Source organism: Cervus elaphus, chromosome 1 (genome assembly GCF_910594005.1).
Source record: "Cervus elaphus chromosome 1, mCerEla1.1, whole genome shotgun sequence".
In the NCBI taxonomy this organism is placed as follows: domain Eukaryota; kingdom Metazoa; phylum Chordata; class Mammalia; order Artiodactyla; family Cervidae; genus Cervus; species Cervus elaphus.
The window spans coordinates 5,273,523-5,345,611 of record NC_057815.1 but is presented as its reverse complement, the minus strand read 5'-3'; positions in this window follow the sequence as shown (position 1 = coordinate 5,345,611).

The following is a 72,089-nucleotide window of genomic DNA, read 5'->3' as shown; positions in this document are numbered from 1 at the left end:
ATCAGTGCCTCTAAAGGAGACGATGCCTAACTCCTCGTGAAACTTGATAGGAGTCCCAGGATTCCTGTGGCACGTGGAATGGGACCCTTGGTCTCCCGCCTCAGCTGGAGAGGCGTCCCAATTGCCCTGCCAAGCCTCGAGGAGAATCCCGAGTTGTCCCTCGCAAATAGGCAGGAGTCCTGACTTGGCTGAACAAACACGTTGGTGGAAGGGCCATGCCCGTCATAACTCGAGAATATACCCCAGGTTCCCACCTCAACGCGAGAAAAACCTTGAGACTTCCCCCTCGCCGCAAAATGAGGCCCGATATCCTGCACTGCGTGTAGAGCAATTCCGTGTTGCACATCACACATGAAAGTAGCCTTGATTTCCTTGAAGGCACTCCAGAGAAACCCCAACAACACTGTTTCCAGGCTAGAGGGAACCTGAGGTCACTGTAGCAACACGAAAGAGCTCCGTGGCCCAAAAATCAACTCGAGATGAGAGGTTAGTCCCCGGCTTCGACTCCAGAGGAATACCACCTTACCACAAGCACCTCAAGAGGAGGCTTCTCTCAGCTCTAGGTATGTGAAAGGGACCCTGAGTTTGCGGCCTCAAGTGGAATGGACACCGCGATGCCCTGACTCAAAATAAGGCCGGATATCCCTGCAGTGACTTGAATGCAGGCTCGTCTTGCATCTCCCAAGACGAAAGGATGTCTGAATCCCCTGTGGAGACCACAGAGAAAGACCTAGTTCCCCACCTCATCGCGACCGGAGGCCTCACATCCTTTGAAAACTCCAGAGGTACGCGGAGATCAGTGCCTCCAAGGGAGACGATGCCTGACTCCTCGTGAAACTTGATAGGAGTCCCAGGATTAATGTGGCACGTGGAAAGGGACCCTTGGTCTCCCGCCTCAGCTGGAGAGGCGTCCCAATTGCCCTGCCAATCCTCGAGGAGAATCCCGAGTTGTCCCTCGCAACTAGGCAGGAGTCCTGACTTGGCTGAACAAACACGTTGGTGGAAGGGCCATGCCCGTCATAACTCGAGAATATACCCCAGGTTCCCACCTCAACTCGAGAAAAACCTTGAGACTTCCCCCTCGCCGCACAATGAGGCCCGATATCCTGCACTGCGTGTAGAGCAATTCCGTGTTGCACATCACACATGTAGGAGCCTTGATTTCCTTGATGGCACTCCAGAGAAACCCCAACAACACTGTTTCAAGGCTAGAGGGAACCTGAGTTCACTGTAGCAACACGAAAGAGCTCCGTGGACAAAAAATCAACTCGAGATGAGAGGTTTGTCCCTGGCTTCGACTCCAGAGGAATACCACCTTACCACAAGCACCTCAAAAGGAGGCTTCTCTCAGCTCTAGGTATGTGAGAGGGACCCTGAGTTTGCGGCCTCAAGTGGAATGGACACCGCGATGCCCTGACTCGAAATAAGGCCGGATATCCCTGCAGTGACTTGAATGCAGGCTCGTCTTGCATCTCCCAAGACGAAAGGATGTCTGAATCCCGTGTGGAGACCACAGAGAAAGACCTAGTTCCCCACCTCATCGCGACCGGAGGCCTCACATCCTTTGAAAACTCCAGAGGTACGCGGAGATCAGTGCCTCCAAAGGAGACGATGCCTGACTCCTCGTGAAACTTGATAGGACTCCCAGGATTCCTGTGGCACGTGGAAAGGGACCCGTGGTCTCCCGCCTCAGCTGGAGAGGCGTCCCAATTGCCCTGCCAAGCCTCGAGGAGAATCCCGAGTTGTCCCTCGCAACTAGGCAGGAGTGCTGTCGTCGCTGAACAAACACGTGTATGGAAGGGCCATCCCCGTCGTAACTCGAGAATATACCCCAGGTTCCCGCGGCAACTCGAGAAAAACCATGGGACTTCCCCCTCGCCAAGAGATGAAGCCTGATTCCCCTGCACTGCGTGTAGAGCAATTCCGTGTTGCACATCACACATGAAAGTAGCCTTGATTTCCTTGAAGGCACTCCAGAGAAACCCCAACAACACTGTTTCAAGGCTAGAGGGATCCTGAGGTCACTGTAGCAACACGAAAGAGCTCCGTGGCCCAAAAATCAACTCGAAATTAAAGGTTAGTCCCTGGCTTCAACTCCAGAGGAATACCACCTTACCACAAGCACCTCAAGAGGAGGCTTCTCTCAGCTCTATGTATGTGAGAGGGACCCTGAGTTTGCGGCCTCAAGTGGAATGGACACCGCGATGCCCTGACTCGAAATAAGGCCGGATATCCCTGCAGTGACTTGAATGCAAGCTCGTCTTGCATCTCCCAAGACTAAAGGATGTCTGAATCCCCTGTGGAGACCACAGAGAAAGACCTAGGTCCCCACCTCATCGCGAGAGGAGGCCTCACATCCTTTGAAAACTTCAGAGGTACGCGGAGATCAGTGCCTCCAAAGGAGACGATGCCTGACTCCTCGTGAAACTTGATAGGAGTCCCAGGATTCCTGTGGAACGTGGAAAGGGACACTTGGTCTCCCGCCTCAGCTGGAGAGGCGTCCCAATTGCCCTGCCAAGCCTCGAGGAGAATCCCGAGTTGTCCCTCGCAACTAGGCAGGAGTCCTGACGTCGCTGAACAAACACGTGGGTGGAAGGGCCATCCCCGTCGTAACTCGAGAATATACCCCAGGTTCCCGCGGCAACTCGAGAAAAACCATGAGACTTCCAACTCGCTGCGAGATGAGGCTCGATTCTCCTGCACTGCATGCAGAGCAATTCCGTGTTGCATATCAAACATGAAAGGAGCCTTGATTTTCTTGATGGCACTCTAGAGAAACCCCAAGAACACTGTTTCCAGGCTAGAGGGATCCTGAGGTCACTGTAGCATCAAGAAAGAACTCCGTGGAGCAGAAATCAACTCGAGATGAGAGGTTAGTCCCCGGCTTCGACTCCAGAGGAATACCACCTTACCACAAGCACCTCAAGAGGAGGCTTCTCTCAGCTCTAGGTATGTGAGAGGGACCCTGATTTTGCGGCCTCAAGTGGAATGGACACCGCAATGCCCTGACTCGAAATAAGGCCGGATATCCCTGCAGTGACTTGAATGCAGGCTCGTCTTGCATCTCCCAAGATGAAAGCATGTCTGAATCCCCTGTGGAAACCACAGAGAAAGACCTAGTTCCCCACCTCATCGCGACCGGAGGCCTCACATCCTTTGAAGACTCCAGAGGTACGCGGAGATCAGTGCCTCTAAAGGAGACGATGCCTAACTCCTCGTGAAACTTGACAGGAGTCCCAGGATTCCTGTGGCACGTGGAATGGGACCCTTGGTCTCCCGCCTCAGCTGGAGAGGCGTCCCAATTGCCCTGCCAAGCCTCGAGGAGAATCCCGAGTTGTCCCTCGCAAATAGGCAGGAGTCCTGACTTGGCTGAACAAACACGTTGGTGGAAGGGCCATGCCCGTCATAACTCGAGAATATACCCCAGGTTCCCACCTCAACTCGAGAAAAACCTTGAGACTTCCCCCTCGCCGCACAATGAGGCCCGATATCCTGCACTGCGTGTAGAGCAATTCCGTGTTGCACATCACACATGTAGGAGCCTTGATTTCCTTGATGGCACTCCAGAGAAACCCCAACAACACTGTTTCAAGGCTAGAGGGAACCTGAGTTCACTGTAGCAACACGAAAGAGCTCCGTGGACAAAAAATCAACTCGAGATGAGAGGTTTGTCCCTGGCTTCGACTCCAGAGGAATACCACCTTACCACAAGCACCTCAAAAGGAGGCTTCTCTCAGCTCTAGGTATGTGAGAGGGACCCTGAGTTTGCGGCCTCAAGTGGAATGGACACCGCGATGCCCTGACTCGAAATAAGGCCGGATATCCCTGCAGTGACTTGAATGCAGGCTCGTCTTGCATCTCCCAAGACGAAAGGATGTCTGAATCCCGTGTGGAGACCACAGAGAAAGACCTAGTTCCCCACCTCATCGCGACCGGAGGCCTCACATCCTTTGAAAACTCCAGAGGTACGCGGAGATCAGTGCCTCCAAAGGAGACGATGCCTGACTCCTCGTGAAACTTGATAGGACTCCCAGGATTCCTGTGGCACGTGGAAAGGGACCCGTGGTCTCCCGCCTTAGCTGGAGAGGCGTCCCAATTGCCCTGCCAAGCCTCGAGGAGAATCCCGAGTTGTCCCTCGCAACTAGGCAGGAGTCCTGCCATCGCTGAACAAACACGTGTATGGAAGGGCCATCCCCGTCGTAACTCGAGAATATACCCCAGGTTCCCACGGCAACTCGAGAAAAACCATGGGACTTCCTCCTCGCCAAGAGATGAAGCCTGATTCCCCTGCACTGCGTGCAGAGCAATTCCGTGTTGCACATCACACATGAAAGGAGCCTTGATTTCCTTGATGGCACTCCAGAGAAACCCCAGGAACACTGTTCCAAGGATAGAGGGATCCTGAGGTCACTGTAGCAACACGAAAGAGCACCGTGGACCAAAAATCAACTCGAGATGAGAGGTTAGTCCCTGGCTTCGACTCCAGAGGAATACCATCTTACCACAAGCACCTCAAGAGGAGGCTTCTCTCAACTCTAGGTCTGTGAGATACCCTGATTTTGCGGCCTCAAGTGGAATGGACACTGCGATGCCCTGACGCGAAATAAGGCCGGATATCCCTGCAGTGACTTGAATGCAGGCTCGTCTTGCATCTCCCAAGATGAAAGGATGTCTGAATGCCCTGTGGAGACCACAGAGAAAGACCTAGTTCCCCACCTCATCGCGACCAGAGGCCTCACATCCTTTGAAAACTTCAGAGGTACATGGAGATCAGTGCCTCCAAAGGAGACGATGCCTGACTCCTCGTGAAACTTGATAGGAGTCCCAGGATTCCTGTGGCACGTGGTAAGGGACCCTTGGTCTCCCGCCTCAGCTGGAGAGGCGTCCCAATTGCCCTGCCAAGCCTCGAGGAGAATCCCGAGTTGTCCCTGGCAACTAGGCAGGAGTCCTGCCTTCGCAGAACAAACACGTGGGTGAAAGGGCCATCCCCATCGTAACTCGAGAATATACCCCAGGTTCCCGCCGCAATTCGAGAAAAACCATGAGAGTTCCCCCTCGCCGCGAGATGAGGCCCGATTCCCCTGCACTGTGTGCAGAGCAATTCCGTGTTGCACATCACACATGAAAGGAGCCTTGATTTCCTTGATGGCACTCCAGAGAAACCCCAAGAACACTCTTTCAAGGCTAGAGGGATCCTGAGGTCACTGTAGCAACACAAAAGAGCTCTGTGGCCCAAAAATCAACTCGAAATGAGAGGTTAGTCCCTGGCTTCAACTCCAGAGGAATACCACCTACCACAAGCACCTCAAGAGGAGGCTTCTGTCAGCTCTTGGTATGTGAGAGGGACCCTGAGTTTGCGGCCTCAAGTGGAATGGACACCGCAATGCCCTGACTCGAAATAAGGCCGGATATCCCTGCAGTGACTTGAATGCAAGCTCGTCTTGCATCTCCCAAGACGAAAGGATGTCTGAATCCCCTGTGGAGACAACAGAGAAAGACCTAGGTCCCCACCTCATCGCGAGAGGAGGCCTCACATCCTTTGAAAACTTCAGAGGTACACGGAGATCAGTGCCTCCAAAGGAGACGATGCCTGACTCCTCGTGAAACTTGATAGGAGTCCCAGGATTCCTGTGGCACGTGGAAAGGGACACTTGGTCTCCCGCCTCAGCTGGAGAGGCGTCCCAATTGCCCTGCCAAGCCTCGAGGAGAATCCCGAGTTGTCCCTCGCAAATAGGCAGGAGTCCTGACTTGGCTGAACAAACACGTTGGTGGAAGGGCCATGCCCGTCATAACTCGAGAATATACCCCAGGTTCCCACCTCAACTCGAGAAAAACCTTGAGATTTCCCCTTCGCCGCAAAATGAGGCCCGATATCCTGCACTGCGTGTAGAGCAATTCCGTGTTGCACATCACACATGAAAGTAGCCTTGATTTCCTTGAAGGCACTCCAGAGAAACCCCAAAAACACTGTTTCAAGGCTAGAGGGAACCTGAGGTCACTGTAGCAACACGAAAGAGCTCCGTGGACAAAAAATCAACTCGAGATGAGAGGTTTGTCCCTGGCTTCGACTCCAGAGGAATACCACCTTACCACAAGCACCTCAAGAGGAGGCTTCTCTCAGCTCTAGGTATGTGAGAGGGACCCTGAGTTTGCGGCCTCAAGTGGAATGGACCCCGCGATGCCCTGACTCGAAATAAGGCCGGATATCCCTGCAGTGACTTGAATGCAGGCTCGTCTTGCATCTCCCAAGACGAAAGGATGTCTGAATCCCGTGTGGAGACCACAGAGAAAGACCTAGTTCCCCACCTCATCGCGACCGGAGGCCTCACATCCTTTGAAAACTCCAGAGGTACGCGGAGATCAGTGCCTCCAAAGGAGACGATGCCTGACTCCTCGTGAAACTTGATAGGACTCCCAGGATTCCTGTGGCACGTGGAAAGGGACCCGTGGTCTCCCGCCTCAGCTGGAGAGGCGTCCCAATTGCCCTGCCAAGCCTCGAGGAGAATCCCGAGTTGTCCCTCGCAACTAGGCAGGAGTCCTGCCGTCGCTGAACAAACACGTGTATGGAAGGGCCATCCCCGTCGTAACTCGAGAATATACCCCAGGTTCCTGCCGCAACTCGAGAAAAACCATGGGACTTCCCCCTCGCCAAGAGATGAAGCCTGATTCCCCTGCACTGCGTGCAGAGCAATTCCGTGTTGCACATCACACATGAAAGGAGCCTTGATTTCCTTGATGGCACTCCAGAGAAACCCCAGGAACACTGTTCCAAGGATAGAGGGATCCTGAGGTCACTGTAGCAACACGAAAGAGCACCGTGGACTAAAAATCAACTCGAGATGAGAGGTTAGTCCCTGGCTTCGACTCCAGAGGAATACCATCTTACCACAAGCACCTCAAGAGGAGGCTTCTCTCAGCTCTAGGTCTGTGGGATATGCTGATTTTGCGGCCTCAAGTGGAATGGACACTGCGATGCCCTGACGCGAAATAAGGCCGGATATCCCTGCAGTGACTTGAATGCAGGCTCGTCTTGCATCTCCCAAGATGAAAGGATGTCTGAATGCCCTGTGGAGACCACAGAGAAAGACCTAGTTCCCCACCTCATCGCGACCAGAGGCCTCACATCCTTTGAAAACTTCAGAGGTACACGGAGATCAGTGCCTCCAAAGGAGACGATGCCTGACTCCTCGTGAAACTTGATAGGAGTCCCAGGATTCCTGTGGCACGTGGTAAGGGACACTTGGTCTCCCGCCTCAGCTGGAGAGGCGTCCCAATTGCCCTGCCAAGCCTCGAGGAGAATCCCGAGTTGTACCTCGCAACTAGGCAGGAGTCCTGACGTTGCTGAACAAACACGTGGGTGGAAGGGCCATCCCCGTCGTAACTCGAGAATATACCCCAGGTTCCCGCCGCAACTCGAGAAAAACCATGAGACTTCCCCCTCGCCGCGAGATGAGGCCCGATTCCCCTGCACAGCGTGCAGAGCAATTCCGTGTTGCACATCAAACATGAAAGGAGCCTTGATTTTCTTGATGGCAGTCTAGAGAATCCCCAAGAACACTGTTTCCAGGCTAGAGGGATCGTGAGGTCACTGTAGCATCAAGAAAGAGCTCCGTGGAGCAGAAATCAACTCGAGATGAGAGGTTAGTCCCTGGCTTCGACTCCAGAGGAATACCACCTTATCACAAGCACCTCAAGAGGAGGCTTCTCTCAGCTCTAGTTATGTGAGAGGGACCCTGATTTTGCGGTCTCAAGTGGAATGGACACCGCAATGCCCTGACTCGAAATAAGGCCGGATATCCCTGTAGTGACTTGAATGCCGGCTCGTCTTGCATCTCCCAAGATGAAAGGATGTCTGAATCGCCTGTGGAGACCACAGAGAAAGACCTAGTTCCCCACCTCATCGCGACCGGAGGCCTCACATCCTTTGAAGACTCCAGAGGTACGCGGAGATCAGTGCCTCTAAAGGAGACGATGCCTAACACCTCGTGAAACTTGATAGGAGCCCCAGGATTCCTGTGGCACGTGGAATGGGACCCTTGGTCTCCCGCCTCAGCTGGAGAGGCGTCCCAATTGCCCTGCCAAGCCTCGAGGAGAATCCCGAGTTGTCCCTCGCAACTAGGCAGGAGTCCTGACTTGGCTGAACAAACAAGTTGGTGGAAGGGCCATGCCCGTCATAACTCGAGAATATACCCCAGGTTCCCACCTCAACTCGAGAAAAACCTTGAGATTTCCCCTTCGCCGCAAAATGAGGCCCGATATCCTGCACTGCGTGTAGAGCAATTCCGTGTTGCACATCACACATGAAAGTAGCCTTGATTTCCTTGAAGGCACTCCAGAGAAACCCCAAAAACACTGTTTCAAGGCTAGAGGGAACCTGAGGTCACTGTAGCAACACGAAAGAGCTCCGTGGACAAAAAATCAATTCGAGATGAGAGGTTTGTCCCTGGCTTCGACTCCAGAGGAATACCACCTTACCACAAGCACCTCAAGAGGAGGCTTCTCTCAGCTCTAGGTATGTGAGAGGGACCCTGAGTTTGTGGCCTCAAGTGGAATGGACACCGCGATGCCCTGACTCGAAATAAGGCCGGATATCCCTGCAGTAACTTGAATGCAGGCTCGTCTTGCATCTCCCAAGACGAAAGGATGTCTGAATCCCCTGTGGAGACCACAGAGAAAGACCTAGTTCCCCACCTCATCGCGACCGGAGGCCTCACATCCTTTGAAAACTCCAGAGGTACGTGGAGATCAGTGCCTCCAAGGGAGACGATGCCTGACTCCTCGTGAAACTTGATAGGAGTCCCAGGATTAATGTGGCACGTGGAAAGGGCCCTTGATCTCCCGCCTCAGCTGGAGAGGCGTCCCAATTGCCCTGCCAAGCCTCGAGGAGAATCCCGAGTTGTCCCTCGCAACTAGGCAGGAGTCCTGCCTTCGCAGAACAAACACGTGGGTGGAAGGGCCATCCCCGTCGTAACTCGAGAATATACCCCAGGTTCCCGCCGCAATTCGAGAAAAACCATGAGACTTCCCCCTCGCCGCGAGATGAGGCCCGATTCCCCTGCACTGTGTGCAGAGCAATTCCGTGTTGCACATCACACATGAAAGGAGCCTTGATTTCCTTGATGGCACTCCAGAGAAACCCCAAGAACACTCTTTCAAGGCTAGAGGGATCCTGAGGTCACTGTAGCAACACAAAAGAGCTCTGTGGCCCAAAAATCAACTCGAAATGAGAGGTTAGTCCCTGGCTTCAACTCTAGAGGAATACCACCTTACCACAAGCACCTCAAGAGGAGGCTTCTCTCAGCTCTTGGTATGTGAGAGGGACCCTGAGTTTGCGGCCTCAAGTGGAATGGACACCGCAATGCCCTGACTCGAAATAAGGCCGGATATCCCTGCAGTGACTTGAATGCAAGCTCGTCTTGCATCTCTCAAGACGAAAGGATGTCTGAATCCCCGGTGGAGACAACAGAGAAAGACCTAGGTCCCCACCTCATCGCGAGAGGAGGCCTCACATCCTTTGAAAACTTCAGAGGTACACGGAGATCAGTGCCTCCAAAGGAGACGATGCCTGACTCCTCGTGAAACTTGATAGGAGTCCCAAGATTCCTGTGGCACGTGGAAAGGGACACTTGGTCTCCCGCCTCAGCTGGAGAGGCGTCCCAATTGCCCTGCCAATCCTCGAGGAGAATCACGAGTTGTCCCTCGCAACTAGGCAGGAGTCCTGACGTCGCTGAACAAACACGTGTGTGGAAGGGCCATCCCCGTCGTAACTCGAGAATATACCCCAGGTTCCCGCGGCAACTCGAGAAAAACCATGAGACTTCCCCCTCGCCGCGATGTGAGGCCCGATTCCCCTGCACTGTGTGCAGAGCAATTCCGTGTTACACATCACACATGAAAGGAGCCTTGATTTCCTTGATGGCACTCCAGAGAAACCCCAAGAACACTGTTTCAAGGCTAGAGGGATCCTGAGGTCACTGTAGCAACACAAAAGAGCTCCGTGGCCCAAAAATCAACTCGAAATGAAAGGTTAGTCCCTGGCTTCAACTCCAGAGGAATACCACCTTACCACAATCACCTCAAGAGGAGGCTTCTCTCAGCTCTATGTTTGTGAGAGGGACCCTGAGTTTGCGGCCTCAAGTGGAATGGACACCGCGATGCCCTGACTCGAAATAAGGCCGGATATCCCTGCAGTGACTTGAATGCAAGCTCGTCTTGCATCTCCCAAGACGAAAGGACGTCTGAATCCCCTGTGGAGACAACAGAGAAAGACCTAGGTCCCCACCTCATCGCGAGAGGAGGCCTCACATCCTTTGAAAACTCCAGAGGTACGCGGAGATCAGTGCCTCCAAGGGAGACGATGCCTGACTCCTCGTGAAACTTGATAGGAGTCCCAGGATTAATGTGGCACGTGGAAAGGGACCCTTGATCTCCCGCCTCAGCTGGAGAGGCGTCCCAATTGCCCTGCCAAGCCTCGAGGAGAATCCCGAGTTGTCCCTCGCAACTAGGCAGGAGTCCTGCCTTCGCAGAACAAACACGTGGGTGGAAGGGCCATCCCCGTCGTAACTCGAGAATATACCCCAGGTTCCCGCCGCAATTCGAGAAAAACCATGAGACTTCCCCCTCGCCGCGAGATGAGGCCCGATTCCCCTGCACTGTGTGCAGAGCAATTCCGTGTTGCACATCACACATGAAAGGAGCCTTGATTTCCTTGATGGCACTCCAGAGAAACCCCAAGAACACTGTTTCAAGGCTAGAGGGATCCTGAGGTCACTGTAGCAACACAAAAGAGCTCTGTGGCCCAAAAATCAACTCGAAATGAGAGGTTAGTCCCTGGCTTCAACTCCAGAGGAATACCACCTTACCACAAGCACCTCAAGAGGAGGCTTGTCTCAGCTCTTGGTATGTGAGAGGGACCCTGAGTTTGCGGCCTCAAGTGGAATGGACACCGCGATGCCCTGACTCGAAATAAGGCCGGATATCCCTGCAGTGACTTGAATGCAAGCTCGTCTTGCATCTCCCAAGACGAAAGGATGTCTGAATCCCCTGTGGAGACAACAGAGAAAGACCTAGGTCCCCACCTCATCGCGACCGGAGGCCTCACATCCTTTGAAAACTCCAGAGGTACGCGGAGATCAGTGCCTCCAAAGGAGACGATGCCTGACTCCTCGTGAAACTTGATAGGAGTCCCAGGATTCCTGTGGCACGTGGAAAGGGACACTTGGTCTCCCGCCTCAGCTGGAGAGGCGTCCCAATTGCCCTGCCAAGCCTCGAGGAGAATCACGAGTTGTCCCTCGCAACTAGGCAGGAGTCCTGACGTCGGTGAACAAGCACGTGGTTGGAAGGGCCATCCCCGTCGTAACTCGAGAATATACCCCAGGTTCCCGCGGCAACTCGAGAAAAACCATGAGACTTCCAACTCGCCGCGAGATGAGGCTCGATTCTCCTGCACTGCATGCAGAGCAATTCCGTGTTGCACATCAAACATGAAAGGAGCCTTGATTTTCTTGATGGCACTCTAGAGAAACCCCAAGAACACTGTTTCCAGGCTAGAGGGATCCTGAGGTCACTGTAGCATCAAGAAAGAGCTCCGTGGAGCAGAAATCAACTCGAGATGAGAGGTTAGTCCCCGGCTTCGACTCCAGAGGAATACCACCTTACCACAAGCACCTCAAGAGGAGGCTTCTCTCAGCTCTAGGTATGTGAGAGGGACCCTGAGTTTGCAGACTTAAGTGGAATGGACACTGTGATGCCCTGACGCGAAAGAAGGCCGAATATCCCAGCAGTGACTTCAATGCAGGCTCGTCTTGCATCTCCCAAGACGAAAGGATGTCTGAATCCCGTGTGGAAACCACAGAGAAAGACCTAGTTCCCCACCTCATCGCGACCGGAGGCCTCACATCCTTTGAAGACTCCAGAGGTACGCGGAGATCAGTGCCTCTAAAGGAGACGATGCCTAACTCCTCGTGAAACTTGATAGGAGTTCCAGGATTAATGTGGCACGTGGAAAGGGACCCTTGGTCTCCCGCCTCAGCTGGAGAGGCGTCCCAATTGCCCTGCCAAGCCTCGAGGAGAATCCCGAGTTTTCCCTCGCAACTAGGCAGGAGTCCTGCCTTCGCTGAACAAACACGTGGGTGGAAGGGCCATCCCCGTCGTAAGTCGAGAATATACCCCAGGTTCCCGCCGCAACTCGAGAAAAACCATGAGACTTCCCCCTCGCCGCGATGTGAGGCCCGATTCCCCTGCACTGTGTGCAGAGCAATTCCGTGTTACACATCACACATGAAAGGAGCCTTGATTACCTTGATGGCACTCCAGAGAAACCCCAAGAACACTGTTTCAAGGCTAGAGGGATCCTGAGGTCACTGTAGCAACACAAAAGAGCTCCGTGGCCCAAAAATCAACTCGAAATGAAAGGTTAGTCTCTGGCTTCAACTCCAGAGGAATACCACCTTACCACAAGCACCTCAAGAGGAGGCTTCTCTCAGCTCTATGTATGTGAGAGGGACCCTGAGTTTGCGGCCTCAAGTGGAATGGACACCGCGATGCCCTGACTCGAAATAAGGCCGGACATCCCTGCAGTGACTTGAATGCAAGCTCGTCTTGCATCTCCCAAGACGAAAGGATGTCTGAAACCCCTGTGGAGACAACAGAGAAAGACCTAGGTCCCCACCTCATCGCGAGAGGAGGCCTCACATCCTTTGAAAACTTCAGAGGTACACGGAGATCAGTGCCTCCAAAGGAGACGATGCCTGACTCCTCGTGAAACTTGATAGGAGTCCCAGGATTCCTGTGGCACGTGGAAAGGGACACTTGGTCTCCCGCCTCAGCTGGAGAGGTGTCCCAATTGCCCTGCCAAGCCTCGAGGAGAATCCCGAGTTGTCCCTGGCAACTAGGCAGGAGTCCTGACGTCGCTGAACAAACACGTGGGTGGAAGGGCCATCCCCGTCGTAACTCGAGAATATACCCCAGGTTCCCGCGGCAACTCGAGAAAAACCATGAGACTTCCCCCTCGCCGCGAGAAGAGGCTTGATTCTCCTGCACTGCATGCAGAGCAATTCCGTGTTGCACATCAAACATGAAAGGAGCCTTGATTTTCTTGATGGCAGTCTAGAGAATCCCCAAGAACACTGTTTCCAGGCTAGAGGCATCCTGAGGTCACTGTAGCATCAAGAAACAGCTCCGTGGAGCAGAAATCAACTCGAGATGAGAGGTTAGTCCCTGGCTTCGACTCCAGAGGAATACCACCTTACCACAAGCACCTCAAGAGGAGGCTTCTCTCAGCTCTAGGTATGTGAGAGGGACCCTGATTTTGCGGTCTCAAGTGGAATGGACACCGCAATGCCCTGACTCGAAATAAGGCCGGATATCCCTGCAGTGACTTGAATGCAGGCTCGTCTTGCATCTCCCAAGACGAAAGGATGTCTGAATCCCGTGTGGAGACCACAGAGAAAGACCTAGTTCCCCACCTCATCGCGACCGGAGGCCTCACATCCTTTGAACACTCCAGAGGTACGCGGAGATCAGTGCCTCCAAGGGAGACGATGCCTGACTCCTCGTGAAACTTGATAGGAGTCCCAGGATTAATGTGGCACGTGGAAAGGGACCCTTGATCTCCCGCCTCAGCTGGAGAGCCGTCCCAATTGCCCTGCCAAGCCTCGAGGAGAATCCCGAGTTGTCCCTCGCAACTAGGCAGGAGTCCTACCTTCGCAGAACAAACACGTGGGTGGAAGGGCCATCCCCGTCGTAACTCGAGAATATACCCCAGGTTCCCGCCGCAATTCGAGAAAAACCATGAGACTTCCCCCTCGCCGCGAGATGAGGCCCGATTCCCCTGCACTGTGTGCAGAGCAATTCCGTGTTGCACATCACACATGAAAGGAGCCTTGATTTCCTTGATGGCACTCCAGAGAAACCCCAAGAACACTGTTTCAAGGCTAGAGGGATCCTGAGGTCACTGTAGCAAAACAAAAGAGCTCTGCGGCCCAAAAATCAACTCGAAATGAGAGGTTAGTCCCTGGCTTCAACTCCAGAGGAATACCACCTACCACAAGCACCTCAAGAGGAGGCTTCTCTCAGCTCTTGGTATGTGAGAGGGACCCTGAGTTTGCGGCCTCAAGTGGAATGGACACCGCAATGCCCTGACTCGAAATAAGGCCCGATATCCCTGCAGTGACTTGAATGCAAGCTCGTCTTGCATCTCCCAAGACGAAAGGATGTCTGAATCCCCTGTGGAGACAACAGAGAAAGACCTAGGTCCCCACCTCATCGCGAGACGAGGCCTCACATCCTTTGAAAACTTCAGAGGTACACGGATATCAGTGCCTCCAAAGGAGACGATGCCTGACTCCTCGTGAAACTTGATAGGAGTCCCAGGATTCCTGTGGCACGTGGAAAGGGACACTTGGTCTCCCGCCTCAGCTGGAGAGGCGTCCCAATTGCCCTGCCAAGCCTCGAGGAGAATCCCGAGTTGTCCCTCGCAACTAGGCAGGAGTCCTGACTTGGCTGAACAAACAAGTTGGTGGAAGGGCCATGCCCGTCATAACTCGAGAATATACCCCAGGTTCCCACCTCAACTCGAGAAAAACCTTGAGATTTCCCCTTCGCCGCAAAATGAGGCCCGATATCCTGCACTGCGTGTAGAGCAATTCCGTGTTGCACATCACACATGAAAGTAGCCTTGATTTCCTTGAAGGCACTCCAGAGAAACCCCAAAAACACTGTTTCAAGGCTAGAGGGAACCTGAGGTCACTGTAGCAACACGAAAGAGCTCCGTGGACCAAAAATCAACTCGAGATGAGAGGTTTGTCCCTGGCTTCGACTCCAGAGGAATACCACCTTACCACAAGCACCTCAAGAGGAGGCTTCTCTCAGCTCTAGGTATGTGAGAGGGACCCTGAGTTTGCGGCCTCAAGTGGAATGGACCCCGCGATGCCCTGACTCGAAATAAGGCCGGATATCCCTGCAGTGACTTGAATGCAGGCTCGTCTTGCATCTCCCAAGACGAAAGGATGTCTGAATCCCGTGTGGAGACCACAGAGAAAGACCTAGTTGCCCACCTCATCGCGACCGGAGGCCTCACATCCTTTGAAAACTCCAGAGGTACGCGGAGATCAGTGCCTCCAAAGGAGACGATGCCTGACTCCTCGTGAAACTTGATAGGAGTCCCAGGATTAATGTGGCACGTGGAAAGGGACCCTTGATCTCCCGCCTCAGCTGGAGAGCCGTCCCAATTGCCCTGCCAAGCCTCGAGGAGAATCCCGAGTTGTCCCTCGCAACTAGGCAGGAGTCCTACCTTCGCAGAACAAACACGTGGGTGGAAGGGCCATCCCCGTCGTAACTCGAGAATATACCCCAGGTTCCCGCCGCAATTCGAGAAAAACCATGAGACTTCCCCCTCGCCGCGAGATGAGGCCCGATTCCCCTGCACTGTGTGCAGAGCAATTCCGTGTTGCACATCACACATGAAAGGAGCCTTGATTTCCTTGATGGCACTCCAGAGAAACCCCAAGAACACTGTTTCAAGGCTAGAGGGATCCTGAGGTCACTGTAGCAAAACAAAAGAGCTCTGTGGCCCAAAAATCAACTCGAAATGAGAGGTTAGTCCCTGGCTTCAACTCCAGAGGAATACCACCTACCACAAGCACCTCAAGAGGAGGCTTCTCTCAGCTCTTGGTATGTGAGAGGGACCCTGAGTTTGCGGCCTCAAGTGGAATGGACACCGCAATGCCCTGACTCGAAATAAGGCCCGATATCCCTGCAGTGACTTGAATGCAAGCTCGTCTTGCATCTCCCAAGACGAAAGGATGTCTGAATCCCCTGTGGAGACAACAGAGAAAGACCTAGGTCCCCACCTCATCGCGAGACGAGGCCTCACATCCTTTGAAAACTTCAGAGGTACACGGATATCAGTGCCTCCAAAGGAGACGATGCCTGACTCCTCGTGAAACTTGATAGGAGTCCCAGGATTCCTGTGGCACGTGGAAAGGGACACTTGGTCTCCCGCCTCAGCTGGAGAGGCGTCCCAATTGCCCTGCCAAGCCTCGAGGAGAATCCCGAGTTGTCCCTCGCAACTAGGCAGGAGTCCTGACTTGGCTGAACAAACAAGTTGGTGGAAGGGCCATGCCCGTCATAACTCGAGAATATACCCCAGGTTCCCACCTCAACTCGAGAAAAACCTTGAGATTTCCCCTTCGCCGCAAAATGAGGCCCGATATCCTGCACTGCGTGTAGAGCAATTCCGTGTTGCACATCACACATGAAAGTAGCCTTGATTTCCTTGAAGGCACTCCAGAGAAACCCCAAAAACACTGTTTCAAGGCTAGAGGGAACCTGAGGTCACTGTAGCAACACGAAAGAGCTCCGTGGACCAAAAATCAACTCGAGATGAGAGGTTTGTCCCTGGCTTCGACTCCAGAGGAATACCACCTTACCACAAGCACCTCAAGAGGAGGCTTCTCTCAGCTCTAGGTATGTGAGAGGGACCCTGAGTTTGCGGCCTCAAGTGGAATGGACCCCGCGATGCCCTGACTCGAAATAAGGCCGGATATCCCTGCAGTGACTTGAATGCAGGCTCGTCTTGCATCTCCCAAGACGAAAGGATGTCTGAATCCCGTGTGGAGACCACAGAGAAAGACCTAGTTGCCCACCTCATCGCGACCGGAGGCCTCACATCCTTTGAAAACTCCAGAGGTACGCGGAGATCAGTGCCTCCAAAGGAGACGATGCCTGACTCCTCGTGAAACTTGATAGGACTCCCAGGATTCCTGTGGCACGTGGAAAGGGACCCGTGGTCTCCCGCCTCAGCTGGAGAGGCGTCCCAATTGCCCTGCCAAGCCTCGAGGAGAATCCCGAGTTGTCCCTCGCAACTAGGCAGGAGTCCTGCCTTCGCAGAACAAACACGTGGGTGGAAGGGCCATCCCCGTCGTAACTCCAGAATATACCCCAGGTTCCCGCCGCAATTCGAGAAAAACCATGAGACTTCCCCCTCGCCGCGAGATGAGGCCCGATTCCCCTGCACTGTGTGCAGAGCAATTCCGTGTTGCACATCACACATGAAAGGAGCCTTGATTTCCTTGATGGCACTCCAGAGAAACCCCAAGAACACTCTTTCAAGGCTAGAGGGATCCTGAGGTCACTGTAGCAACACAAAAGAGCTCTGTGGCCCAAAAATCAACTCGAAATGAGAGGTTAGTCCCTGACTTCAACTCTAGAGGAATACCACCTTACCACAAGCACCTCAAGAGGAGGCTTCTCTCAGCTCTTGGTATGTGAGAGGGACCCTGAGTTTGCGGCCTCAAGTGGAATGGACACCGCAATTCCCTGACTCGAAATAAGGCCGGATATCCCTGCAGTGACTTGAATGCAAGCTCGTCTTGCATCTCTCAAGACGAAAGGATGTCTGAATCCCCGGTGGAGACAACAGAGAAAGACCTAGGTCCCCACCTCATCGCGAGAGGAGGCCTCACATCCTTTGAAAACTTCAGAGGTACACGGAGATCAGTGCCTCCAAAGGAGACGATGCCTGACTCCTCGTGAAACTTGATAGGAGTCCCAGGATTCCTGTGGCACGTGGAAAGGGACACTTGGTGTCCCGCCTCAGCTGGAGAGGCGTCCCAATTGCCCTGCCAACCCTCGAGGAGAATCACGAGTTGTCCCTCGCAACTAGGCAGGAGTCCTGACGTCGGTGAACAAGCACGTGGGTGGAAGGGCCATCCCCGTCGTAACTCGAGAATATACCCCAGGTTCCCGCGGCAACTCGAGAAAAACCATGAGACTTCCCCCTCGCCGCGATGTGAGGCCCGATTCCCCTGCACTGTGTGCAGAGCAATTCCGTGTTACACATCACACATGAAAGGAGCCTTGATTTCCTTGATGGCACTCCAGAGAAACCCCAAGAACACTGTTTCAAGGCTAGAGGGATCCTGAGGTCACTGTAGCAACACAAAAGAGCTCCGTGGCCCAAAAATCAACTCGAAATGAAAGGTTAGTCCCTGGCTTCAACTCCAGAGGAATACCACCTTACCACAATCACCTCAAGAGGAGGCTTCTCTCAGCTCTATGTTTGTGAGAGGGACCCTGAGTTTGCGGCCTCAAGTGGAATGGACACCGCGATGCCCTGACTCGAAATAAGGCCGGATATCCCTGCAGTGACTTGAATGCAAGCTCGTCTTGCATCTCCCAAGACGAAAGGACGTCTGAATCCCCTGTGGAGACAACAGAGAAAGACCTAGGTCCCCACCTCATCGCGAGAGGAGGCCTCACATCCTTTGAAAACTCCAGAGGTACGCGGAGATCAGTGCCTCCAAGGGAGACGATGCCTGACTCCTCGTGAAACTTGATAGGAGTCCCAGGATTAATGTGGCACGTGGAAAGGGACCCTTGATCTCCCGCCTCAGCTGGAGAGGCGTCCCAATTGCCCTGCCAAGCCTCGAGGAGAATCCCGAGTTGTCCCTCGCAACTAGGCAGGAGTCCTGCCTTCGCAGAACAAACACGTGGGTGGAAGGGCCATCCCCGTCGTAACTCGAGAATATACCCCAGGTTCCCGCCGCAATTCGAGAAAAACCATGAGACTTCCCCCTCGCCGCGAGATGAGGCCAGATTCCCCTGCACTGTGTGCAGAGCAATTCCGTGTTGCACATCACACATGAAAGGAGCCTTGATTTCCTTGATGGCACTCCAGAGAAACCCCAAGAACACTGTTTCAAGGCTAGAGGGATCCTGAGGTCACTGTAGCAACACAAAAGAGCTCTGTGGCCCAAAAATCAACTCGAAATGAGAGGTTAGTCCCTGGCTTCAACTCCAGAGGAATACCACCTTACCACAAGCACCTCAAGAGGAGGCTTGTCTCAGCTCTTGGTATGTGAGAGGGACCCTGAATTTGCGGCCTCAAGTGGAATGGACACCGCGATGCCCTGACTCGAAATAAGGCCGGATATCCCTGCAGTGACTTGAATGCAAGCTCGTCTTGCATCTCCCAAGACGAAAGGATGTCTGAATCCCCTGTGGAGACAACAGAGAAAGACCTAGGTCCCCACCTCATCGCGAGAGGAGGCCTCACATCCTTTGAAAACTTCAGAGGTACACGGAGATCAGTGCCTCCAAAGGAGACGATGCCTGACTCCTCGTGAAACTTGATAGGAGTCCCAGGATTCCTGTGGCACGTGGAAAGGGACACTTGGTCTCCCGCCTCAGCTGGAGAGGCGTCCCAATTGCCCTGCCAAGCCTCGAGGAGAATCACGAGTTGTCCCTCGCAACTAGGCAGGAGTCCTGACGTCGGTGAACAAGCACGTCGGTGGAAGGGCCATCCCCGTCGTAACTCGAGAATATACCCCAGGTTCCCGCGGCAATTCGAGAAAAACCATGAGACTTCCAACTCGCCGCGAGATGAGGCTCGATTCTCCTGCACTGCATGCAGAGCAATTCCGTGTTGCACATCAAACATGAAAGGAGCCTTGATTTTCTTGATGGCACTCTAGAGAAACCCCAAGAACACTGTTTCCAGGCTAGAGGGATCCTGAGGTCACTGTAGCATCAAGAAAGAGCTCCGTGGAGCAGAAATCAACTCGAGATGACAGGTTAGTCCCTGGCTTCGACTCCAGAGGAATACCACCTTACCACAAGCACCTCAAGAGGAGGCTTCTCTCAGCTCTAGGTATGTGAGAGGGACCCTGAGTTTGTGGCCTCAAGTGGAATGGTCACCGCGATGCCCTGACTCGAAATAAGGCCGGATATCCCTGCAGTAATTTGAATGCAGGCTCGTCTTGCATCTCCCAAGACGAAAGGATGTCTGAATCCCCTGTGGAGACCACAGAGAAAGACCTAGTTCCCCACCTCATCGCGACCGGAGGCCGCACATCCTTTGAAAACTCCAGAGGTACGCGGAGATCAGTGCCTCCAAGGGAGACGATGCCTGACTCCTCGTGAAACTTGATAGGAGTCCCAGGATTAATGTGGCACGTGGAAAGGGACCCTTGATCTCCCGCCTCAGCTGGAGAGGCGTCCCAATTGCCCTGCCAAGCCTCGAAGAGAATCCCGAGTTGTCCCTCGCAACTAGGCAGGAGTCCTGCCTTCGCAGAAAAAACACATGGGTGGAAGGGCCATCCCCGTCGTAACTCGAGAATATACCCCAGGTTCCCGCCGCAATTCGAGAAAAACCATGAGACTTCCCCCTCGCCGCGAGATGAGGCCCGATTCCCCTGCACTGTGTGCAGAGCAATTCCGTGTTGCACATCACACATGAAAGGAGCCTTGATTTCCTTGACGGCACTCCAGAGAAACCCCAAGAACACTGTTTCAAGGCTAGAGGGATCCTGAGGTCACTGTAGCAACACAAAAGAGCTCTGTGGCCCAAAAATCAACTCGAAATGAGAGGTTAGTCCCTGGCTTCAACTCCAGAGGAATACCACCTTACCACAAGCACCTCAAGAGGAGGCTTGTCTCAGCTCTTGGTATGTGAGAGGGACCCTGAGTTTGCGGCCTCAAGTGGAATGGACACCGCGATGCCCTGACTCGAAATAAGGCCGGATATCCCTGCAGTGACTTGAATGCAAGCTCGTCTTGCATCTCCCAAGACGAAAGGATGTCTGAATCCCCTGTGGAGACAACAGAGAAAGACCTAGGTCCCCACCTCATCGCGACCGGAGGCCTCACATCCTTTGAAAACTTCAGAGGTACATGGAGATCAGTGCCTCCAAAGGAGACGATGCCTGACTCCTCGTGAAACTTGATAGGAGTCCCAGGATTCCTGTGGCACGTGGAAAGGGACACTTGGTCTCCCGCCTCAGCTGGAGAGGCGTCCCAATTGCCCTGCCAAGCCTCGAGGAGAATCACGAGTTGTCCCTCGCAACTAGGCAGGAGTCCTGACGTCGGTGAACAAGCACGTGGTTGGAAGGGCCATCCCCGTCGTAACTCGAGAATATACCCCAGGTTCCCGCGGCAACTCGAGAAAAACCATGAGACTTCCAACTCGCCGCGAGATGAGGCTCGATTCTCCTGCACTGCATGCAGAGCAATTCCGTGTTGCACATCAAACATGAAAGGAGCCTTGATTTTCTTGATGGCACTCTAGAGAAACCCCAAGAACACTGTTTCCAGGCTAGAGGGATCCTGAGGTCACTGTAGCATCAAGAAAGAGCTCCGTGGAGCAGAAATCAACTCGAGATGAGAGGTTAGTCCCCGGCTTCGACTCCAGAGGAATACCACCTTACCACAAGCACCTCAAGAGGAGGCTTCTCTCAGCTCTAGGTATGTGAGAGGGACCCTGAGTTTGCAGACTTAAGTGGAATGGACACTGTGATGCCCTGACGCGAAAGAAGGCCGAATATCCCTGCAGTGACTTCAATGCAGGCTCGTCTTGCATCTCCCAAGACGAAAGGATGTCTGAATCCCGTGTGGAAACCACAGAGAAAGACCTAGTTCCCCACCTCATCGCGACCGGAGGCCTCACATCCTTTGAAGACTCCAGAGGTACGCGGAGATCAGTGCCTCTAAAGGAGACGATGCCTAACTCCTCGTGAAACTTGATAGGAGTCCCAGGATTAATGTGGCACGTGGAAAGGGACCCTTGGTCTCCCGCCTCAGCTGGAGAGGCGTCCCAATTGCCCTGCCAAGCCTCGAGGAGAATCCCGAGTTTTCCCTCGCAACTAGGCAGGAGTCCTGCCTTCGCTGAACAAACACGTGGGTGGAAGGGCCATCCCCGTCGTAAGTCGAGAATATACCCCAGGTTCCCGCCGCAACTCGAGAAAAACCATGAGACTTCCCCCTCGCCGCGATGTGAGGCCCGATTCCCCTGCACTGTGTGCAGAGCAATTCCGTGTTACACATCACACATGAAAGGAGCCTTGATTACCTTGATGGCACTCCAGAGAAACCCCAAGAACACTGTTTCAAGGCTAGAGGGATCCTGAGGTCACTGTAGCAACACAAAAGAGCTCCGTGGCCCAAAAATCAACTCGAAATGAAAGGTTAGTCTCTGGCTTCAACTCCAGAGGAATACCACCTTACCACAAGCACCTCAAGAGGAGGCTTCTCTCAGCTCTATGTATGTGAGAGGGACCCTGAGTTTGCGGCCTCAAGTGGAATGGACACCGCGATGCCCTGACTCGAAATAAGGCCGGAAATCCCTGCAGTGACTTGAATGCAAGCTCGTCTTGCATCTCCCAAGACGAAAGGATGTCTGAAACCCCTGTGGAGACAACAGAGAAAGACCTAGGTCCCCACCTCATCGCGAGAGGAGGCCTCACATCCTTTGAAAACTTCAGAGGTACGCGGAGATCAGTGCCTCCAAAGGAGACGATGCCTGACTCCTCGTGAAACTTGATAGGAGTCCCAGGATTCCTGTGGCACGTGGAAAGGGACACTTGTTCTCCCGCCTCAGCTGGAGAGGTGTCCCAATTGCCCTGCCAAGCCTCGAGGAGAATCCCGAGTTGTCCCTGGCAACTAGGCAGGAGTCCTGACGTCGCTGAACAAACACGTGGGTGGAAGGGCCATCCCCGTCGTAACTCGAGAATATACCCCAGGTTCCCGCGGCAACTCGAGAAAAACCATGAGACTTCCCCCTCGCCGCGAGAAGAGGCTCGATTCTCCTGCACTGCATGCAGAGCAATTCCGTGTTGCACATCAAACATGAAAGGAGCCTTGATTTTCTTGATGGCAGTCTAGAGAATCCCCAAGAACACTGTTTCCAGGCTAGAGGCATCCTGAGGTCACTGTAGCATCAAGAAAGAGCTCCGTGGAGCAGAAATCAACTCGAGATGAGAGGTTAGTCCCTGGCTTCGACTCCAGAGGAATACCACCTTACCACAAGCACCTCAAGAGGAGGCTTCTCTCAGCTCTAGGTATGTGAGAGGGACCCTGATTTTGCGGTCTCAAGTGGAATGGACACCGCAATGCCCTGACTCGAAATAAGGCCGGATATCCCTGCAGTGACTTGAATGCAGGCTCGTCTTGCATCTCCCAAGATGAAAGGATGTCTGAATCGCCTGTGGAGACCACAGAGAAAGACCTAGTTCCCCACCTCATCGCGACCGGAGGCCTCACATCCTTTGAAGACTCCAGAGGTACGCGGAGATCAGTGCCTCTAAAGGAGACGATGCCTAACTCCTCGTGAAACTTGATAGGAGTCCCAGGATTCCTGTGGCACGTGGAATGGGACCCTTGGTCTCCCGCCTCAGCTGGAGAGGCGTCCCAATTGCCCTGCCAAGCCTCGAGGAGAATCCCAAGTTGTCCCTCGCAACTAGGCAGGAGTCCTGACTTGGCTGAACAAACAAGTTGGTGGAAGGGCCATGCCCGTCATAACTCGAGAATATACCCCAGGTTCCCACCTCAACTCGAGAAAAACCTTGAGATTTCCCCTTCGCCGCAAAATGAGGCCCGATATCCTGCACTGCGTGTAGAGCAATTCCGTGTTGCACATCACACATGAAAGTAGCCTTGATTTCCTTGAAGGCACTCCAGAGAAACCCCAAAAACACTGTTTCAAGGCTAGAGGGAACCTGAGGTCACTGTAGCAACACGAAAGAGCTCCGTGGACAAAAAATCAACTCGAGATGAGAGGTTTGTCCCTGGCTTCGACTCCAGAGGAATACCACCTTACCACAAGCACCTCAAGAGGAGGCTTCTCTCAGCTCTAGCTATATGAGAGGGACCCTGAGTTTGCGGCCTCAAATGGAATGGACACCGCGATGCCCTGACTCGAAATAAGGCCGGATATCCCTGCAGTAACCTGAATGCAGGCTCGTCTTGCATCTCCCAAGACGAAAGGATGTCTGAATCCCCTGTGGAGACCACAGAGAAAGACCTATTCCCCACCTCATCGCGACCGGAGGCCTCACATCCTTTGAAAACTCCAGAGGTACGCGGAGATCAGTGCCTCCAAGTGAGACGATGCCTGACTCCTCGTGAAACTTGATAGGAGTCCCAGGATTAATGTGGCACGTGGAAAGGGACCCTTGATCTCCCGCCTCAGCTGGAGAGGCGTCCCAATTGCCCTGCCAAGCCTCGAGGAGAATCCCGAGTTGTCCCTCGCAACTAGGCAGGAGTCCTGCCTTCGCAGAACAAACACGTGGGTGGAAGGGCCATCCCCGTCGTAACTCGAGAATATACCCCAGGTTCCCGCCGCAATTCGAGAAAAACCATGAAACTTCCCCCTCGCCGCGAGATGAGGCCCGATTCCCCTGCACTGTGTGCAGAGCAATTCCGTGTTGCACATCACACATGAAATGAGCCTTGATTTCCTTGATGGCACTCCAGAGAAACCCCAAGAACACTGTTTCAAGGCTAGAGGGATCCTGAGGTCACTGTAGCAACACAAAAGAACTCTGTGGCCCAAAAATCAACTCGAAATGAGAAGTTAGTCCCTGGCTTCGACACCAGAGGAATACCACCTTACCACAAGCACCTTAAGAGGAGGCTTCTCACAGCTCTAGGTATGTGAGAGGGACCCTGAGTTTGCGGCCTCAAGTGGAATGGACACCGCGATGCCCTGACTCGAAATAAGGCCGGATATCCCTGCAGTGACTTGAATGCAAGCTCGTCTTGCATCTCCCAAGACGAAAGGATGTCTGAATCCCCTGTGGAGACAACAGAGAAAGACCTAGGTCCCCACCTCATCGCGAGAGGAGGCCTCACATCCTTTGAAAACTTCAGAGGTACGCGGAGATCAGTGCCTCCAAAGGAGACGATGCCTGACTCCTCGTGAAACTTGATAGGAGTCCCAGGATTCCTGTGGCACGTGGAAAGGGACACTTGGTCTCCCGCCTCAGCTGGAGAGGCGTCCCAATTGCCCTGCCAAGCCTCGAGGAGAATCCCGAGTTGTCCCTGGCAACTAGGCAGGAGTCCTGACGTCGCTGAACAAACACGTGGGTGGAAGGGCCATCCCCGTCGTAACTCGAGAATATACCCCAGGTTCCCGCCGCAATTCGAGAAAAACCATGAGACTTCCCCCTCGCCGCGAGATGAGGCCCGATTCCCCTGCACTGTGTGCAGAGCAATTCCGTGTTGCACATCACACATGAAAGGAGCCTTGATTTCCTTGATGGCACTCCAGAGAAACCCCAAGAACACTGTTTCAAGGCTAGAGGGATCCTGAGGTCACTGTAGCAACACAAAAGAGCTCTGTGGCCCAAAAATCAACTCGAAATGAGAGGTTAGTCCCTGGCTTCAACTCCAGAGGAATACCACCTTACCACAAGCACCTCAAGAGGAGGCTTGTCTCAGCTCTTGGTATGTGAGAGGGACCCTGAGTTTGCGGCCTCAAGTGGAATGGACACCGCGATGCCCTGACTCGAAATAAGGCCGGATATCCCTGCAGTGACTTGAATGCAAGCTCGTCTTGCATCTCCCAAGACGAAAGGATGTCTGAATCCCCTGTGGAGACAACAGAGAAAGACCTAGGTCCCCACCTCATCGCGAGAGGAGGCCTCACATCCTTTGAAAACTTCAGAGGTACACGGAGATCAGTGCCTCCAAAGGAGACGATGCCTGACTCCTCGTGAAACTTGATAGGAGTCCCAGGATTCCTGTGGCACGTGGAAAGGGACACTTGGTCTCCCGCCTCAGCTGGAGAGGCGTCCCAATTGCCCTGCCAAGCCTCGAGGAGAATCACGAGTTGTCCCTCGCAACTAGGCAGGAGTCCTGACGTCGGTGAACAAGCACGTCGGTGGAAGGGCCATCCCCGTCGTAACTCGAGAATATACCCCAGGTTCCCGCGGCAATTCGAGAAAAACCATGAGACTTCCAACTCGCCGCGAGATGAGGCTCGATTCTCCTGCACTGCATGCAGAGCAATTCCGTGTTGCACATCAAACATGAAAGGAGCCTTGATTTTCTTGATGGCACTCTAGAGAAACCCCAAGAACACTGTTTCCAGGCTAGAGGCATCCTGAGGTCACTGTAGCATCAAGAAAGAGCTCCGTGGAGCAGAAATCAACTCGAGATGACAGGTTAGTCCCTGGCTTCGACTCCAGAGGAATACCACCTTACCACAAGCACCTCAAGAGGAGGCTTCTCTCAGCTCTAGGTATGTGAGAGGGACCCTGAGTTTGTGGCCTCAAGTGGAATGGACACCGCGATGCCCTGACTCGAAATAAGGCCGGATATCCCTGCAGTAACTTGAATGCAGGCTCGTCTTGCATCTCCCAAGACGAAAGGATGTCTGAATCCCCTGTGGAGACCACAGAGAAAGACCTAGTTCCCCACCTCATCGCGACCGGAGGCCGCACATCCTTTGAAAACTCCAGAGGTACGCGGAGATCAGTGCCTCCAAGGGAGACGATGCCTGACTCCTCGTGAAACTTGATAGGAGTCCCAGGATTAATGTGGCACGTGGAAAGGGACCCTTGATCTCCCGCCTCAGCTGGAGAGGCGTCCCAATTGCCCTGCCAAGCCTCGAGGAGAATCCCGAGTTGTCCCTCGCAACTAGGCAGGAGTCCTGCCTTCGCAGAACAAACACATGGGTGGAAGGGCCATCCCCGTCGTAACTCGAGAATATACCCCAGGTTCCCGCCGCAATTCGAGAAAAACCATGAGACTTCCCCCTCGCCGCGAGATGAGGCCCGATTCCCCTGCACTGTGTGCAGAGCAATTCCGTGTTGCACATCACACATGAAAGGAGCCTTGATTTCCTTGATGGCACTCCAGAGAAACCCCAAGAACACTGTTTCAAGGCTAGAGGGATCCTGAGGTCACTGTAGCAACACAAAAGAGCTCTGTGGCCCAAAAATCAACTCGAAATGAGAGGTTAGTCCCTGGCTTCAACTCCAGAGGAATACCACCTTACCACAAGCACCTCAAGAGGAGGCTTGTCTCAGCTCTTGGTATGTGAGAGGGACCCTGAGTTTGCGGCCTCAAGTGGAATGGACACCGCGATGCCCTGACTCGAAATAAGGCCGGATATCCCTGCAGTGACTTGAATGCAAGCTCGTCTTGCATCTCCCAAGACGAAAGGATGTCTGAATCCCCTGTGGAGACAACAGAGAAAGACCTAGGTCCCCACCTCATCGCGAGAGGAGGCCTCACATCCTTTGAAAACTTCAGAGGTACACGGAGATCAGTGCCTCCAAAGGAGACGATGCCTGACTCCTCGTGAAACTTGATAGGAGTCCCAGGATTCCTGTGGCACGTGGAAAGGGACACTTGGTCTCCCGCCTCAGCTGGAGAGGCGTCCCAATTGCCCTGCCAAGCCTCGAGGAGAATCACGAGTTGTCCCTCGCAACTAGGCAGGAGTCCTGACGTCGGTGAACAAGCACGTGGGTGGAAGGGCCATCCCCGTCGTAACTCGAGAATATACCCCAGGTTCCCGCGGCAACTCGAGAAAAACCATGAGACTTCCAACTCGCCGCGAGATGAGGCTCGATTCTCCTGCACTGCATGCAGAGCAATTCCGTGTTGCACATCAAACATGAAAGGAGCCTTGATTTTCTTGATGGCACTCTAGAGAAACCCCAAGAACACTGTTTCCAGGCTAGAGGGATCCTGAGGTCACTGTAGCATCAAGAAAGAGCTCCGTGGAGCAGAAATCAACTCGAGATGAGAGGTTAGTCCCCGGCTTCGACTCCAGAGGAATACCACCTTACCACAAGCACCTCAAGAGGAGGCTTCTCTCAGCTCTAGGTATGTGAGAGGGACCCTGAGTTTGCGGCCTCAATTGGAATGGACACCCCGATGTCCTGACTCGAAATAAGACCGGATATCCCTGCAGTGACTTGAATGCAGGCTCGTGTTGCATCTCCCAAGATGAAAGGATGTCTGAATCCCCTGTGGAGACCACAGAGAAAGACCTAGTTCCCCACATCTTCGCGACCGGAGGCGTCACATCCTTTGAAAACTTCAGAGGTACGCGGAGATCCGTGCCTCCAAAGGAGACGATGCCTGACTCCTCCTGAAACTTGATAGGAGTCCCAGGATTCCTGTGGCACGTGGAAAGGGACCCTTGGTCTCCTGCCTCAGCTGGAGAGGCGTCCCAATTGCCCTGCCAAGCCTCGAGGAGAATCCCGAGTTGTCCCTCGCAACTAGGCAGGAGTCCTGACGTTGCTGAACAAACACGTGGGTGGAAGGGCCATCCCCGTCGTAACTCGAGAATATACCCCAGGTTCCCGCCGCAACTCGAGAAAAACCATGAGACTTCCCCCTCGCCGCGAGATGAGGCCCGATTCCCCTGCACTGCGTGCAGAGCATTTCCGTCTTGCACATCACACATGAAAGGAGCCTTGATTTCCTTGATGGCACTGCAGAGAAACCCCAAGAACACTGTTTCAAGGCTAGAGGGATCCTGAGGTCACTGTAGCCACACGAAAGAGCTCCGTGGCCCAAAAATCAACTCGAGATGAGAGGTTAGTCCCTGGCTTCGACTCCAGAGGAATACCACCTTACCACAAGCACCTCAAGAGGAGGCTTCTCTCAGCTCTATGTATGTGAGAGGGACCCTGAGTTTGCGGCCTCAAGTGGAAGGGACACCGCGATGCCCTGACTCGAAATAAGGCCGGATATCCCTGCAGTGACTTGAATGCAGGCTCGTCTTGCATCTCCCAAGATGAAAGGATGTCTGAATCCCCTGTGGAGAACACAGAAAAAGACCTAGTTCCCCACCGCATCGCGACCGGAGGGCTCACATCCTTTGAAAACTCCAGAGGTACGCGGAGATCAGTGCCTCCAAAGGAGACGATGCCTGACTCCTCGTCAAACTTGATAGGAGTCCCAGGATTCCTGTGGCACGTGGAAAGGGACACTTGGTCTCCCGTCTCAGCTGGAGAGGCGTCCCAATTGCCCTGCCAAGCCTCGAGGAGAATCCCGAGTTGTCCCTCGCAACTAGGCAGGAGTCCTGACGTCGCTGAACAAACACGTGGGTGCAAGGGCCATCCCCGTCGTAACTCGAGAATATACCCCAGGTTCCCGCCGCAACTCGAGAAAAACCATGAGACTTCCCCCTCGCCGCGAGATGAGGCCCGATTCCCCTGCACTGTGTGCAGAGCAATTCCGTGTTGCACATCACACATGAAAGGAGCCTTTATTTCCTTGATGGCACTCCTGAGAAAACCCAAGAACACTGTTTCAAGGCTAGAGGGATCCTAAGGTCACTGTAGCCACACGAAAGAGCTCCGTGGCCCAAAAATCAACTCGAGATGAGAGGTTAGTCCCTGGCTTCAACTCCAGAGGAATACCACCTTACCACAAGCACCTCAATAGGAGGCTTCTCTCAGCTCTATGTATGTGAGAGGGACCCTGAGTTTGCGGCCTCAAGTGGAATGGACACCGCGATGCCCTGACTCGAAATAAGGCCGGATATCGCTGCAGTGACTTGAATGCAGGGTCGTCTTGCATTTCCCAAGACGAAAGGATGTCTGAATCCCCTGTGGAGAACTCAGAGAAAGATCGAGTTCCCCACATCATCGCGACCGGAGGCCTCACATCCTTTGAAAACTCCAGAGGTACACGGAGATCAGTGCCTCCAAAGGAGACGATGCCTGACTCCTCGTCAAATTTGATAGGAGTCCCAGGATTCCTGTGGCACATGGAAAGGGACCCTTGGTCTCCCGACTCAGCTGGAGAGGCGTCCCAATTGCCCTGCCAAGCCTGGAGGAGAATTCCGAGTTGTCCCTCGCAACTAGGCAGGAGTCCTGACGTGGCTGATCAAACACGTGGGTGGAAGGGCCATCCCCGACGTAACTCGAGAATATACCCCAGGGTCCCGCCGCAACTTGAGAAAAACCATGAGACTTCCCCCTCGCCGCGAGATGAGGCTCGATTCTCCTGCACTGCATGGAGAGCAATTTCGTGTTGCACATTAAACATGAAAGGAGCCTTGATTTCCTTGTTGGCACTCCAGAGAAACCCCAAGAACACTGTTTCAAGGCTAGAGGTATCCTGAGGTTACTGTAGCAACACGAAAGAACTCCGTGGACCAAGAATCAACTCGAGATGAGAGGTTAGTCCCTGGCTTCGACTCCAGAGGAATACCACCTTACCACAAGCACCTCAAGAGGAGGCTTCTCTCAGCTCTAGGTATGTGAGAGGGACCCTGAGTTTGCGGCCTCAAGTGGAATGGACACTGCGATGCCCTGACGCGAAATAAGGCCGAATATCCCTGCAGTGACTTGAATGCAGGCTCGTCTTGCATCTCCCAAGATGAAAGGATGTCTGAATCCCCTGTGGAGACCACAGAGAAAGACCTAGTTCCCCACCTCATCGCGACCGGAGGCCTCACATCCTTTGAAAACTCCAGAGGTACGCGGAGATCAGTGCCTCCAAAGGAGACGATGCCTGACTCCTCGTCAAACTTGATAGGAGTCCCAGGATTCCTGTGGCACGTGGAAAGGGACCCTTGGTCTCCCGCCTCAGCTGGAGAGGCGTCCCAATTGCCCTGCCAAGCCTCGAGGAGAATCCCGAGTTGTCCCTCGCAACTAGGCAGGAGTCCTGACGTCGCTGAACAAACACGTGTGTGGAAGGGGCATCCCCGTCGTACCTCGAGAATATACCCCAGGTTCCCGCCGCAACTAGAGAAAAACCATGAGACTTCCCCCTCGTCGCGAGATGAGGCCCGATTCCCCTGCACTGCGTGCAGAGCAATTTCATGTTGCACATCACACATGAAAGGAGCCTTGATTTCCTTGATGGCACTCCAGAGAAACCCCAAGAACACTGTTTCACGGCTAGAGGGATCCTGAGGTCACTGTAGCAACACGAAAGAGCTCCGTGGACCAAAAATCAACTCGAGATGAGAGGTTAGTCCCTGACTTCGACTCCAGAGGAATACCACCTTACCACAAGCACCTCAAGAGGAGGCTTCTCTCAGCTCTAGGTATGTGAGAGGGACCCTGAGTTTGCGGCCTCAAGTGGAATGGACACCGCGATTCCCTGATTCGAAATAAGGCCGGATATCCCTGCAGTGACTTGAATGCCGGCTCGTCTTGCATCTCCCAAGAGGAAAGGATGTTTGAATCCCCTGTGGAGACCACAGAGAAAGACCTAGTTTCCCACCTCATCGCGACCGGAGGCCTCACATCCTTTGAAAACTCCAGGGGTACGCGGAGATCTGTGCCTCCAAAGGGGACGATGCCTGACTCCTCGTGAAACTTGATAGGAGTTCCAGGATTCCTGTGGCATGTGGAAAAGGACCCTTGGTCTCCCGCCTCAGCTGGAGAGGCGTCCCAATTGCCCTGCCAAGCCTCGAGGAGAATCCCGAGTTTTCCCTCGCAACTAGGCAGGAGTCCTGCCTTCGCTGAACAAACACGTGGGTGGAAGGGCAATCCCCGTCGTAACTCGAGAATATACCCCAGGTTCCCGCCGCAACTCGAGAAAAACCATGAGACTTCCCCCTCGCCGCGAGATGAGGCCCGATTCCCCTGCACTGTGTGCAGAGCAATTCCGTCTTGCACATCACACATGAAAGGAGCCTTGATTTCCTTGATGGCACTGCAGAGAAACCCCAAGAACACTGTTTCAAGGCTAGAGGGATCCTGAGGTCACTGTAGCAACACAAAAGAGCTCCGTGGCCCAAAAATCAACTCGAAATGAGAGGTTAGTCCCGGGCTTCGACTCCAGAGGAATACCACCTTACCACAAGCACCTCAAGAGGAGGCTTCTCTCAGCTCTATGTATGTGAGAGGGACCCTGAGTGTGCGGCCTCAAGTGGAATGGACACCGCGATGCCCTGACTCGAAATAAGGCCGGATATCCCTGCAGTGACTTGAATGCAAGCTCGTCTTGCATCTCCCAAGACGAAAGGATGTCTGAATCCCCTGTGGAGACAACAGAGAAACACCTAGGTCCCCACCTCATCGCGAGAGGAGGCCTCACATCCTTTGAAAACTCCAGAGGTACGCGGAGATCTGTGCCTCCAAAGGGGACGATGCCTGACTCCTCGTGAAACTTGATAGGAGTTCCAGGGTTCCTGTGGCACGTGGAAAGGGACCCTTGGTCTCCCGCCTCAGCTGGAGAGGCATCCCAATTGCCCTGCCAAGCCTCGAGGAGAATCCCGAGTTGTCCCTCGCAACTAGGCAGGAGTCCTGACGTCGCTGAACAAACAGGTGGGTGGAAGGGCTATCCCCATCGTAACTCAGAATATACCCCAGGTTCCCACCGCAACTCGAGAAAACCGTGAGACTTCCCCCTCGCCGCAAAATGAGGCCCGATACCCTGCACTGCGTGCAGAGCAATTCCGTGTTGCACATCACACATGAAAGGAGCCTTGATTTCCTTGACGGCACTCCAGAGAAACCCCAAGAACACTGTTTCAAGGCTAGAGGGAACGTGAGGTCACTGTAGTAACAAGAAACAGCTCCGTGGACCAAAAATCAACTCGAAATGAGAGGTTAGTCCCTGGCTTCGACTCCAGAGGAATACCACCTTACCACAAGCACCTTAAGAGGAGGCTTCTCTCAGCTCTAGGTATGGGAGAGGGACCCTGAGTTTGCGGCCTCAAGTGGAATGGACACCCCGATGCCCTGACTCGAAATAAGGCCGGATATCCCTGCAGTGACTTGAATGCAGGCTCGTCTTGCATCTCCCAAGACGAAAGGATGTCTGAATGCCCTGTGGAGACCACAGAGAAAGACCTAGTTCCCCACCTCATCGCGACCAGAGGCCTCACATCCTTTGAAAACTTCAGAGGTACACGGAGATCAGTGCCTCCAAAGGAGACGATGCCTGACTCCTCGTGAAACTTGATAGGAGTCCCAGGATTCCTGTGGCACGTGGTAAGGGACCCTTGGTCTCCCGCCTCAGCTGGAGAGGCGTCCCAATTGCCCTGCCAAGCCTCGAGGAGATTTCCGAGTTGTCCCTCGCAACTAGGCAGGAGTCCTGACGTGGCTGAACAAACACGTGGGTGGAAGGGCCATCCCCGTCGTAACTCGAGAATATACCCCAGGGTCCCGCCGCAACTTGAGAAAAACCATGAGACTTCCCCCTCGCCGCGAGATGAGGCTCGATTCTCCTGCACTGCATGGAGAGCAATTTCGTGTTGCACATTAAACATGAAAGGAGCCTTGATTTCCTTGTTGGCACTCCAGAGAAACCCCAAGAACACTGTTTCAAGGCTAGAGGGATCCTAAGGTCACTGTAGCCACACGAAAGAGCTCCGTGGCCCAAAAATCAACTCGAGATGAGAGGTTAGTCCCTGGCTTCAACTCCAGAGGAATACCACCTTACCACAAGCACCTCAATAGGAGGCTTCTCTCAGCTCTATGTATGTGAGAGGGACCCTGAGTTTGCGGCCTCAAGTGGAATGGACACCGCGATGCCCTGACTCGAAATAAGGCCGGATATCGCTGCAGTGACTTGAATGCAGGGTCGTCTTGCATTTCCCAAGACGAAAGGATGTCTGAATCCCCTGTGGAGAACTCAGAGAAAGATCGAGTTCCCCACATCATCGCGACCGGAGGCCTCACATCCTTTGAAAACTCCAGAGGTACACGGAGATCAGAGCCTCCAAAGGAGACGATGCCTGACTCCTCGTCAAACTTGATAGGAGTCCCAGGATTCCTGTGGCACATGGAAAGGGACACTTGGTCTCCCGACTCAGCTGGAGAGGCGTCCCAATTGCCCTGCCAAGCCTGGAGGAGAATTCCGAGTTGTCCCTCGCAACTAGGCAGGAGTCCTGACGTGGCTGATCAAACACGTGGGTGGAAGGGCCATCCCCGACGTAACTCGAGAATATACCCCAGGGTCCCGCCGCAACTTGAGAAAAACCATGAGACTTCCCCCTCGCCGCGAGATGAGGCTCGATTCTCCTGCACTGCATGGAGAGCAATTTCGTGTTGCACATTAAACATGAAAGGAGCCTTGATTTCCTTGTTGGCACTCCAGAGAAACCCCAAGAACACTGTTTCAAGGCTAGAGGTATCCTGAGGTTACTGTAGCAACACGAAACAACTCCGTGGACCAAGAATCAACTCGAGATGAGAGGTTAGTCCCTGGCTTCGACTCCAGAGGAATACCACCTTACCACAAGCACCTCAAGAGGAGGCTTCTCTCAGCTCTAGGTATGTGAGAGGGACCCTGAGTTTGCAGCCTCAAGTGGAATGGACACTGCGATGCCCTGACGCGAAATAAGGCCGAATATCCCTGCAGTGACTTGAATGCAGGCTCGTCTTGCATCTCCCAAGATGAAAGGATGTCTGAATCCCCTGTGGAGACCACAGAGAAAGACCTAGTTCCCCACCTCATCGCGACCGGAGGCCTCACATCCTTTGAAAACTCCAGAGGTACGCGGAGATCAGTGCCTCCAAAGGAGACGATGCCTGACTCCTCGTCAAACTTGATAGGAGTCCCAGGATTCCTGTGGCACGTGGAAAGGGACCCTTGGTCTCCCGCCTCAGCTGGAGAGGCGTCCCAATTGCCCTGCCAAGCCTCGAGGAGAATCCCGAGTTGTCCCTCGCAACTAGGCAGGAGTCCTGACGTCGCTGAACAAACACGTGTGTGGAAGGGGCATCCCCGTCGTACCTCGAGAATATACCCCAGGTTCCCGCCGCAACTAGAGAAAAACCATGAGACTTCCCCCTCGTCGCGAGATGAGGCCCGATTCCCCTGCACTGCGTGCAGAGCAATTTCATGTTGCACATCACACATGAAAGGAGCCTTGATTTCCTTGATGGCACTCCAGAGAAACCCCAAGAACACTGTTTCACGGCTAGAGGGATCCTGAGGTCACTGTAGCAACACGAAAGAGCTCCGTGGACCAAAAATCAACTCGAGATGAGAGGTTAGTCCCTGACTTCGACTCCAGAGGAATACCACCTTACCACAAGCACCTCAAGAGGAGGCTTCTCTCAGCTCTAGGTATGTGAGAGGGACCCTGAGTTTGCGGCCTCAAGTGGAATGGACACCGCGATTCCCTGATTCGAAATAAGGCCGGATATCCCTGCAGTGACTTGAATGCCGGCTCGTCTTGCATCTCCCAAGAGGAAAGGATGTTTGAATCCCCTGTGGAGACCACAGAGAAAGACCTAGTTTCCCACCTCATCGCGACCGGAGGCCTCACATCCTTTGAAAACTCCAGGGGTACGCGGAGATCTGTGCCTCCAAAGGGGACGATGCCTGACTCCTCGTGAAACTTGATAGGAGTTCCAGGATTCCTGTGGCATGTGGAAAAGGACCCTTGGTCTCCCGCCTCAGCTGGAGAGGCGTCCCAATTGCCCTGCCAAGCCTCGAGGAGAATCCCGAGTTTTCCCTCGCAACTAGGCAGGAGTCCTGCCTTCGCTGAACAAACACGTGGGTGGAAGGGCAATCCCCGTCGTAACTCGAGAATATACCCCAGGTTCCCGCCGCAACTCGAGAAAAACCATGAGACTTCCCCCTCGCCGCGAGATGAGGCCCGATTCCCCTGCACTGTGTGCAGAGCAATTCCGTCTTGCACATCACACATGAAAGGAGCCTTGATTTCCTTGATGGCACTGCAGAGAAACCCCAAGAACACTGTTTCAAGGCTAGAGGGATCCTGAGGTCACTGTAGCAACACAAAAGAGCTCCGTGGCCCAAAAATCAACTCGAAATGAGAGGTTAGTCCCGGGCTTCGACTCCAGAGGAATACCACCTTACCACAAGCACCTCAAGAGGAGGCTTCTCTCAGCTCTATGTATGTGAGAGGGACCCTGAGTGTGCGGCCTCAAGTGGAATGGACACCGCGATGCCCTGACTCGAAATAAGGCCGGATATCCCTGCAGTGACTTGAATGCAAGCTCGTCTTGCATCTCCCAAGACGAAAGGATGTCTGAATCCCCTGTGGAGACAACAGAGAAACACCTAGGTCCCCACCTCATCGCGAGAGGAGGCCTCACATCCTTTGAAAACTCCAGAGGTACGCGGAGATCTGTGCCTCCAAAGGGGACGATGCCTGACTCCTCGTGAAACTTGATAGGAGTTCCAGGGTTCCTGTGGCACGTGGAAAGGGACCCTTGGTCTCCCGCCTCAGCTGGAGAGGCATCCCAATTGCCCTGCCAAGCCTCGAGGAGAATCCCGAGTTGTCCCTCGCAACTAGGCAGGAGTCCTTACGTCGCTGAACAAACAGGTGGGTGGAAGGGCTATCCCCATCGTAACTCAGAATATACCCCAGGTTCCCACCGCAACTCGAGAAAACCGTGAGACTTCCCCCTCGCCGCAAAATGAGGCCCGATACCCTGCACTGCGTGCAGAGCAATTCCGTGTTGCACATCACACATGAAAGGAGCCTTGATTTCCTTGACGGCACTCCAGAGAAACCCCAAGAACACTGTTTCAAGGCTAGAGGGAACGTGAGGTCACTGTAGTAACAAGAAACAGCTCCGTGGACCAAAAATCAACTCGAAATGAGAGGTTAGTCCCTGGCTTCGACTCCAGAGGAATACCACCTTACCACAAGCACCTTAAGAGGAGGCTTCTCTCAGCTCTAGGTATGGGAGAGGGACCCTGAGTTTGCGGCCTCAAGTGGAATGGACACCCCGATGCCCTGACTCGAAATAAGGCCGGATATCCCTGCAGTGACTTGAATGCAGGCTCGTCTTGCATCTCCCAAGACGAAAGGATGTCTGAATGCCCTGTGGAGACCACAGAGAAAGACCTAGTTCCCCACCTCATCGCGACCAGAGGCCTCACATCCTTTGAAAACTTCAGAGGTACACGGAGATCAGTGCCTCCAAAGGAGACGATGCCTGACTCCTCGTGAAACTTGATAGGAGTCCCAGGATTCCTGTGGCACGTGGTAAGGGACCCTTGGTCTCCCGCCTCAGCTGGAGAGGCGTCCCAATTGCCCTGCCAAGCCTCGAGGAGAATCCCGAGTTGTCCCTCGCAACTAGGCAGGAGTCCTGACGTCGCTGAACAAACACGTGTGTGGAAGGGGTATCCCCGTCGTACCTCGAGAATATACCCCAGGTTCCCGCCGCAACTAGAGAAAAACCATGAGACTTCCCCCTCCTCGCGAGATGAGGCCCGATTCCCCTGCACTGCGTGCAGAGCAATTTCATGTTGCACATCACACATGAAAGGAGCCTTGATTTCCTTGATGGCACTCCAGAGAAACCCCAAGAACACTGTTTCACGGCTAGAGGGATCCTGAGGTCACTGTAGCAACACGAAAGAGCACCGTGGACCAAAAATCAACTCGAGATGAGAGATTACTCCCTGGCTTCGACTCCAGAGGAATACCACCTTACCACAAGCACCTCAAGAGGAGGCTTCTCTCAGCTCTAGGTATGGGGGAGGGACCCTGAGTTTGCGGCCTCAAGTGGAATGGACACTGCGATGCCCTGACTCGAAATAAGGCCGGATATCCCTGCAGTGACTTGAATGCAGGCTCGTCTTGCATCTCCCAAGATGAAAGGATGTCTGAATCGCCTGTGGAGACCACAGAGAAAGACCTAGTTCCCCACCTCATCTCGACCGGAGGCTTCACATCCTTTGAAGACTCCTGAGGTACGCGGAGATCAGTGCCTCTAAAGGAGACGACGCCTAACTCCTCGTCAAACTTGATAGGAGTGCCAGGATTCCTGTGGCACGTGGAATGGGACCCTTGGTCTCCCGCCTCAGCTGGAGAGGCGTCCCAATTGCCCTGCCAAGCCTCGAGGAGAATCCCGAGTTGTCCCTCGCAACTAGGCAGGAGTCCTGACTTGGCTGAACAAACAAGTTGGTGGAAGGGCCATGCCCGTCATAACTCGAGAATATACCCCACGTTCCCACCTCAACTCGAGAAAAACCTTGAGATTTCCCCCTCGCCGCAAAATGAGGCCCGATATCCTGCACTGCGTGTAGAGCAATTCCGTGTTGCACATCACACATGAAAGTAGCCTTGATTTCCTTGAAGGCACTCCAGAGAAACCCCAACAACACTGTTTCAAGGCTAGAGGGAACCTGAGGTCACTGTAGCAACACGAAAGAGCTCCGTGGACAAAAAATCAACTCGAGATGAGAGGTTTGTCCCTGGCTTCGACTCCAGATGAATACCACCTACCACAAGCACCTCAAGAGGAGGCTTCTCTCAGCTCTAGGTATGTGAGAGGAACCCTGAGTTTGGGGCCTCAAGTGGAATGGACACCGCGATGCCCTGACTCGAAATAAGGACGGATATCCCTGCAGTGACTTGAATGCAGGCTCGTCTTGCATCTCCCAAGACGAAAGGATGTCTGAATCCCCTGTGGAGACCACAGAGAAAGACCTAGGTCCCCACCTCATCGCGAGAGGAGGCCTCACATCCTTTGAAAACTCCAGAGGTACGCGGAGATCAGTGCCTCCAAAGGAGACGATGCCTGACTCCTCGTGAAACTTGATAGGAGTCCCAGGATTCCTGTGGCACGTGGAAAGGGACCCTTGGTCTCCCGTCTCAGCTGGAGAGGCGTCCCAATTGCCCTGCCAAGCCTCGAGGAGAATCCCGAGTTGTCCCTCGCAACTAGGCAGGAGTCCTGACGTCGCTGAACAAACACGTGGGTGGAAGGGCCATCCCCGTCGTAACTCGAGAATATACCCCAGGTTCCCGCCGCAACTAGAGAAAAACCATGAGACTTCCCCCTCGCCGCGAGATGAGGCCCGATTCCCCTGCACTGTGTGCAGAGCAATTCCGTGTTGCACATCACACATGAAAGGAGCCTTTATTTCCTTGATGGCACTCCAGAGAAAACCCAAGAACACTGTTTCAAGGCTAGAGGGATCCTAAGGTCACTGTAGCAACACGAAAGAGCTCCGTGGCCCAAAAATCAACTCGAGATGAGAGGTTAGTCCCTGGCTTCAACTCCAGCGGAATACCACCTTACCACAAGCACCTCAAGAGGAGGCTTCTCTCAGCTCTATGTATGTGAGAGGGACCCTGAGTTTGCGGCCTCAAGTGGAATGGACACCGCGATGCCCTGACTCGAAATAAGGCCGGATATCGCTGCAGTGACTTGAATGCAGGCTCGTCTTGCATTTCCCAAGACGAAAGGATGTCTGAATCCCCTGTGGAGAACTCAGAGAAAGATCGAGTTTCCCACCTCATCGCGACCGGAGGCCTCACATCCTTTGAAAACTCCAGAGGTACACGGAGATTAGTGCCTCCAAAGGAGACGATGCCTGACTCCTCGTCAAACTTGATAGGAGTCCCAGGATTCCTGTGGCACATGGAAAGGGACTCTTGGTCTCCCGCCTCAGCTGGAGAGGCGTCCCGTTTGCCCTGCCAAGCCTCGAGGAGAATTCCGAGTTGTCCCTTGCAACTAGGCAGGAGTCCTGACGTGGCTGAACAAACACGTGGGTGGAAGGGCCATCCCCGTCGTAACTCGAGAATATACCCCAGGGTCCCGCCGCAACTTGAGAAAAACCATGAGACTTCCCCCTCGCCGCGAAATGAGGCTCGATTCTCCTGCACTGCATGGAGAGCAATTTCGTGTTGCACATTAAACATGAAAGGAGCCTTGATTTCCTTGTTGGCACTCCAGAGAAACCCCAAGAACACTGTTTCAAGGCTAGAGGTATCCTGAGGTTACTGTAGCAACACGAAAGAACTCCGTGGACCAAGAATCAACTCGAGATGAGAGGTTAGTCCCTGGCTTCGACTCCAGAGGAATACCACCTTACCACAAGCACCTCAAGAGGAGGCTTCTCTCAGCTCTAGGTATGTGAGAGGGACCCTGAGTTTGCGGCCTCAAGTGGAATGGACACTGCGATGCCCTGACGCGAAATAAGGCCGAATATCCCTGCAGTGACTTGAATGCAGGCTCGTCTTGCATCTCCCAAGATGAAAGGATGTCTGAATCCCCTGTGGAGACCACAGAGAAAGACCTAGGTCCCCACCTCATCGCGAGAGGAGGCCTCACATCCTTTGAAAACTCCAGAGGTACGCGGAGATCTGTGCCTCCAAAGGGGACGATGCCTGACTCCTCGTGAAACTTGATAGGAGTTCCAGGTTTCCTGTGGCACGTGGAAAGGGACCCTTGGTCTCCCGCCTCAGCTGGAGAGGCATCCCAATTGCCCTGCCAAGCCTCGAGGAGAATCCCGAGTTGTCCCTCGCAACTAGGCAGGAGTCCTGACGTCGCTGAACAAACACGTGGGTGGAAGGGCCATCCCCGTCGTAACTCGAGAATATACCCCAGGTTCCCGCCGCAACTAGAGAAAAACCATGAGACTTCCCCCTCGCCGCGAGATGAGGCCCGATTCCCCTGAACTGCGTGCAGAGCAATTTCGTGTTGCACATCACACATGAAAGGAGCCTTGATTTCCTTGATGGCACTGCAGAGAAACCCCAAGAACACTGTTTCAAGGCTAGAGGGATCCTGAGGTCACTGTAGCCACACGAAAGAGCTCCGTGGCCCAAAAATCAACTCGAGATGAGAGGTTAGTCCCTGGCTTAGACTCCAGAGGAATACCACCTTACCACAAGCACCTCAAGAGGAGGCTTCTCTCAGCTCTAGGTATGGGAGAGGGACCCTGAGTTTGCGGCCTCAAGTGGAAGGGACACCGCGATGCACTGACACGAAATAAGGCCGGATATCCCTGCAGTGACTTGAATGCAGGCTCGTCTTGCATCTCCCAAGATGAAAGGATGTCTGAATCCCCTGTGGAGAACACAGAAAAAGACCTAGTTCCCCACCTCATCGCGACCGGAGGCCTCACATCCTTTGAAATCTCCAGAGGTACGCGGAGATCAGTGCCTCCAAAGGAGACGATGCCTGACTCCTCGTGAAACTTGATAGGAGTCCCAGGATTCCTGTGGCACGTGGAAAGGGACCCTTGGTCTCCCGTCTCAGCTGGAGAGGCGTCCCAATTGCCCTGCCAAGCCTCGAGGAGAATCCCGAGTTGTCCCTCGCAACTAGGCAGGAGTCCTGACGTCGCTGAACAAACACGTGGGTGGAAGGGCCATCCCCGTCGTAACTCGAGAATATACCCCAGGTTCCCGCCGCAACTCGAGAAAAACCATGAGACTTCCCCCTCGCCGCGAGATGAGGCCCGATTCCCCTGCACTGTGTGCAGAGCAATTCCGTGTTGCACATCACACATGAAAGGAGCCTTTATTTCCTTGATGGCACTCCAGAGAAAACCCAAGAACACTGTTTCAAGGCTAGAGGGATCCTAAGGTCACTGTAGCAACACGAAAGAGCTCCGTGGCCCAAAAATCAACTCGAGATGAGAGGTTAGTCCCTGGCTTCAACTCCAGCGGAATACCACCTTACCACAAGCACCTCAAGAGGAGGCTTCTCTCAGCTCTATGTATGTGAGAGGGACCCTGAGTTTGCGGCCTCAAGTGGAATGGACACCGCGATGCCCTGACTCGAAATAAGGCCGGATATCGCTGCAGTGACTTGAATGCAGGCTCGTCTTGCATTTCCCAAGACGAAAGGATGTCTGAATCCCCTGTGGAGAACTCAGAGAAAGATCGAGTTTCCCACCTCATCGCGACCGGAGGCCTCACATCCTTTGAAAACTCCAGAGGTACACGGAGATTAGTGCCTCCAAAGGAGACGATGCCTGACTCCTCGTCAAACTTGATAGGAGTCCCAGGATTCCTGTGGCACATGGAAAGGGACTCTTGGTCTCCCGCCTCAGCTGGAGAGGCGTCCCGTTTGCCCTGCCAAGCCTCGAGGAGAATTCCGAGTTGTCCCTTGCAACTAGGCAGGAGTCCTGACGTGGCTGAACAAACACGTGGGTGGAAGGGTCATCCCCGTCGTAACTCGAGAATATACCCCAGGGTCCCGCCGCAACTTGAGAAAAACCATGAGACTTCCCCCTCGCCGCGAAATGAGGCTCGATTCTCCTGCACTGCATGGAGAGCAATTTCGTGTTGCACATTAAACATGAAAGGAGCCTTGATTTCCTTGTTGGCACTCCAGAGAAACCCCAAGAACACTGTTTCAAGGCTAGAGGTATCCTGAGGTTACTGTAGCAACACGAAAGAACTCCGAGGACCAAGAATCAACTCGAGATGAGAGGTTAGTCCCTGGCTTCGACTCCAGAGGAATACCACCTTACCACAAGCACCTCAAGAGGAGGCTTCTCTCAGCTCTAGGTATGTGAGAGGGACCCTGAGTTTGCGGCCTCAAGTGGAATGGACACTGCGATGCCCTGACGCGAAATAAGGCCGAATATCCCTGCAGTGACTTGAATGCAGGCTCGTCTTGCATCTCCCAAGATGAAAGGATGTCTGAATCCCCTGTGGAGACCACAGAGAAAGACCTAGGTCCCCACCTCATCGCGAGAGGAGGCCTCACATCCTTTGAAAACTCCAGAGGTACGCGGAGATCTGTGCCTCCAAAGGGGACGATGCCTGACTCCTCGTGAAACTTGATAGGAGTTCCAGGTTTCCTGTGGCACGTGGAAAGGGACCCTTGGTCTCCCGCCTCAGCTGGAGAGGCATCCCAATTGCCCTGCCAAGCCTCGAGGAGAATCCCGAGTTGTCCCTCGCAACTAGGCAGGAGTCCTTACGTCGCTGAACAAACAGGTGGGTGGAAGGGCTATCCCCATCGTAACTCAGAATATACCCCAGGTTCCCACCGCAACTCGAGAAAACCGTGAGACTTCCCCCTCGCCGCAAAATGAGGCCCGATACCCTGCACTGCGTGCAGAGCAATTCCGTGTTGCACATCACACATGAAAGGAGCCTTGATTTCCTTGACGGCACTCCAGAGAAACCCCAAGAACACTGTTTCAAGGCTAGAGGGAACGTGAGGTCACTGTAGTAACAAGAAACAGCTCCGTGGACCAAAAATCAACTCGAAATGAGAGGTTAGTCCCTGGCTTCGACTCCAGAGGAATACCACCTTACCACAAGCACCTTAAGAGGAGGCTTCTCTCAGCTCTAGGTATGGGAGAGGGACCCTGAGTTTGCGGCCTCAAGTGGAATGGACACCCCGATGCCCTGACTCGAAATAAGGCCGGATATCCCTGCAGTGACTTGAATGCAGGCTCGTCTTGCATCTCCCAAGACGAAAGGATGTCTGAATGCCCTGTGGAGACCACAGAGAAAGACCTAGTTCCCCACCTCATCGCGACCAGAGGCCTCACATCCTTTGAAAACTTCAGAGGTACACGGAGATCAGTGCCTCCAAAGGAGACGATGCCTGACTCCTCGTGAAACTTGATAGGAGTCCCAGGATTCCTGTGGCACGTGGTAAGGGACCCTTGGTCTCCCGCCTCAGCTGGAGAGGCGTCCCAATTGCCCTGCCAAGCCTCGAGGAGAATCCCGAGTTGTCCCTCGCAACTAGGCAGGAGTCCTGACGTCGCTGAACAAACACGTGTGTGGAAGGGGTATCCCCGTCGTACCTCGAGAATATACCCCAGGTTCCCGCCGCAACTAGAGAAAAACCATGAGACTTCCCCCTCGTCGCGAGATGAGGCCCGATTCCCCTGCACTGCGTGCAGAGCAATTTCATGTTGCACATCACACATGAAAGGAGCCTTGATTTCCTTGATGGCACTCCAGAGAAACCCCAAGAACACTGTTTCACGGCTAGAGGGATCCTGAGGTCACTGTAGCAACACGAAAGAGCACCGTGGACCAAAAATCAACTCGAGATGAGAGATTACTCCCTGGCTTCGACTCCAGAGGAATACCACCTTACCACAAGCACCTCAAGAGGAGGCTTCTCTCAGCTCTAGGTATGGGGGAGGGACCCTGAGTTTGCGGCCTCAAGTGGAATGGACACTGCGATGCCCTGACTCGAAATAAGGCCGGATATCCCTGCAGTGACTTGAATGCAGGCTCGTCTTGCATCTCCCAAGATGAAAGGATGTCTGAATCGCCTGTGGAGACCACAGAGAAAGACCTAGTTCCCCACCTCATCTCGACCGGAGGCTTCACATCCTTTGAAGACTCCTGAGGTACGCGGAGATCAGTGCCTCTAAAGGAGACGACGCCTAACTCCTCGTCAAACTTGATAGGAGTGCCAGGATTCCTGTGGCACGTGGAATGGGACCCTTGGTCTCCCGCCTCAGCTGGAGAGGCGTCCCAATTGCCCTGCCAAGCCTCGAGGAGAATCCCGAGTTGTCCCTCGCAACTAGGCAGGAGTCCTGACTTGGCTGAACAAACAAGTTGGTGGAAGGGCCATGCCCGTCATAACTCGAGAATATACCCCACGTTCCCACCTCAACTCGAGAAAAACCTTGAGATTTCCCCCTCGCCGCAAAATGAGGCCCGATATCCTGCACTGCGTGTAGAGCAATTCCGTGTTGCACATCACACATGAAAGTAGCCTTGATTTCCTTGAAGGCACTCCAGAGAAACCCCAACAACACTGTTTCAAGGCTAGAGGGAACCTGAGGTCACTGTAGCAACACGAAAGAGCTCCGTGGACAAAAAATCAACTCGAGATGAGAGGTTTGTCCCTGGCTTCGACTCCAGATGAATACCACCTACCACAAGCACCTCAAGAGGAGGCTTCTCTCAGCTCTAGGTATGTGAGAGGAACCCTGAGTTTGGGGCCTCAAGTGGAATGGACACCGCGATGCCCTGACTCGAAATAAGGATGGATATCCCTGCAGTGACTTGAATGCAGGCTCGTCTTGCATCTCCCAAGACGAAAGGATGTCTGAATCCCCTGTGGAGACCACAGAGAAAGACCTAGGTCCCCACCTCATCGCGAGAGGAGGCCTCACATCCTTTGAAAACTCCAGAGGTACGCGGAGATCAGTGCCTCCAAAGGAGACGATGCCTGACTCCTCGTGAAACTTGATAGGAGTCCCAGGATTCCTGTGGCACGTGGAAAGGGACCCTTGGTCTCCCGTCTCAGCTGGAGAGGCGTCCCAATTGCCCTGCCAAGCCTCGAGGAGAATCCCGAGTTGTCCCTCGCAACTAGGCAGGAGTCCTGACGTCGCTGAACAAACACGTGGGTGGAAGGGCCATCCCCGTCGTAACTCGAGAATATACCCCAGGTTCCCGCCGCAACTCGAGAAAAACCATGAGACTTCCCCCTCGCCGCGAGATGAGGCCCGATTCCCCTGCACTGTGTGCAGAGCAATTCCGTGTTGCACATCACACATGAAAGGAGCCTTTATTTCCTTGATGGCACTCCAGAGAAAACCCAAGAACACTGTTTCAAGGCTAGAGGGATCCTAAGGTCACTGTAGCAACACGAAAGAGCTCCGTGGCCCAAAAATCAACTCGAGATGAGAGGTTAGTCCCTGGCTTCAACTCCAGCGGAATACCACCTTACCACAAGCACCTCAAGAGGAGGCTTCTCTCAGCTCTATGTATGTGAGAGGGACCCTGAGTTTGCGGCCTCAAGTGGAATGGACACCGCGATGCCCTGACTCGAAATAAGGCCGGATATCGCTGCAGTGACTTGAATGCAGGCTCGTCTTGCATTTCCCAAGACGAAAGGATGTCTGAATCCCCTGTGGAGAACTCAGAGAAAGATCGAGTTTCCCACCTCATCGCGACCGGAGGCCTCACATCCTTTGAAAACTCCAGAGGTACACGGAGATTAGTGCCTCCAAAGGAGACGATGCCTGACTCCTCGTCAAACTTGATAGGAGTCCCAGGATTCCTGTGGCACATGGAAAGGGACTCTTGGTCTCCCGCCTCAGCTGGAGAGGCGTCCCGTTTGCCCTGCCAAGCCTCGAGGAGAATTCCGAGTTGTCCCTTGCAACTAGGCAGGAGTCCTGACGTGGCTGAACAAACACGTGGGTGGAAGGGCCATCCCCGTCGTAACTCGAGAATATACCCCAGGGTCCCGCCGCAACTTGAGAAAAACCATGAGACTTCCCCCTCGCCGCGAAATGAGGCTCGATTCTCCTGCACTGCATGGAGAGCAATTTCGTGTTGCACATTAAACATGAAAGGAGCCTTGATTTCCTTGTTGGCACTCCAGAGAAACCCCAAGAACACTGTTTCAAGGCTAGAGGTATCCTGAGGTTACTGTAGCAACACGAAAGAACTCCGTGGACCAAGAATCAACTCGAGATGAGAGGTTAGTCCCTGGCTTCGACTCCAGAGGAATACCACCTTACCACAAGCACCTCAAGAGGAGGCTTCTCTCAGCTCTAGGTATGTGAGAGGGACCCTGAGTTTGCGGCCTCAAGTGGAATGGACACTGCGATGCCCTGACGCGAAATAAGGCCGAATATCCCTGCAGTGACTTGAATGCAGGCTCGTCTTGCATCTCCCAAGATGAAAGGATGTCTGAATCCCCTGTGGAGACCACAGAGAAAGACCTAGGTCCCCACCTCATCGCGAGAGGAGGCCTCACATCCTTTGAAAACTCCAGAGGTACGCGGAGATCTGTGCCTCCAAAGGGGACGATGCCTGACTCCTCGTGAAACTTGATAGGAGTTCCAGGTTTCCTGTGGCACGTGGAAAGGGACCCTTGGTCTCCCGCCTCAGCTGGAGAGGCATCCCAATTGCCCTGCCAAGCCTCGAGGAGAATCCCGAGTTGTCCCTCGCAACTAGGCAGGAGTCCTGACGTCGCTGAACAAACACGTGGGTGGAAGGGCCATCCCCGTCGTAACTCGAGAATATACCCCAGGTTCCCGCCGCAACTAGAGAAAAACCATGAGACTTCCCCCTCGCCGCGAGATGAGGCCCGATTCCCCTGAACTGCGTGCAGAGCAATTTCGTGTTGCACATCACACATGAAAGGAGCCTTGATTTCCTTGATGGCACTGCAGAGAAACCCCAAGAACACTGTTTCAAGGCTAGAGGGATCCTGAGGTCACTGTAGCCACACGAAAGAGCTCCGTGGCCCAAAAATCAACTCAAGATGAGAGGTTAGTCCCTGGCTTAGACTCCAGAGGAATACCACCTTACCACAAGCACCTCAAGAGGAGGCTTCTCTCAGCTCTAGGTATGGGAGAGGGACCCTGAGTTTGCGGCCTCAAGTGGAAGGGACACCGCGATGCACTGACACGAAATAAGGCCGGATATCCCTGCAGTGACTTGAATGCAGGCTCGTCTTGCATCTCCCAAGATGAAAGGATGTCTGAATCCCCTGTGGAGAACACAGAAAAAGACCTAGTTCCCCACCTCATCGCGACCGGAGGCCTCACATCCTTTGAAATCTCCAGAGGTACGCGGAGATCAGTGCCTCCAAAGGAGACGATGCCTGACTCCTCGTGAAACTTGATAGGAGTCCCAGGATTCCTGTGGCACGTGGAAAGGGACCCTTGGTCTCCCGTCTCAGCTGGAGAGGCGTCCCAATTGCCCTGCCAAGCCTCGAGGAGAATCCCGAGTTGTCCCTCGCAACTAGGCAGGAGTCCTGACGTCGCTGAACAAACACGTGGGTGGAAGGGCCATCCCCGTCGTAACTCGAGAATATACCCCAGGTTCCCGCCGCAACTCGAGAAAAACCATGAGACTTCCCCCTCGCCGCGAGATGAGGCCCGATTCCCCTGCACTGTGTGCAGAGCAATTCCGTGTTGCACATCACACATGAAAGGAGCCTTTATTTCCTTGATGGCACTCCAGAGAAAACCCAAGAACACTGTTTCAAGGCTAGAGGGATCCTAAGGTCACTGTAGCAACACGAAAGAGCTCCGTGGCCCAAAAATCAACTCGAGATGAGAGGTTAGTCCCTGGCTTCAACTCCAGCGGAATACCACCTTACCACAAGCACCTCAAGAGGAGGCTTCTCTCAGCTCTATGTATGTGAGAGGGACCCTGAGTTTGCGGCCTCAAGTGGAATGGACACCGCGATGCCCTGACTCGAAATAAGGCCGGATATCGCTGCAGTGACTTGAATGCAGGCTCGTCTTGCATTTCCCAAGACGAAAGGATGTCTGAATCCCCTGTGGAGAACTCAGAGAAAGATCGAGTTTCCCACCTCATCGCGACCGGAGGCCTCACATCCTTTGAAAACTCCAGAGGTACACGGAGATTAGTGCCTCCAAAGGAGACGATGCCTGACTCCTCGTCAAACTTGATAGGAGTCCCAGGATTCCTGTGGCACATGGAAAGGGACTCTTGGTCTCCCGCCTCAGCTGGAGAGGCGTCCCGTTTGCCCTGCCAAGCCTCGAGGAGAATTCCGAGTTGTCCCTTGCAACTAGGCAGGAGTCCTGACGTGGCTGAACAAACACGTGGGTGGAAGGGTCATCCCCGTCGTAACTCGAGAATATACCCCAGGGTCCCGCCGCAACTTGAGAAAAACCATGAGACTTCCCCCTCGCCGCGAAATGAGGCTCGATTCTCCTGCACTGCATGGAGAGCAATTTCGTGTTGCACATTAAACATGAAAGGAGCCTTGATTTCCTTGTTGGCACTCCAGAGAAACCCCAAGAACACTGTTTCAAGGCTAGAGGTATCCTGAGGTTACTGTAGCAACACGAAAGAACTCCGTGGACCAAGAATCAACTCGAGATGAGAGGTTAGTCCCTGGCTTCGACTCCAGAGGAATACCACCTTACCACAAGCACCTCAAGAGGAGGCTTCTCTCAGCTCTAGGTATGTGAGAAGGACCCTGAGTTTGCGGCCTCAAGTGGAATGGACACCGCGATTCCCTGATTCGAAATAAGGCCGGATATCCCTGCAGTGACTTGAATGCCGGCTCGTCTTGCATCTCCCAAGAGGAAAGGATGTTTGAATCCCCTGTGGAGACCACAGAGAAAGACCTAGTTCCCCACCTCATCGCGACCGGAGGCCTCACATCCTTTGAAAACTCCAGGGGTACGCGGAGATCTGTGCCTCCAAAGGGGACGATGCCTGACTCCTCGTGAAACTTGATAGGAGTTCCAGGATTCCTGTGGCACGTGGAAAGGGACCCTTGGTCTCCCGCCTCAGCTGGAGAGGCATCCCAAATGCCCTGCCAAGCTTCGAGGAGAATCCCGAGTTGTCCCTCGCAACTAGGCAGGAGTCCTGACGTCGCTGAACAAACACGTGTGTGGAAGGGCTATCCCCATCGTAACTCAGAATATACCCCAGGTTCCCGCCGCAACTCAAGAAAAACCATGAGACTTCCCCCTCGTCGCGAGATGAGGCCCGATTCCCCTGCACTGCGTGCAAAGCAATTCCGTATTGCACATCACACATGAAAGGAGCCTTGATTTCCTTGAGGGCACTTCAGAGAAACCCCAAGAACACTGTTTCAAGGCTAGAGGGATCCTGAGGTCATTGTAGCCAGACGAAAGAGCTCCGTGGCCCAAAAATCAACTCGAGATGAGAGATTACTCCCTGGCTTCGACTCCAGAGGAATACCACCTTACCACAAGCACCTCAAGAGGAGGCTTCTCTCAGATCTATGTATGTGAGAGGGACCCTGATTTTGCGGCCTCAAGTGGAATGGACACCGCGATGCCCTGACTCGAAATAAGGCCGGATATCTCTGCAGTGACTTGAATGCAGGCTCGTCTTCCATCTCCCAAGACGGAAGTATGTCTGAATCCCCTGTGGAGACCACAGAAAAAGACCTAGTTCCCCACCTCATCGCGAACGGAGGCCTCATATCCTTTGAAAACTCCAGAGGTACGCGGAGATCAGTGCCTCCAAAGGAGACGATGCCTGACTCCTCGTCAAACTTGATAGGAGTCCCAGGATTCCTGTGGCACGTGGAAAGGGACTCTTGGTCTCCCGCCTCAGCTGGAGAGGCGTCCCAATTGCCCTGCCAAGCCTCGAGGAGAATCCCGAGTTGTCCCTCACAACTAGGCAGGAGTCCTGACTTCGCTGAACAAACACGTGGGTGGAAGGGCCATCCCCGTCGTAACTCGAGAATATACCCCAGGTTCCCGCCGCAACTCGAGAAAAACCATGAGACTTCCCCCTCGCCGGGAGATGAGGCCCGATTCCCCTGCACTGCGTGCAGAGGAATTCCGTGTTGCACATCACACAGGAAAGGAGCCTTGATTTCCTTGAGGGCACTACAGAGTAACCCCAAGAACACTGTTTCAAGGCTAGAGGGATCCTGAGGTCACTGTAGCCACACGAAAGAGCTCCATGGACCAAAAATCAACTAGAGATGAGAGGTTAGGCCCTGGCTTCGACTCCAGAGGAATACCAACTTACCACAAGCACCTCAAGAGGAGGCTTCCCTCAGCTCTAGGTATGGGAGAGTGACCCTGAGTTTGCGGCCTCAAGTGGAATGGACACCGCGATGCCCTGACTCGAAATAATGCCGGATATCCCTGCAGTGACTTGAATGCAGGCTCGTCTTGCATCTCCCAAGATGAAAGGATGTCTGAATCCCCTGTGGAGAACACAGAAAAAGACCTAGTTCCCCACCTCATCGCGACCGGAGGCCTCACATCCTTTGAAAACTCCAGAGGTACGCGGAGATCAGTGCCTCCAAAGGAGACGATGCCTGACTCCTCGTGAAACTTGATAGGAGTTCCAGGATTCCTGTGGCACGTGGAAAGGGACACTTGGTCTCCCACCTCAGCTGGAGAGGCGTCCCAATTGCCCTGCCAAGCCTCGAGGAGAATCCCGAGTTGTCCCTCGCAACTAGGCAGGAGTCCTGACGTCGCTGAACAAACACGTGGGTGGAACGGCCATCCCCGTCGTAACTCGAGAATATACCCCAGGTTCCCGCCGCAATTCGAGAAAAACCATGAGACTTCCCCCTCGCCGCGAGATGAGGCCCGATTCCCCTGCACTGCGTGCAGAGCAATTTCGTGTTGCACATCACACATGAAAGGAGCCTTGATTTCCTTGATGGCACTGCAGAGAAAGCCCAAGAACAGTGTTTCAAGGCTAGAGGGATCCTGAGGTCACTGTAGCCACACGAAAGAGCTCCGTGGACCAAAAATCAACTCGAGATGAGAGGTTAGTCCCTGGCTTCGACTCCAGAAGAATACCACCTTACCACAAGCACCTCAAGAGGAGGCTTCTCTCAGCTCTAGGTATGGGAGAGGGACCCTGAGTTTGCGGCCTCAAGTGGAATGGACACCGCGATGCCCTGACTCGAAATAAGGCCGGATATCCCTGCAGTGACTTGAATGCAGGCTCATCTTGCATCTCCCAAGATGAAAGGATGTCTGAATCCCCTGTGGAGAACACAGAAAAAGACCTAGTTCCCCACCTCATCGCGACCGGAGGCCTCACATCCTTTGAAAACTCCAGAGGTACGGGAAGATCAGTGCCTCCAAAGGGGACGATGCCTGACTCCTCGTGAAACTTGATAGGAGTTTCAGGATTGCTGTGGCACGTGGAAAGGGACCCTTGGTCTCCCGCCTCAGCTGGAGAGGCATCCCAATTGCCCTGCCAAGCCTCGAGGAGAATCCCGAGTTGTCCCTCGAAACTAGGCAGGAGTCCTGACGTCGCTGAACAAACAAGTGGGTGGAAGGGCTATCCCCATCGTAACTCAGAATATACCCCAGGATCCCACCACAACTCGAGAAAACCATGAGACTTCCCCCTCGCCGCAAAATGAGGCCAGATACCCTGCACTGTGTGCAGAGCAATTCCGTCTTGCACATCACACATGAAAGGAGCCTTGATTTCCTTGATGGCACTGCAGAGAAACCCCAAGAACACTGTTTCAAGGCTAGAGGGATCCAGAGGTCACTGTAGCCACACGAAAGAGCTCCGTGGCCCAAAAATCAACTCGAGATGAGAGGTTAGTCCCTGGCTTCGACTCCAGAGGAATACCACCTTACCACAAGCACCTCAAGAGGAGGCATCTCTCAGCTCTAGGTATGGAAGAGGGACCCTGAGTTTGCGGCCTCAAGTGGAATGGACACCGCGATGCCCTGACTCGAAATAAGGCCGGATATCCCTGCAGTGACTTGAATGCAGGCTCGTCTTGCATCTCCCAAGATGAAAGGATGTCTGAATCCCCTGTGGAGAACACAGAAAAAGACCTAGTTCCCCACCTCATCGCGACCGGAGGCCTCACATCCTTTGAAAACTCCAGAGGTACGCGGAGATCAGTGCCTCCAAAGGAGACGATGCCTGACTCTTCGTGAAACTTGATAGGAGTCCCAGGATTCCTGTGGCACTTGGAAAGGGACACTTGGTCTCCCGCTTCAGCTGGAGAGGCGTCCCAATTGCCCTGCCAAGCCTCGAGGAGAATCCCGAGTTGTCCCTCGCAACTAGGCAGGAGTCCTGACGTCGCTGAACAAACACGTGGGTGGAAGGGCCATCCCCGTCGTAACTCGAGAATATACCCCAGGTTCCCACCGCAACTCGAGAAAAACCATGAGAATTCCCCCTTGCCGCGAGATGAGGCCCGATTCCCCTGCACTGTGTGCAGAGCAATTCCGTGTTGCACATCACACATGAAAGGAGCCTTTATTTCCTTGATAGCACTCCAGAGAAAACCCAAGAACACTGTTTCAAGGCTAGAGAGATCCTAAGGTCACTGTAGCCACACGAAAGAGCTCCGTGGCCCAAAAATCAACTCGAGATGAGAGGTTAGTCCCTGGCTTCAACTCCAGAGGAATACCACCTTACCACAAGCACCTCAAGAGGAGGCTTCTCTCAGCTCTAGGTATGTGAGAGGGACCCTGAGTTTGCGGCCTCAAGTGAAATGGACACCGCGATGCCCTGACTCGAAATAAGGCCGGATATCGCTGCAGTGACTTGAATGCAGGCTCGTCTTGCATTTCCCAAGACGAAAGGATGTCTGAATCCCCTGTGGAGAACTCAGAGAAAGATCGCGTTCCCCACCTCATCGCAACCGGAGGCCTCACATCCTTTGAAAACTCCAGAGGTGCACGGAGATCAGTGCCTCCAAAGGAGACGATGCCTGACTCCTCGTGAAACTTGATAGGAGTCCCAGGATTCCTGTGGCACATGGAAAGGGACCCTTGGTCTCCCGCCTCAGCTGGAGAGGCGTCCCATTTGCCCTGCCAAGCCTCGAGGAGAATCCCGAGTTGTCCCTCGCAACTAGGCAGGAGTCCTGACGTCGCTGAACAAACACGTGGGTGGAAGGGCTATCCCCATCGTAACTCAGAATATACCCCAGGTTCCCACCACAACTCGAGAAAACCATGAGACTTCCCCCTCGCCGCAAAATGAGGCCCGATACCCTGCACTGCGTGCAGAGCAATTCTGTGTTGCACATCACACATGAAAGGAGCCTTGATTTACTTGACGGCACTCCAGAGAAACCCCAAGAACACTGTTTCAAGGCTAGAGGGAACCTGAGGTCACTGTAGTAACAAGAAACAGCTCCGTGGACCAAAAATCAACTCGAAATGAGAGGTTAGTCCCTGGCTTCGACTCCAGAGGAATACCACCTTACCACAAGCACCTTAAGAGGAGGCTTCTCTCAGCTCTAGGTATGTGAGAGGGACCCTGAGTTTGCGGCCTCAATTGGAATGGACACCCCGATGCCCTGACTCGAAATAAGACCGGATATCCCTGCAGTGACTTGAATGCAGGCTCGTGTTGCATCTCCCAAGATGAAAGGATGTCTGAATCCCCTGTGGAGACCACAGAGAAAGACCTAGTTCCCCACATCTTCGCGACCGGAGGCCTCACATCCTTTGAAAACTTCAGAGGTACGCGGAGATCCGTGCCTCCAAAGGAGACGATGCCTGACTTCTCCTGAAACTTGATAGGAGTCCCAGGATTCCTGTGGCACGTGGAAAGGGACCCTTGGTCTCCCGCCTCAGCTGGAGAGGCGTCCCAATTGCCCTGCCAAGCCTCGAGGAGAATCCCGAGTTGTCCCTCGCCACTAGGCAGGAGTCCTGACGTCGCTGAACAAACACGTGGGTGGAAGGGCCATCCCCGTCGTACCTCGAGAATATACCCCAGGTTCCCGCCGCAACTAGAGAAAAACCATGAGACTTCCCCCTCGTCGCGAGATGAGGCCCGATTCCCCTGCACTGCGTGCAGAGCAATTTCATGTTGCACATCACACATGAAAGGAGCCTTGATTTCCTTGATGGCACTCCAGAGAAACCCCAAGAACACTGTTTCACGGCTAGAGGGATCCTGAGGTCACTGTAGCAACACGAAAGAGCTCCGTGGACCAAAAATCAACTCGAGATGAGAGGTTAGTCCCTGACTTCGCCTCCAGAGGAATACCACCTTACCACAAGCACCTCAAGAGGAGGCTTCTCTCAGCTCTAGGTATGTGAGAAGGACCCTGAGTTTGCGGCCTCAAGTGGAATGGACACCGCGATTCCCTGATTCGAAATAAGGCCGGATATCCCTGCAGTGACTTGAATGCCGGCTCGTCTTGCATCTCCCAAGAGGAAAGGATGTTTGAATCCCCTGTGGAGACCACAGAGAAAGACCTAGTTCCCCACCTCATCGCGACCGGAGGCCTCACATCCTTTGAAAACTCCAGGGGTATGCGGAGATCTGTGCCTCCAAAGGGGACGATGCCTGACTCCTCGTGAAACTTGATAGGAGTTCCAGGATTCCTGTGGCACGTGGAAAGGGACCCTTGGTCTCCCGCCTCAGCTGGAGAGGCATCCCAAATGCCCTGCCAAGCTTCGAGGAGAATCCCGAGTTGTCCCTCGCAACTAGGCAGGAGTCCTGACGTCGCTGAACAAACACGTGTGTGGAAGGGCTATCCCCATCGTAACTCAGAATATACCCCAGGTTCCCGCCGCAACTCAAGAAAAACCATGAGACTTCCCCCTCGTCGCGAGATGAGGCCCGATTCCCCTGCACTGCGTGCAAAGCAATTCCGTATTGCACATCACACATGAAAGGAGCCTTGATTTCCTTGAGGGCACTTCAGAGAAACCCCAAGAACACTGTTTCAAGGCTAGAGGGATCCTGAGGTCATTGTAGCCAGACGAAAGAGCTCCGTGGCCCAAAAATCAACTCGAGATGAGAGATTACTCCCTGGCTTCGACTCCAGAGGAATACCACCTTACCACAAGCACCTCAAGAGGAGGCTTCTCTCAGATCTATGTATGTGAGAGGGACCCTGATTTTGCGGCCTCAAGTGGAATGGACACCGCGATGCCCTGACTCGAAATAAGGCCGGATATCTCTGCAGTGACTTGAATGCAGGCTCGTCTTCCATCTCCCAAGACGGAAGTATGTCTGAATCCCCTGTGGAGACCACAGAAAAAGACCTAGTTCCCCACCTCATCGCGAACGGAGGCCTCATATCCTTTGAAAACTCCAGAGGTATGCGGAGATCAGTGCCTCCAAAGGAGACGATGCCTGACTCCTCGTCAAACTTGATAGGAGTCCCAGGATTCCTGTGGCACGTGGAAAGGGACCCTTGGTCTCCCGCCTCAGCTGGAGAGGCGTCCCAATTGCCCTGCCAAGCCTCGAGGAGAATCCCGAGTTGTCCCTCACAACTAGGCAGGAGTCCTGACTTCGCTGAACAAACACGTGGGTGGAAGGGCCATCCCCGTCGTAACTCGAGAATATACCCCAGGTTCCCGCCGCAACTCGAGAAAAACCATGAGACTTCCCCCTCGCCGCGAGATGAGGCCCGATTCCCCTGCACTGCGTGCAGAGGAATTCCGTGTTGCACATCACACAGGAAAGGAGCCTTGATTTCCTTGAGGGCACTACAGAGTAACCCCAAGAACACTGTTTCAAGGCTAGAGGGATCCTGAGGTCACTGTAGCCACACGAAAGAGCTCCATGGACCAAAAATCAACTAGAGATGAGAGGTTAGGCCCTGGCTTCGACTCCAGAGGAATACCAACTTACCACAAGCACCTCAAGAGGAGGCTTCCCTCAGCTCTAGGTATGGGAGAGTGACCCTGAGTTTGCGGCCTCAAGTGGAATGGACACCGCGATGCCCTGACTCGAAATAATGCCGGATATCCCTGCAGTGACTTGAATGCAGGCTCGTCTTGCATCTCCCAAGATGAAAGGATGTCTGAATCCCCTGTGGAGAACACAGAAAAAGACCTAGTTCCCCACCTCATCGCGACTGGAGGCCTCACATCCTTTGAAAACTCCAGAGGTACGCGGAGATCAGTGCCTCCAAAGGAGACGATGCCTGACTCCTCGTGAAACTTGATAGGAGTCCCAGGATTCCTGTGGCACGTGGAAAGGGACACTTGGTCTCCCACCTCAGCTGGAGAGGCGTCCCAATTGCCCTGCCAAGCCTCGAGGAGAATCCCGAGTTGTCCCTCGCAACTAGGCAGGAGTCCTGACGTCGCTGAACAAACACGTGGGTGGAACGGCCATCCCCGTCGTAACTCGAGAATATACCCCAGGTTCCCGCCGCAATTCGAGAAAAACCATGAGACTTCCCCCTCGCCGCGAGATGAGGCCCGATTCCCCTGCACTGCGTGCAGAGCAATTTCGTGTTGCACATCACACATGAAAGGAGCCTTGATTTCCTTGATGGCACTGCAGAGAAAGCCCAAGAACAGTGTTTCAAGGCTAGAGGGATCCTGAGGTCACTGTAGCCACACGAAAGAGCTCCGTGGACCAAAAATCAACTCGAGATGAGAGGTTAGTCCCTGGCTTCGACTCCAGAAGAATACCACCTTACCACAAGCACCTCAAGAGGAGGCTTCTCTCAGCTCTAGGTATGGGAGAGGGACCCTGAGTTTGCGGCCTCAAGTGGAATGGACACCGCGATGCCCTGACTCGAAATAAGGCCGGATATCCCTGCAGTGACTTGAATGCAGGCTCATCTTGCATCTCCCAAGATGAAAGGATGTCTGAATCCCCTGTGGAGAACACAGAAAAAGACCTAGTTCCCCACCTCATCGCGACCGGAGGCCTCACATCCTTTGAAAACTCCAGAGGTACGGGAAGATCAGTGCCTCCAAAGGGGACGATGCCTGACTCCTCGTGAAACTTGATAGGAGTTTCAGGATTGCTGTGGCACGTGGAAAGGGACCCTTGGTCTCCCGCCTCAGCTGGAGAGGCATCCCAATTGCCCTGCCAAGCCTCGAGGAGAATCCCGAGTTGTCCCTCGAAAGTAGGCAGGAGTCCTGACGTCGCTGAACAAACAAGTGGGTGCAAGGGCTATCCCCATCGTAACTCAGAATATACCCCAGGATCCCACCACAACTCGAGAAAACCATGAGACTTCCCCCTCGCCGCAAAATGAGGCCAGATACCCTGCACTGTGTGCAGGGCAATTCCGTCTTGCACATCACACATGAAAGGAGCCTTGATTTCCTTGATGGCACTGCAGAGAAACCCCAAGAACACTGTTTCAAGGCTAGAGGGATCCAGAGGTCACTGTAGCCACACGAAAGAGCTCCGTGGCCCAAAAATCAACTCGAGATGAGAGGTTAGTCCCTGGCTTCGACTCCAGAGGAATACCACCTTACCACAAGCACCTCAAGAGGAGGCATCTCTCAGCTCTAGGTATGGAAGAGGGACCCTGAGTTTGCGGCCTCAAGTGGAATGGACACCGCGATGCCCTGACTCGAAATAAGGCCGGATATCCCTGCAGTGACTTGAATGCAGGCTCGTCTTGCATCTCCCAAGATGAAAGGATGTCTGAATCCCCTGTGGAGAACACAGAAAAAGACCTAGTTCCCCACCTCATCGCGACCGGAGGCCTCACATCCTTTGAAAACTCCAGAGGTACGCGGAGATCAGTGCCTCCAAAGGAGACGATGCCTGACTCCTCGTGAAACTTGATAGGAGTCCCAGGATTCCTGTGGCACTTGGAAAGGGACACTTGGTCTCCCGCTTCAGCTGGAGAGGCGTCCCAATTGCCCTGCCAAGCCTCGAGGAGAATCCCGAGTTGTCCCTCGCAACTAGGCAGGAGTCCTGACGTCGCTGAACAAACACGTGGGTGGAAGGGCCATCCCCGTCGTAACTCGAGAATATACCCCAGGTTCCCACCGCAACTCGAGAAAAACCATGAGAATTCCCCCTTGCCGCGAGATGAGGCCCGATTCCCCTGCACTGTGTGCAGAGCAATTCCGTGTTGCACATCACACATGAAAGGAGCCTTTATTTCCTTGATAGCACTCCAGAGAAAACCCAAGAACACTGTTTCAAGGCTAGAGAGATCCTAAGGTCACTGTAGCCACACGAAAGAGCTCCGTGGCCCAAAAATCAACTCGAGATGAGAGGTTAGTCCCTGGCTTCAACTCCAGAGGAATACCACCTTACCACAAGCACCTCAAGAGGAGGCTTCTCTCAGCTCTAGGTATGTGAGAGGGACCCTGAGTTTGCGGCCTCAAGTGAAATGGACACCGCGATGCCCTGACTCGAAATAAGGCCGGATATCGCTGCAGTGACTTGAATGCAGGCTCGTCTTGCATTTCCCAAGACGAAAGGATGTCTGAATCCCCTGTGGAGAACTCAGAGAAAGATCGCGTTCCCCACCTCATCGCAACCGGAGGCCTCACATCCTTTGAAAACTCCAGAGGTGCACGGAGATCAGTGCCTCCAAAGGAGACGATGCCTGACTCCTCGTGAAACTTGATAGGAGTCCCAGGATTCCTGTGGCACATGGAAAGGGACCCTTGGTCTCCCGCCTCAGCTGGAGAGGCGTCCCATTTGCCCTGCCAAGCCTCGAGGAGAATCCCGAGTTGTCCCTCGCAACTAGGCAGGAGTCCTGACGTCGCTGAACAAACACGTGGGTGGAAGGGCTATCCCCATCGTAACTCAGAATATACCCCAGGTTCCCACCACAACTCGAGAAAACCATGAGACTTCCCCCTCGCCGCAAAATGAGGCCCGATACCCTGCACTGCGTGCAGAGCAATTCTGTGTTGCACATCACACATGAAAGGAGCCTTGATTTTCTTGACGGCACTCCAGAGAAACCCCAAGAACACTGTTTCAAGGCTAGAGGGAACCTGAGGTCACTGTAGTAACAAGAAACAGCTCCGTGGACCAAAAATCAACTCGAAATGAGAGGTTAGTCCCTGGCTTCGACTCCAGAGGAATACCACCTTACCACAAGCACCTTAAGAGGAGGCTTCTCTCAGCTCTAGGTATGTGAGAGGGACCCTGAGTTTGCGGCCTCAATTGGAATGGACACCCCGATGCCCTGACTCGAAATAAGACCGGATATCCCTGCAGTGACTTGAATGCAGGCTCGTGTTGCATCTCCCAAGATGAAAGGATGTCTGAATCCCCTGTGGAGACCACAGAGAAAGACCTAGTTCCCCACATCTTCGCGACCGGAGGCCTCACATCCTTTGAAAACTTCAGAGGTACGCGGAGATCCGTGCCTCCAAAGGAGACGATGCCTGACTTCTCCTGAAACTTGATAGGAGTCCCAGGATTCCTGTGGCACGTGGAAAGGGACCCTTGGTCTCCCGCCTCAGCTGGAGAGGCGTCCCAATTGCCCTGCCAAGCCTCGAGGAGAATCCCGAGTTGTCCCTCGCCACTAGGCAGGAGTCCTGACGTCGCTGAACAAACACGTGGGTGGAAGGGCCATCCCCGTCGTACCTCGAGAATATACCCCAGGTTCCCGCCGCAACTAGAGAAAAACCATGAGACTTCCCCCTCGTCGCGAGATGAGGCCCGATTCCCCTGCACTGCGTGCAGAGCAATTTCATGTTGCACATCACACATGAAAGGAGCCTTGATTTCCTTGATGGCACTCCAGAGAAACCCCAAGAACACTGTTTCACGGCTAGAGGGATCCTGAGGTCACTGTAGCAACACGAAAGAGCTCCGTGGACCAAAAATCAACTCGAGATGAGAGGTTAGTCCCTGACTTCGACTCCAGAGGAATACCACCTTACCACAAGCACCTCAAGAGGAGGCTTCTCTCAGCTCTAGGTATGTGAGAAGGACCCTGAGTTTGCGGCCTCAAGTGGAATGGACACCGCGATTCCCTGATTCGAAATAAGGCCGGATATCCCTGCAGTGACTTGAATGCCGGCTCGTCTTGCATCTCCCAAGAGGAAAGGATGTTTGAATCCCCTGTGGAGACCACAGAGAAAGACCTAGTTCCCCACCTCATCGCGACCGGAGGCCTCACATCCTTTGAAAACTCCAGGGGTACGCGGAGATCTGTGCCTCCAAAGGGGACGATGCCTGACTCCTCGTGAAACTTGATAGGAGTTCCAGGATTCCTGTGGCACGTGGAAAGGGACCCTTGGTCTCCCGCCTCAGCTGGAGAGGCATCCCAAATGCCCTGCCAAGCTTCGAGGAGAATCCCGAGTTGTCCCTCGCAACTAGGCAGGAGTCCTGACGTCGCTGAACAAACACGTGTGTGGAAGGGCTATCCCCATCGTAACTCAGAATATACCCCAGGTTCCCGCCGCAACTCAAGAAAAACCATGAGACTTCCCCCTCGTCGCGAGATGAGGCCCGATTCCCCTGCACTGCGTGCAAAGCAATTCCGTATTGCACATCACACATGAAAGGAGCCTTGATTTCCTTGAGGGCACTTCAGAGAAACCCCAAGAACACTGTTTCAAGGCTAGAGGGATCCTGAGGTCATTGTAGCCAGACGAAAGAGCTCCGTGGCCCAAAAATCAACTCGAGATGAGAGATTACTCCCTGGCTTCGACTCCAGAGGAATACCACCTTACCACAAGCACCTCAAGAGGAGGCATCTCTCAGATCTATGTATGTGAGAGGGACCCTGATTTTGCGGCCTCAAGTGGAATGGACACCGCGATGCCCTGACTCGAAATAAGGCCGGATATCTCTGCAGTGACTTGAATGCAGGCTCGTCTTCCATCTCCCAAGACGGAAGTATGTCTGAATCCCCTGTGGAGACCACAGAAAAAGACCTAGTTCCCCACCTCATCGCGAACGGAGGCCTCATATCCTTTGAAAACTCCAGAGGTACGCGGAGATCAGTGCCTCCAAAGGAGACGATGCCTGACTCCTCGTTAAACTTGATAGGAGTCCCAGGATTCCTGTGGCATGTGGAAAGGGACCCTTGGTCTCCCGCCTCAGCTGGAGAGGCGTCCCAATTGCCCTGCCAAGCCTCGAGGAGAATCCCGAGTTGTCCCTCACAACTAGGCAGGAGTCCTGACTTCGCTGAACAAACACGTGGGTGGAAGGGCCATCCCCGTCGTAACTCGAGAATATACCCCAGGTTCCCGCCGCAACTCGAGAAAAACCATGAGACTTCCCCCTCGTCGCGAGATGAGGCCCGATTCCCCTGCACTGCGTGCAGAGGAATTCCGTGTTGCACATCACACAGGAAAGGAGCCTTGATTTCCTTGAGGGCACTACAGAGTAACCCCAAGAACACTGTTTCAAGGCTAGAGGGATCCTGAGGTCACTGTAGCCACACGAAAGAGCTCCATGGACCAAAAATCAACTAGAGATGAGAGGTTAGGCCCTGGCTTCGACTCCAGAGGAATACCAACTTACCACAAGCACCTCAAGAGGAGGCTTCCCTCAGCTCTAGGTATGGGAGAGTGACCCTGAGTTTGCGGCCTCAAGTGGAATGGACACCGCGATGCCCTGACTCGAAATAATGCCGGATATCCCTGCAGTGACTTGAATGCAGGCTCGTCTTGCATCTCCCAAGATGAAAGGATGTCTGAATCCCCTGTGGAGAACACAGAAAAAGACCTAGTTCCCCACCTCATCGCGACTGGAGGCCTCACATCCTTTGAAAACTCCAGAGGTACGCGGAGATCAGTGCCTCCAAAGGAGACGATGCCTGACTCCTCGTGAAACTTGATAGGAGTTCCAGGATTCCTGTGGCACGTGGAAAGGGACACTTGGTCTCCCACCTCAGCTGGAGAGGCGTCCCAATTGCCCTGCCAAGCCTCGAGGAGAATCCCGAGTTGTCCCTCGCAACTAGGCAGGAGTCCTGACGTCGCTGAACAAACACGTGGGTGGAACGGCCATCCCCGTCGTAACTCGAGAATATACCCCAGGTTCCCGCCGCAATTCGAGAAAAACCATGAGACTTCCCCCTCGCCGCGAGATGAGGCCCGATTCCCCTGCACTGCGTGCAGAGCAATTTCGTGTTGCACATCACACATGAAAGGAGCCTTGATTTCCTTGATGGCACTGCAGAGAAAGCCCAAGAACAGTGTTTCAAGGCTAGAGGGATCCTGAGGTCACTGTAGCCACACGAAAGAGCTCCGTGGACCAAAAATCAACTCGAGATGAGAGGTTAGTCCCTGGCTTCGACTCCAGAAGAATACCACCTTACCACAAGCACCTCAAGAGGAGGCTTCTCTCAGCTCTAGGTATGGGAGAGGGACCCTGAGTTTGCGGCCTCAAGTGGAATGGACACCGCGATGCCCTGACTCGAAATAAGGCCGGATATCCCTGCAGTGACTTGAATGCAGGCTCATCTTGCATCTCCCAAGATGAAAGGATGTCTGAATCCCCTGTGGAGAACACAGAAAAAGACCTAGTTCCCCACCTCATCGCGACCGGAGGCCTCACATCCTTTGAAAACTCCAGAGGTACGGGAAGATCAGTGCCTCCAAAGGGGACGATGCCTGACTCCTCGTGAAACTTGATAGGAGTTTCAGGATTGCTGTGGCACGTGGAAAGGGACACTTGGTCTCCCGCCTCAGCTGGAGAGGCATCCCAATTGCCCTGCCAAGCCTCGAGGAGAATCCCGAGTTGTCCCTCGAAACTAGGCAGGAGTCCTGACGTCGCTGAACAAACAAGTGGGTGGAAGGGCTATCCCCATCGTAACTCAGAATATACCCCAGGTTCCCACCACAACTCGAGAAAACCATGAGACTTCCCCCTCGCCGCAAAATGAGGCCAGATACCCTGCACTGTGTGCAGAGCAATTCCGTCTTGCACATCACACATGAAAGGAGCCTTGATTTCCTTGATGGCACTGCAGAGAAACCCCAAGAACACTGTTTCAAGGCTAGAGGGATCCAGAGGTCACTGTAGCCACACGAAAGAGCTCCGTGGCCCAAAAATCAACTCGAGATGAGAGGTTAGTCCCTGGCTTCGACTCCAGAGGAATACCACCTTACCACAAGCACCTCAAGAGGAGGCATCTCTCAGCTCTAGGTATGGAAGAGGGACCCTGAGTTTGCGGCCTCAAGTGGAATGGACACCGCGATGCCCTGACTCGAAATAAGGCCGGATATCCCTGCAGTGACTTGAATGCAGGCTCGTCTTGCATCTCCCAAGATGAAAGGATGTCTGAATCCCCTGTGGAGAACACAGAAAAAGACCTAGTTCCCCACCTCATCGCGACCGGAGGCCTCACATCCTTTGAAAACTCCAGAGGTACGCGGAGATCAGTGCCTCCAAAGGAGACGATGCCTGACTCCTCGTGAAACTTGATAGGAGTCCCAGGATTCCTGTGGCACTTGGAAAGGGACACTTGGTCTCCCGCTTCAGCTGGAGAGGCGTCCCAATTGCCCTGCCAAGCCTCGAGGAGAATCCCGAGTTGTCCCTCGCAACTAGGCAGGAGTCCTGACGTCGCTGAACAAACACGTGGGTGGAAGGGCCATCCCCGTCGTAACTCGAGAATATACCCCAGGTTCCCACCGCAACTCGAGAAAAACCATGAGAATTCCCCCTTGCCGCGAGATGAGGCCCGATTCCCCTGCACTGTGTGCAGAGCAATTCCGTGTTGCACATCACACATGAAAGGAGCCTTTATTTCCTTGATAGCACTCCAGAGAAAACCCAAGAACACTGTTTCAAGGCTAGAGAGATCCTAAGGTCACTGTAGCCACACGAAAGAGCTCCGTGGCCCAAAAATCAACTCGAGATGAGAGGTTAGTCCCTGGCTTCAACTCCAGAGGAATACCACCTTACCACAAGCACCTCAAGAGGAGGCTTCTCTCAGCTCTAGGTATGTGAGAGGGACCCTGAGTTTGCGGCCTCAAGTGAAATGGACACCGCGATGCCCTGACTCGAAATAAGGCCGGATATCGCTGCAGTGACTTGAATGCAGGCTCGTCTTGCATTTCCCAAGACGAAAGGATGTCTGAATCCCCTGTGGAGAACTCAGAGAAAGATCGCGTTCCCCACCTCATCGCAACCGGAGGCCTCACATCCTTTGAAAACTCCAGAGGTGCACGGAGATCAGTGCCTCCAAAGGAGACGATGCCTGACTCCTCGTGAAACTTGATAGGAGTCCCAGGATTCCTGTGGCACATGGAAAGGGACCCTTGGTCTCCCGCCTCAGCTGGAGAGGCGTCCCATTTGCCCTGCCAAGCCTCGAGGAGAATCCCGAGTTGTCCCTCGCAACTAGGCAGGAGTCCTGACGTCGCTGAACAAACACGTGGGTGGAAGGGCTATCCCCATCGTAACTCAGAATATACCCCAGGTTCCCACCACAACTCGAGAAAACCATGAGACTTCCCCCTCGCCGCAAAATGAGGCCCGATACCCTGCACTGCGTGCAGAGCAATTCTGTGTTGCACATCACACATGAAAGGAGCCTTGATTTTCTTGACGGCACTCCAGAGAAACCCCAAGAACACTGTTTCAAGGCTAGAGGGAACCTGAGGTCACTGTAGTAACAAGAAACAGCTCCGTGGACCAAAAATCAACTCGAAATGAGAGGTTAGTCCCTGGCTTCGACTCCAGAGGAATACCACCTTACCACAAGCACCTTAAGAGGAGGCTTCTCTCAGCTCTAGGTATGTGAGAGGGACCCTGAGTTTGCGGCCTCAATTGGAATGGACACCCCGATGCCCTGACTCGAAATAAGACCGGATATCCCTGCAGTGACTTGAATGCAGGCTCGTGTTGCATCTCCCAAGATGAAAGGATGTCTGAATCCCCTGTGGAGACCACAGAGAAAGACCTAGTTCCCCACATCTTCGCGACCGGAGGCCTCACATCCTTTGAAAACTTCAGAGGTACGCGGAGATCCGTGCCTCCAAAGGAGACGATGCCTGACTTCTCCTGAAACTTGATAGGAGTCCCAGGATTCCTGTGGCACGTGGAAAGGGACCCTTGGTCTCCCGCCTCAGCTGGAGAGGCGTCCCAATTGCCCTGCCAAGCCTCGAGGAGAATCCCGAGTTGTCCCTCGCCACTAGGCAGGAGTCCTGACATCGCTGAACAAACACGTGGGTGGAAGGGCCATCCCCGTCGTAACTCGAGAATATACCCCAGGTTCCCGCCGCAACTCAAGAAAAACCATGAGACTTCCCCCTCGCCGCGAGTTGAGGCCCAATTCCCCTGCACTGCGTGCAGAGCAATTCCGTGTTGCACATCACACATGAAAGGAGCCTTGATTTCCTTGATGGCACTGCAGAGAAACCCCAAGAACACTGTTTCAAGGCTAGAGGGATCCTGAGGTCACTGTAGCCACACGAAAGAGCTCCGTGGCCCAAGAATCAACTCGAGATGAGAGGTTAGTCCCTGGCATCGACTCCAGAGGAATACCACCTTACCACAAGCACCTCAAGAGGAGGCTTCTCTCAGCTCTAGGTATGTGAGAGGGACCCTGAGTTTGCGGCCTCAAGTGGAATGGACACTGCGATGCCCTGACGCGAAATAAGGCCGAATATCCCTGCAGTGACTTGAATGCAGGCTCGTCTTGCATCTCCCAAGATGAAAGGATGTCTGAATCCCCTGTGGAGACCACAGAGAAATACCTAGTTCCCCACCTCATCGCGACCAGAGGCCTCACATCCTTTGAAAACTACAGAGGTACGCGGAGATCAGTGCCTCCAAAGGAGACGATGCCTGACTCCTCGTCAAACTTGATAGGAGTCCCAGGATTCCTGTGGCACGTGGAAAGGGACACTTTGTCTCTCGCCTCAGCTGGAGAGGCGTCCCAATTGCCCTGCCAAGCCTCGAGGAGAATCCCGAGTTGTCCCTCGCAACTAGGCAGGAGTCCTGACGTTGCTGAACAAACACGTGTGTGGAAGGGCCATCCCCGTCGTAACTCGAGAATATACCCCAGGTTCCCGCCGCAACTCGAGAAAAACCATGAGACTTCCCCCTCGCCGCGAGATGAGGCCCGATTCCCCTGCACTGCGTGCAGAGCAATTCCGTGTTGCACATCACACATGAAAGGAGCCTTGATTTCCTTGATGGCACTCCAGAGAAAAACCAAGAACACTGTTTCAAGGCTAGAGGGATCCTGAGGGCACTGTAGCAACACGAAAGTGCTCCGTGGACCAAAAATCAACTCGAGATGAGAGGTTAGTCCCTGGCTTCGACTCCAGACGAATACGACCTTACCACAAGCACCTCAAGAGGAGGCTTCTCTCAGCTCTAGGTATGTGAGAGGGACCCTGATTTTGCGGCCTCAAGTGGAATGGACACTGTGATGCCCTGACTCGAAATAAGGCTGGATATCCCTGCAGTGACTTGCCTGCAGGCTCGTCTTGCATCTCCCAAGACGAAAGGATGTCTGAATCCCCTGTGGAGACCACAGAGAAAGACCTAGTTCCCCACCTCATCGCTACTGGAGGCCTCACATCCTTTCAAAACTCCAGAGGTACCCGGAGATCAGTTCCTCCAAAGGAGACGATGCCAGACTCCTCGTCAAACTTGATAGGAGTTCCAGGATTCCTGTGGCACGTGGAAAGGGACACTTGCTCTCCCACCTCACCTGGAGAGGCGTCCCAATTGCCCTGCCAAGCCTCGAGGAGAATCCCGAGTTGTCCCTCGTAAATAGGCAGGAGTCCTGACGTCACTGAACAAACACGTGTGTGGAATGGCCATCCCCGTCGTAACTCGAGAATATACCCCAGGTTACCGCCGCAACTCGAGAAAAACCATGAGACTTCCCCCTCGCCGCGAGATGAGGCCCGATTCCCCTGCACTGCATGCAGAGCAATTCCCTGTTGCACATCACACATGAAAGGAGCCTTGATTTCCTTGATGGCACTCCAGAGAAAGCCCAAGAACACTGTTTCAAGGCTAGAGGGATCCTGAGGTCACTGTAGCAACACGAAAGAGCTCCGTGGACCAAAAATCAACTCGAGATGAGAGGTTAATCCCTGGATTCGACTCCACAGGAATACCACCTTACCACAAGCACCTCAAGAGGAGGCTTCTCTCAGCTCTAGGTATGTGAGAGGGACCCTGATTTTGCTCCTCAAGTGGAATGGACACCGCGATTCCCTGACTCGAAATAAGGCCGGATATCCCTGCAGTGACTTGAATGCAGGCTCATCTTGCATCTCCCAAGATGAAAGGATGTCTGAATCCCCTGTGGAGAACACAGAAAAAGACCTAGTTCCCCACCTCATCGCGACTGGAGGCCTCACATCCTTTGAAAACTCCAGAGGTACGCGGAGATCAGTGCCTCCAAAGGAGACGATGCCTGACTCCTCGTGAAACTTGATAGGAGTTCCAGGATTCCTGTGGCACGTGGAAAGGGACACTTGGTCTCCCACCTCAGCTGGAGAGGCGTCCCAATTGCCCTGCCAAGCCTCGAGGAGAATCCCGAGTTGTCCCTCGCAACTAGGCAGGAGTCCTGACGTCGCTGAACAAACACGTGGGTGGAACGGCCATCCCCGTCGTAACTCGAGAATATACCCCAGGTTCCCGCCGCAATTCGAGAAAAACCATGAGACTTCCCCCTCGCCGCGAGATGAGGCCCGATTCCCCTGCACTGCGTGCAGAGCAATTTCGTGTTGCACATCACACATGAAAGGAGCCTTGATTTCCTTGATGGCACTGCAGAGAAAGCCCAAGAACAGTGTTTCAAGGCTAGAGGGATCCTGAGGTCACTGTAGCCACATGAAAGAGCTCCGTGGACCAAAAATCAACTCGAGATGAGAGGTTAGTCCCTGGCTTCGACTCCAGAAGAATACCACCTTACCACAAGCACCTCAAGAGGAGGCTTCTCTCAGCTCTAGGTATGGGAGAGGGACCCTGAGTTTGCGGCCTCAAGTGGAATGGACACCGCGATGCCCTGACTCGAAATAAGGCCGGATATCCCTGCAGTGACTTGAATGCAGGCTCATCTTGCATCTCCCAAGATGAAAGGATGTCTGAATCCCCTGTGGAGAACACAGAAAAAGACCTAGTTCCCCACCTCATCGCGACCGGAGGCCTCACATCCTTTGAAAACTCCAGAGGTACGGGAAGATCAGTGCCTCCAAAGGGGACGATGCCTGACTCCTCGTGAAACTTGATAGGAGTTTCAGGATTGCTGTGGCACGTGGAAAGGGACCCTTGGTCTCCCGCCTCAGCTGGAGAGGCATCCCAATTGCCCTGCCAAGCCTCGAGGAGAATCCCGAGTTGTCCCTCGAAAGTAGGCAGGAGTCCTGACGTCGCTGAACAAACAAGTGGGTGGAAGGGCTATCCCCATCGTAACTCAGAATATACCCCAGGTTCCCACCACAACTCGAGAAAACCATGAGACTTCCCCCTCGCCGCAAAATGAGGCCAGATACCCTGCACTGTGTGCAGAGCAATTCCGTCTTGCACATCACACATGAAAGGAGCCTTGATTTCCTTGATGGCACTGCAGAGAAACCCCAAGAACACTGTTTCAAGGCTAGAGGGATCCAGAGGTCACTGTAGCCACACGAAAGAGCTCCGTGGCCCAAAAATCAACTCGAGATGAGAGGTTAGTCCCTGGCTTCGACTCCAGAGGAATACCACCTTACCACAAGCACCTCAAGAGGAGGCATCTCCCAGCTCTAGGTATGGAAGAGGGACCCTGAGTTTGCGGCCTCAAGTGGAATGGACACCGCGATGCCCTGACTCGAAATAAGGCCGGATATCCCTGCAGTGACTTGAATGCAGGCTCGTCTTGCATCTCCCAAGATGAAAGGATGTCTGAATCCCCTGTGGAGAACACAGAAAAAGACCTAGTTCCCCACCTCATCGCGACCGGAGGCCTCACATCCTTTGAAAACTCCAGAGGTACGCGGAGATCAGTGCCTCCAAAGGAGACGATGCCTGACTCTTCGTGAAACTTGTTAGGAGTCCCAGGATTCCTGTGGCACTTGGAAAGGGACCCTTGGTCTCCCGCTTCAGCTGGAGAGGCGTCCCAATTGCCCTGCCAAGCCTCGAGGAGAATCCCGAGTTGTCCCTCGCAACTAGGCAGGAGTCCTGACGTCGCTGAACAAACACGTGGGTGGAAGGGCCATCCCCGTCGTAACTCGAGAATATACCCCAGGTTCCCACCGCAACTCGAGAAAAACCATGAGACTTCCCCCTTGCCGCGAGATGAGGCCCGATTCCCCTGCACTGTGTGCAGAGCAATTCCGTGTTGCACATCACACATGAAAGGAGCCTTTATTTCCTTGATAGCACTCCAGAGAAAACCCAAGAACACTGTTTCAAGGCTAGAGAGATCCTAAGGTCACTGTAGCCACACGAAAGAGCTCCGTGGCCCAAAAATCAACTCGAGATGAGAGGTTAGTCCCTGGCTTCGACTCCAGAGGAATACCACCTTACCACAAGCACCTCAAGAGGAGGCTTCTCTCAGCTCTAGGTATGTGAGAGGGACCCTGAGTTTGCGGCCTCAAGTGGAATGGACACCGCGATGCCCTGACTCGAAATAAGGCCGGATATCGCTGCAGTGACTTGAATGCAGGCTCGTCTTGCATTTCCCAAGACGAAAGGATGTCTGAATCCCCTGTGGAGAACTCAGAGAAAGATCGCGTTCCCCACCTCATCGCAACCGGAGGCCTCACATCCTTTGAAAACTCCAGAGGTGCACGGAGATCAGTGCCTCCAAAGGAGACGATGCCTGACTCCTCGTGAAACTTGATAGGAGTCCCAGGATTCCTGTGGCACATGGAAAGGGACCCTTGGTCTCCCGCCTCAGCTGGAGAGGCGTCCCATTTGCCCTGCCAAGCCTCGAGGAGAATCCCGAGTTGTCCCTCGCAACTAGGCAGGAGTCCTGACGTCGCTGAACAAACACGTGGGTGGAAGGGCTATCCCCATCGTAACTCAGAATATACCCCAGGTTCCCACCACAACTCGAGAAAACCATGAGACTTCCCCCTGGCCGCAAAATGAGGCCCGATACCCTGCACTGCGTGCAGAGCAATTCTGTGTTGCACATCACACATGAAAGGAGCCTTGATTTTCTTGACGGCACTCCAGAGAAACCCCAAGAACACTGTTTCAAGGCTAGAGGGAACCTGAGGTCACTGTAGTAACAAGAAACAGCTCCGTGGACCAAAAATCAACTCGAAATGAGAGGTTAGTCCCTGGCTTCGACTCCAGAGGAATACCACCTTACCACAAGCACCTTAAGAGGAGGCTTCTCTCAGCTCTAGGTATGTGAGAGGGACCCTGAGTTTGCGGCCTCAATTGGAATGGACACCCCGATGCCCTGACTCGAAATAAGACCGGATATCCCTGCAGTGACTTGAATGCAGGCTCGTCTTGCATCTCCCAAGATGAAAGGATGTCTGAATCCCCTGTGGAGACCACAGAGAAAGACCTAGTTCCCCACATCTTCGCGACCGGAGGCCTCACATCCTTTGAAAACTTCAGAGGTACGCGGAGATCCGTGCCTCCAAAGGAGACGATGCCTGACTTCTCCTGAAACTTGATAGGAGTCCCAGGATTCCTGTGGCACGTGGAAAGGGACACTTGGTCTCCCGCCTCAGCTGGAGAGGCGTCCCAATTGCCCTGCCAAGCCTCGAGGAGAATCCCGAGTTGTCCCTCGCCACTAGGCAGGAGTCCTGACGTCGCTGAACAAACACGTGGGTGGAAGGGCCATCCCCGTCGTAACTCGAGAATATACCCCAGGTTCCCGCCGCAACTCAAGAAAAACCATGAGACTTCCCCCTCGCCGCGAGTTGAGGCCCGATTCCCCTGCACTGCGTGCAGAGCAATTCCGTGTTGCACATCACACATGAAAGGAGCCTTGATTTCCTTGATGGCACTGCAGAGAAACCCCAAGAACACTGTTTCAAGGCTAGAGGGATCCTGAGGTCACTGTAGCCACACGAAAGAGCTCCGTGGCCCAAGAATCAACTCGAGATGAGAGGTTAGTCCCTGGCTTCGACTCCAGAGGAATACCACCTTACCACAAGCACCTCAAGAGGAGGCTTCTCTCAGCTCTAGGTATGTGAGAGGGACCCTGAGTTTGCGGCCTCAAGTGGAATGGACACTGCGATGCCCTGACGCGAAATAAGGCCGAATATCCCTGCAGTGACTTGAATGCAGGCTCGTCTTGCATCTCCCAAGATGAAAGGATGTCTGAATCCCCTGTGGAGACCACAGAGAAAGACCTAGTTCCCCACCTCATCGCGACCAGAGGCCTCACATCCTTTGAAAACTACAGAGGTACGCGGAGATCAGTGCCTCCAAAGGAGACGATGCCTGACTCCTCGTCAAACTTGATAGGAGTCCCAGGATTCCTGTGGCACGTGGAAAGGGACACTTTGTCTCTCGCCTCAGCTGGAGAGGCGTCCCAATTGCCCTGCCAAGCCTCGAGGAGAATCCCGAGTTGTCCCTCGCAACTAGGCAGGAGTCCTGACGTTGCTGAACAAACACGTGTGTGGAAGGGCCATCCCCGTCGTAACTCGAGAATATACCCCAGGTTCCCGCCGCAACTCGAGAAAAACCATGAGACTTCCCCCTCGCCGCGAGATGAGGCCCGATTCCCCTGCACTGCGTGCAGAGCAATTCCGTGTTGCACATCACACATGAAAGGAGCCTTGATTTCCTTGATGGCACTCCAGAGAAAAACCAAGAACACTGTTTCAAGGCTAGAGGGATCCTGAGGGCACTGTAGCAACACGAAAGTGCTCCGTGGACCAAAAATCAACTCGAGATGAGAGGTTAGTCCCTGGCTTCGACTCCAGACGAATACGACCTTACCACAAGCACCTCAAGAGGAGGCTTCTCTCAGCTCTAGGTATGTGAGAGGGACCCTGATTTTGCGGCCTCAAGTGGAATGGACACTGTGATGCCCTGACTCGAAATAAGGCTGGATATCCCTGCAGTGACTTGCCTGCAGGCTCGTCTTGCATCTCCCAAGACGAAAGGATGTCTGAATCCCCTGTGGAGACCACAGAGAAAGACCTAGTTCCCCACCTCATCGCTACTGGAGGCCTCACATCCTTTCAAAACTCCAGAGGTACCCGGAGATCAGTTCCTCCAAAGGAGACGATGCCAGACTCCTCGTCAAACTTGATAGGAGTTCCAGGATTCCTGTGGCACGTGGAAAGGGACACTTGCTCTCCCACCTCACCTGGAGAGGCGTCCCAATTGCCCTGCCAAGCCTCGAGGAGAATCCCGAGTTGTCCCTCGTAACTAGGCAGGAGTCCTGACGTCACTGAACAAACACGTGTGTGGAATGGCCATCCCCGTCGTAACTCGAGAATATACCCCAGGTTACCGCCGCAACTCGAGAAAAACCATGAGACTTCCCCCTCGCCGCGAGATGAGGCCCGATTCCCCTGCACTGCATGCAGAGCAATTCCCTGTTGCACATCACACATGAAAGGAGCCTTGATTTCCTTGATGGCACTCCAGAGAAAGCCCAAGAACACTGTTTCAAGGCTAGAGAGATCCTAAGGTCACTGTAGCAACACGAAAGAGCTCCGTGGACCAAAAATCAACTCGAGATGAGAGGTTAATCCCTGGATTCGACTCC